We start from the raw sequence: 72,089 nt of genomic DNA, 5'->3' as shown, positions 1-72,089 counted from the left end.
CACTTCTTTGCCGTCAGCTGGCGGACGGCAAAGAGAAAGGTGGCCCCCACTAACGAGCCGTTTACGAAAAATACGCCCCCTCTTTGCCGTCTGCTAGCAGACGGCAAAGAGACAAAACGGCGGACGGCAAAGAACAGCCGTACTACCGCTTGCGGGTACAAAGAAAACGTTGCCCCCACCTCCTCTCTCTGTCTCCCCTCTCTCCGCCCGGCCCCACCTCCTCTCTCTCCCCCTCTCTCTCCCGCTCGTCTCTTCCTCTCCCTCGCGCGAGCACCTACGGCGGCCGATTTTGGCGAGCTCCGACGGGATTCGACGGCGCCCAGCACACCCACGTGACCCCCTCGCCCCGATCCTCCATCCCCTCTGACCAGATCTGACTCACGCGTCCTCCTGCGACCACGCGTGACCCTCCCCTGCGGCTAGGGTTTCGGTCACCACATCGCCGGCGTGGCTCCGGTGTTGCTCCGGTGACTCAGGTGAGTCTCTTCACTCCTCCTCGTCACATCCATCCCTCTCTTTCTCACCGCGTCACGTCGCGTCTCCTCTCCCTCACAGATCCATCACGCCGGGAAGCCATGGACGGGAAGGACGCCATGGACGGGAAGGACGCCGTGGAGGACGCAGCTCCACCACTGCCCCAACACCATCCAGGTCCGCCCCTTCTCCTCTCCCCCCTCTTGGATTTCTTCTTTTCCTGCCTTGCACCCGTCCACTCAAGATCTAAACCAAACAAAAATTTTTATCAATCTTGTTTTTGCTGCATATGCAATAATGGTTGAGGACGACTCAGTTGTTCACTTCTATAATTGTGCCATAAATCGGTTTACTCTGCTTGAGGGCTGCCGTGGTTAGCTCGATTTGATAGGGTCCTTACTACATATGCTGCAGGGATTTAACTTGACTTGTTAATAATGAGTGTCAATCAATCAAACACAAGGAAACTATAAATGCTTACTATTTCGTATAGTGATTGTTGTGTTGTGTATAGGTAAAACTTGTGCTGTCCTTGTCTACTTCGGAGGCATCATCATGTGTTGTCAATTTAGTTTCTGCCATGGTTTTGGTTTGGTCCTGCTTATGCCAAATCGATCATTCATTGCTTCTGAACATTCTACCTTTAATCTTTGCTTCTGTAAAACCGGCCTTTCTTCTATTGAATGGAGTGTTTGCTTGCTGTGCGGGAAAAGTAGCTCATTCATCGCTGATTTGGCATGTGCAACCAAAGTGGACGGACCACATTTAGGTCCGGTCGCCGTGAGGATCCTCCGGCGGTGCTGGATGTGCCGTGGCGCGGTGGTGCCCCTGGGTGGCGCCTCCGTGCTGCGGTGCCCCTGGTTGGCGCCTTCGTGCCCGTGCTCTCACTGGTGCCGCTGTTGTGGTGCTCTCTGGCAAGCTCCGGCTTGTTGTGGTGGTGTTGGTTGTGATGCTGGTCACACCATAGTGATGGGGTGGCTGCATCCTACTTCGGCTACAACTCCTTTTGGTGAGCTTCTCCTTGCTCCCCTCCTGATCTCTCTAATGCATAGCTCTAGCTCTTGATCTTGTTGGATGTGAGGCTCTATTAGCTGTGGTTAGCTGCTGAAGATGAGCATCAACTTGTATTGGAGCTCTCTGTGATGGATTCTTGCTGTGTCAGGGTTTTGGTCAGTGACCATCTATGTGTATTTGTGAAGTATATATACTCCTGTACTGCTCCTACAGCATTGCATTTCACCAAGTGAAATGCTACATTTCTACTCGTAACCCATTCTCTCTTTCTTAGTGTTTTTGTTATGCAGGTTGGAAGAAAAGAAGAAGATCCGGAGAAGATCTTAGTAATAAGATAGTTTTTTTAGGAAAATAGATATTTAGTTTTAGATCATTCCTTGTAATATTTGTTGGATGTGTTCATGGATATGTGTTGGATATATATGTGTTCATGAGTATTGGTAATGTGTTGGATATGCTATATTGGTCATATATATATCTGTGTTTGATTTTCTGTGAAAATGAATGGATATAAGAAGAAACAGAATTAATGCCTATTTGGCCAGCAGATGGCAAAGAGCCTGCAGTCTTTGTCGTCAGCGGCGGACGGCAAAGGCTGCCGTTAGACGCCTAACGGACTAACAGCGAATTTATTGCCGTCGGCTTTCTTTGCCGTCCGCCGCTGATGGCAAAGGCCCCTTTGCCGTCCGCTTCAGAAAGCAGACGGCAAAGAAGCTCTTTACCGTAGCCTACTTTGCCGGAGCCTTTTGCCGTCCGCGGCAGACGGCAAAGTAGCTGATTCCTGTAGTGTGCCTCTCGTGGAAGCAAAATCTTGCCTCTCACCGAGGCAAAAAAAACAACGTGTTTTTGCGCAATTTTTTTTGTAGAAAGTTAAGAAAGACCGTGGAAAACCGAAAAGTAAATAAACCAAAAAATATCAAAAAACCGAAAACGGTTGCAGAAAAATAAAAAAAAACCCGAAGGAAGCGCCCAGAGTGTGACACGTGGCGGCGGCTAAGAGCGCGCCAAGTGGCACATTCTGAGCCCGCCCCAAGTGATCGTTGGGAGGCTCCCAAAGGAGCGCTCGTCAACTGGTTGAGCCACCGTCAAATAGTCATGGCTTCGCTTAAGCGAGCCTCCAGTTGGGCCGGCCCACGTACGGATTCACGTGATGTTTTCGTTCGGTGTTGTTTTCTATGCCTTTTTTTGTTTTTCTTTGGGTTTTTTGCTTCTGGTTTTTTATTGTTTTTGTTCGGTTTTAAGTGGTTTTGTTCCTGTTTTTGTTACTTTCTTCCTTTCATTTTTATTTATTTTACGTTTCCTTTTTTCTGTTTAAGTTTTTTTTCTTTTTATTCTCTTTATATTAAGAAAATGTTGATAATATATTATGAAAAAGTTGACCATGCATTATAAAAATGTTCATCATGTATTAAAAAACGTTCATTGTGTATTTGAAAATTTGTTCAGCGTTATTTTACAAATATGTTCACTGTATTTTAAAATTGTTCAATGTGTATTCAAAAAACTTCAGCGTATATATTCGTCTTTTAATAAAGTCATTGGAAAAAGAGCGAAAAATAGGACGCTGCAGTGAACCGAATTGTATAGTATCGTTTTGCTACTGTACCGAAACGCTACAGTGTCTCTACATTAACTTTTTTTAGTTGAACTATAAATGGGCGGGCCCAGTTGGATCGTCCCTGTGCGAAGCCACAACAGGCGTCCTATAGGAACTCTCGTGGTGGTGAGATACAAAAATATCTCAGGGCTTGCAGGAGGAGATTTGTGACAAGTAGGGACAAGGCCAGTATATTGTTGATCGCTGATTCGTGCCAAGATTTAGAAACTTGTTATTTATTTCATGTATTTCCCGTCTATATCTCTCCATACATATATGTAATCGCATCGTAAATGGAAAGAAATATACCTGTTTCTGTGGGACCATTTTTGAAGGTATCAATATTTCAATAGACTGTCGGGGCAGCAGGTTTGTAGTAAATCGGTAGCGTTGTGGAAAAACCTTTCAATCTGTTCGTGTTGTCTGTTCTTGAAGTACTTTCTTCTTCTTTTGTTAGAACTTTTGTATTCTAGAGGCATTGGTGTAGAGGAAAACGGACCGAAGCGATTCTTTTCTGAGCGCCTCGAGACGTCAACAAATACTAACAACATCAGGAGAGGTATATCTAAACCTTTTCCGGTAAAGGTTAGATGTTATTGTATGTTTGATCTTCTTCGAAGATTCATGTTGGTACAACCGTTGCATATGCATGCTATGTGTTCAATATATGTTTGTTCTTTGTGACTCGACTAACTTGTCCTCTTCGAAGAACTCGTGTCTTTGGCTTATTGAATCTTTCTTGTAAGGAAATTTTGCTGCCGAATCTTAGAACACAAATAAGAATGGAAGTATTTAGTATGCAATTTTACAATGTTTGTAAGTATAGAAAAACAAACTCAGACAATTGGAATGACTTGTTAGTTATAGACAATTAAACTTAATATATATACGTGTGTTGATTTAAGTTATAGTGTGTCTACTCTCTTGTTCTCCTCCAAGAAATCACATTTTGGACTTACTGAATATTTGTACTACGAAAATTTTGGCTATCGATTGTTATAACAAAAAAATGGATGTAGTAAGTTTATGTATTTAAAACGTGTTCCAAATTTAGGGAATAGAAACTTAGTCAATTTTAATGAGCATGCTAGTTACAAACAACGAAACCTAACCTTATGTTATTATATTATTAACTTGACTTCGGTGACTTTCTTTTGTATATAGATATACTGTATAAGATTTCAGAGACCTTAATGACTAATAGTAGACTGCAAAATGAAATATATGGTCTAGTTATAATATTTATTCAGTTAATGAAAGGGCACGTCTCTCTCTAATTGGTTTGGTGTTGATGACAATGAGTTTTGCAGACTAACCTTGTGCATTGAGCATTTCAGATATTCATATCTATGGCACAAGACAATTTTATTCCCCTCGGTTAGGAAAAGAGCGAAGACGGGTTCTCCGACGTTTCTTTTCTTTTGATTCGAGTAGTAGGGAATCCGTACTATTAAGAGAAGGTCCGCATTGGAAGGTATGGCGGATTCAACACATACACAACCTATATGCACCCTCGGTACCTTCCCCAACTTTGGAGCATTCCTTCTGTTTTGTTCTGGCTTTACGGGTATCTACCAAGCGGTATAGTACCACTGGTACCTACGATAGTACGGCTTGTGTGATACTTCCGTAGTTGTACCGCGTCTACTAACATGAGGGTCTCCTACAGTAGTACTGCTTGGGCGATACTTCCGTGGTTGTACCGCATCTACTACCGTGAGGGTTTCTGTTACCCTCAGGTAATTCACGATAGTACTACTGGCTCCTACGGTAGTGCCGCTTGTGTGGTACTTCCGCTAGTGTGCCGCGCGTACTATCATGGGGGTTTCTATTACCCACATGTAATTAGTGGTAGTAACAATAGATTGAGTCGGTAGTACCGCTCCGGCAATACTACCATGCCAGGTCTGAGCTGGTTCTCGGTGTGCCTTTGTCAATCCCCTATATTTAGCGGCAGTACCACTTGAGCATTTCCAGAACATAACTATTGGATTCACCTACCCACTATATATAGTGACTCTTCTTCTCCATGAAGACACACTTCTACTCCTTTTGCTCCGTTGTTGCTCAAGCTCCAACTTGACCGATCTCCTTTCCTAGCCAACAAAGTTGTTGATTTTCTAGGGATTGACGGAGGAGACTGATACGTCACCAATGTATCTATAATTTTTGATTGTTCCATGCTGTTATATTATCATTCTTTGATGCTTTACAATCATTTTATAGCAATTTTATATTATTTTTTGGGACTAACCTATTGACATAGTGCCCAGTGCCAGTTGCTGTTTTTGCTTGTTTTTTACATCGCAGGAAATCAATACCAAACGGAGTCCAAATGCAGCGAAACTTTTTGTGGATTTTTTCTGGACCAGAAGACACCTGTTGGGCCAAGAAAGTACCTGAGGGGAGCTCCGAGGGGAGCACAACCCACCAGGGCGCGCCTGGGGGCCCAGGCGCACCCAGGTGGGTTGTGCCCACCTCGGTGGCCTCCCGCACCGCCTCTTTGCTCTATAAATACCCCAATATTCAGAAACCCTAGGGGAGTCGACGAAAATCAATTCCAACCCCCGCAAGTTCCAGAACCACCAGATCCAATGTAGACACCATCACGGAGGGGTTCATCATCCTCATTGGCGCCTCTCCGATGATGCGTGAGTAGTTCATTGTAGACCTACGGGTCCGTAGTTAGTAGATAGATGGCTTCCTCTCTCTCTTTTGATTCTCAATACAATGGTCTCTTGGAGATCTATTTGATGTAACTCTTTTTGCGGTGTGTTTGTTGGGATCCGATGAACTTTGAGTTTATGATCAGATCTATGTTTTTATCCATGCAAGTTATTTGAGTCTTTTGATCTCTTATATGCATGATTACTTATAGCCTTGTATTTCCTCTTCGAATCTTTGGTTTAGTTAGGCCAACTAGATCAGTTTTTCTTGCCATGGGAAGAGGTGCTTTGTGATGGGTTCGATCTTACGGTGCTTGATCCCAGTGACAGAAGGGGAACCGACACGTATGTATCGTTGCCATTAAGGATAACAAGATGGGGTCTATTTATACATAAATAGATCTTGTCTACATCATGTCATCGTTCTTATTGCATTACGCCGTTTCTCCATGAACTTAATACACTAGATGCATGCTGGATAGCGGTCGATGTGTGGAGTAATAGTAGTAGATGCAGGAAGGAGTCAGTCTACTAATCTTGGATGTGATGCCTATATAATGATCATTGCCCGGACATCGTCATGATTATTTGAAGTTCTATCAATTGCCCAACAGTAATTTGTTTACCCACCGTATGCTATTTTTCTCGAGAGAAGCCACTAGTGAAATCTACGGGCCCGGGGTCTCTTCTTTATTATATTTGCCTTCGAGATCTATTTTTATTCGGTTTTATTTTCAGATCTATTAATCCAAAAATACAAAAATACCTTGCTGCAATTATTATTTATTTATTTTATCTCGCGTTCCCGCGAGATCTATTTATCCAATCTACTACAATTTTGCCTATCTTTTTACCCGTGAGGGGTTGACAACCCCTCTCTTACATCGGGTTGCAAGTATTTGTTCTTTGTGTGCAGGAGCTGTTTACATGGTGTTGCGTGGTTCTCCTACTGGTTCGATAACCTTGGTCTCATCACAGAGGGAAATACCTACTGTTGCTGTGCTGCGTCATCACTTCCCTTTTGGGGAAATACCGACGTAGTTCCAGCAAACACCAAAAGGAATTTCTGGTGCCGTTGCCGGGGAGACATTATCAACATCTACCAGGTTCCTAATCACAAATCTCATCTCCTTGCAATTTACATTATTTTCCATTTGCCTATCGTTTCCTCTCCCCTACTTCACAAACTTTGCCGTTTTATTAGCCCTCTTTTTCGTTCGCCGTTTTCTCGTCAGATCTATTTTTGAGTGCAATCTTGTTGTGTAGTCACGATGACTCAAGAGAACACCAAGTTGTGTGATTTCTCCAATACCAACAACAATGATTTTATTAGCCCTCCGATTACTCCTCCCGCCACTAGTGTGGAGTCTTGTGATATTAATGTCGCTTTGCTGAATCTTGTTATGAAAGATCAATTTTCCGGTACTCCTAATGAGGATGCCGGGTCCCATCTTAACACATTCGTGGAATTATTTGATATGCAAAAGAAAAAAGGTGTGGACAATGATATTGTGAAGTTGCAATTATTTTCGTTTTCTTTGAGAGATCGTGCAAAAATTTGGTTTTCTTCTTTGCCTCGCAATAGTATCAATTCTTGGGATAAGTGCAAGGATGCTTTTATTACTAAGTATTTTCCGCCTGCGAAAATTATTTCCCTCAGAACCCAGATCATGAATTTCAAGCAACTTGAACATGAGCATGTTGCACAATCTTGGGAAAGGATGAAATTACTGCTAAGGAATTGCCCAACTCATGGGTTAAATCTTTGGATGATCATACAATTTTTTTATGCAGGGTTGAATTTTGTTTCTAGAAATCTTTTAGATTCCGCCGCGGGAGGTACTTTTATGGAAATTACTTTGGGTGAAGCTACTAAATTGCTTGATAATATTATGGCAAATTACTCACAATGGCATACCGAAAGAGCTCCTACTAGTAAAATTTTTAATTCGGTTGAAGAAATTTCTTCTTTGAGTGAAAAAGTTGATGCTCTTATGAATTTGGTTGCTAATAAAAGTGCTCCTATTGATTTTGATGATGTGCCTTTGTCTACCTTGATTGAGCAAAATAGTGATGCCGTAGATGTGAATTTTATCTCTCGAAACAATTTCAATAACAATGCTTATAGAGGTAATTTTAATCCTAGGCCTTTTCCTAGTAATTCCTCTAATAATTATGGTAATTCATATGGCAATCCTTCTTATAATAATAATAGGAACACCTTTGATCTTGAGAATAATATTAAAGAATTTATCAATACTCAAAAAGTTTTCAGTACTACAATAGAAGAAAACCTGAATAAGATTGATGATATGTCTAGAAGTATTGATAGAATTTCTCATGATGTAGAAAATCTCAAATTGAATTTTTTGTGCCTAAGGTTGAGGAATCAATTAAGGCTCTTTATGTTTCTATGGATGAAAGTAAGAAAAGAACCGCTATGCTTAGAGCTAGAAGTGAATTTTTAGAAAAAGCGTTTTCTAGTGATTGCTTTCATAAAAGTGATGAAGGTCTTAAAATGATTGGTGTTTCTTCCATTGATTGTTTGTTTAGTAAAATTAAGATTGATGAAAAAGGGACTGAACAAGAGTCAAATTTAGCTAGAAGGCATCCCGATAATTCGAAGGGTGAAAATCGTGTTTAGAAAAGTGATAAAAGTGGGTTTGAAGAGGTCAAAACTTTAACTAGTGATGTGCCCACTCTTTCGGATTACAAAGACTTTAATTATGATAGTTGCTCTTTGATTGATTGTATTTCTTTGTTGCAATCCATGGTAAATTCACCCCATGCTTATGAAGAAAATAAAGCTTTTACTAAACATATCGTTGATGCTATGATGAAAGCTTTAGAAGAAAAGTTGGAATTATAGGTTTCAATTCCTAGAAAATTACATGATGAATGGGAACCTACTATCAAAGTCAAGATTAAAAATTATGAGTGTTTTTCTTTATGTGACTTGGGTGCTAGTGTTTCTACAATTCTAAAATCTTTATGTGATGTGCTTGGTCTTACCGATATTGAAGAATGTTCTTTAAATTTGCACTTGGCGGATTCCACTATTAAAAAGCCTATGGGAAGAATTAATGATGTTCTTATTCTTGCAAATAGGAATAATGCGCCCATAGATTTTATTGTTCTTGATGTTGATTGCAATCCGTCTTGTCCAATTATTCTTGGTAGACCGTTTTTACGCACTATTGGTGCCATGATTGATATGAAAGAAGGCAATATTAAATTTCAATTTCCACTAAGGAAGGGTATGGAACACTTCCCTAGAACTAGAATTTAAGCCACCATATGAATCAATCATGAGGGCATCGTATGGATCTAGAAACAAAGATGACAATACTTGAATCTTTGCATTATGCCTAGCTAGGCATAACGCAAAGGATCTACGTCGGGTTGCAAGTATTTGTTCTTTGTGTGCAGGTACCGTTTACGTAGTGTTGCTTGGTTCTCCTACTGGTTCGATAACCTTGTTCTCATCACTGAGGGAAATACCTACCGTTGCTGTGCTGCATCATCCCTTCCTCTTTGGGGAAATACCGACGTAGTTCAAGCAAACATCAGAGACCTAGATCTACACTTCCACTAAAGGAGAATTGAATCCCCCATATATTTCTTGTGGATCTTGTTACTCTTGGATGTTTTGGCATCCTAGATGAAACAGTTTATCTCGGAGCCACATTTCATTGTGGTGAAGCTTCGTGGTGGTGCTGGGAGCCTCCAATTAAGTTGTGGAGAGAGCCCCAACCTTGTTAATTTGTAAAGGTTCAGTCGCCGCCTTCAAGGGTACCGCTAGTGTAATCACGGCATCTTACATCGTGCGGGGGCGTGAGTAGAATAAGGTGGTCCTAGTGACATCTTGGGGAGCATTGTGCCTCCACACCTCTCCAACGGAGACATACCTCCTCCAAAAGAGAGAACTTCGGCAACACATCCTCGTCTCCATTGACTCCACTTGCGGTTACTTTGTGCAATCTTTCATTGTGTGTTTATCTTGTGCTTGGATTTGTTGTTGTTGTTGTTGTGCTTGTCATATAGGTTGTCTACCTAGTTGCATATCTAGACAACCTATTTTATTGCTGAGCCATAATTTTGTTAAAAGGAGTTAAAAATTGTTAGTCACCTATTCACCCCACTCTAGTCGACCATACCGATCCTTTTAATTGGCATCAGATCCTTGTCGCTTTATTAAGGGATTTACTGCCTAAAGAGTATGGTTGATGACTGGGAAAGGGACGAGCATGTTCTCACGGTCGTGGATCAAACCGTGATCACCCGTGGTCATTTAAATGAGGCAATGTCCTCCCTTAAATTCTCAACGGTGGAAACAGTTCAAGAAATTCTAGGCAAATTTCTTGAGGGCATGAAACCTCCTACCGCTCCCAAGGAAGTAGTTGATCCTACTTCCTTGGAAATGGATGCCGACTCCATCAAGGAGGCGGATAATAGCTTGAAGCACAACTTGTCTCAAGGAAAGAATGGGCAAAGTATCCATGCCGCGGTTGCGCCTCCGGCGTCCTATTGTGGACCGGTCCCCTCGCCTCATATAAACAATCATGGCCCTCCTCGTAAGCTTGACTTGATTAACTTTGCTAATTGGGTTTTTTGTAGCAAGTCTAATCTGAATTACAGTTCAACACAACTTTGGAGTATCATTGAACAAGGCTACTATCCTCATGATCCTAGCAACTTGTCCCCAAGAGAAGAAGTTGACAACCAACTCAATGCATCCGCCTTGTTCATTCTTCAAGCTACCATGCCTCCTGAAGAGCTTCCTCATTTGTGCCCATTCACTCTTGCCAACGATGCATCGTAGCATATCAAATCTTTGTACAAGGGAAGCTCAAGCATTCAAAGCTCCAACTTTGAGGTCATTCTTGATGACGCCGATGAGTTTGTCATGAATGAACATGAAGATCCTCGTGAGCTTTACCGGAGATTGACTACTCTTGCGGTCTCACTACAAGATCACTAGAGCTAGGACACGAATGAAAATTGGATCAGGCGCAAATTCCTCAAGGCTATCATGCCTTTCAACAAGAGTATGTCATCCGTGATCCATCAGAGACCAGACTTCCATATCCTGTCATCTAGTGATGTGTTGGATGAGTTTATTGCTATGAACATTTTGAACAAGACCGCTGACAACGCACTTGCTCGAGTTCAACGCTCAAAGAAGCCCAACCTTGCTTTGAAGGACAATGTATTCTAAGAAGAGGAAGAAGAAGAGTATTGCCCCGAAGACACCAAATATGCTTACCACGAGCACGTGGCTCTTGCGTCAAGGCAATTTTGGGGCAACAAGAGAAACTCTAAGCTCTACTATTCCAAGAACAAATCAAGTGGCTCTAAATCCAAAGGCCAATGTGTGAGGATTTGCTAAAATTTTGGGAATGTGAGTCACTTCGTCATGGATTTGGTGGTGCATGAAGAAGGTACTTCAAAAGGGTTTGGTGGTGCATGAAGAGTACGACTCTGATGAAAATGAAGATGCTAGTGGTGAAGGGGTTGCAACGGCCTCCGTCGCCGTTGCCACCTCTCCATCACCAAAGATGTCCCTCTTCGACACCCCCAATGAGAACTCCATCACCACCCACAAGTGATGATGTCATGGATTAGGGGGTGCTCACCATGTCGAACTACCATTCATGAGCTGGGCCAAGGATCACCGACAACCGTAAAAGGGGCCACACAAGTTGTGGCCCTCGGCGTACTCCAGATGGAATCCTCCGAAGACATGGCGTATACTTCAAGGCATATTTAAATGACTAGCATGCTTATCCCTAGTTGTAGTCAACATACTTGTAAACCCTAGATACCCCTGGTGCCTATATTAGCTGAGGGGTTTAGTTTGTAGAGACAAGTTAGACACAATCATACGATCTAGAGGTAGATCATCCTGTACTTTGTACTCCATACACAAAATATAAACATGAGCGGGAGTAGGGCATTAACTCTTTGAGAGGGCCCGAACCTTGGTAAACACTGTATGCTTTTCTCTCCTATTACCATCTAGCCAAGATCACCAGCTCGGGACCCCCTACCCGAGATCTGCCGGTTTTAGCACCGAAATTGGTGGCCCATGCAGGTCCCATTGTGTGGTCACGAAGGCCTGAAGGCTCATCTTAGGATCAACGACGACATCGGCCGTCGGAAGACCTTTCTCCCCGGACAGCTTGTTGCCTTCGGCAACATTGTGCTGCATATAGATTCGACTTGCCACCTCGGCCAAGTCGAGAACCTCGCTCCAGGCCAGACCATCAGGTTTGGCAATCTGGAATACACCACGGATTCCCATGATGAACTTGTATTTTTGGGCAGGGTCAGACCTGTCCGAAGATCCTACCAACACCACCGCCTTAGCACCAGAATCAATCTTGGAGCAAGGCCTCGGAGACATCCATACCTCAGCTCCCACTTTGAGCTTGGAATCGAGCATTACCCCGTTAGGTCAGAACTCAGATCCGACCACCGAAAGCCCCAAGGACACGTCAGGTGGAACCTCGGGCAAACTTCAATTGTACACCACCCGCAGTCAAGATATGGGTGAGGCTAATATCACGCTTCCGAATGAGATGTTAGATCCGATTCAGAATCTTTCAATCTCAGATGGTTAGACCTCAATCTACGATCAGATTTGGGAGAAGCCTAGAGTGGACGAATTTTTTAACCAACCCTCCACCCACCTAGTCGCTACCGTCGAGGACTTAACTGAGGTGCTAGGATACACCTCCGAGGAAGAAGCCGACATGGATGAAGATGCTGGCTATATGTCAGACTCAACTTCACCACCTACCGCTACTAAAACCGGCACGTGGACCGCTACCTCCACCTATGACGTCTATATGGTGGACACCCCAAAGACGGTGAAGGAAGAGGGAAACCTCCCAAAAGCCGATGTAAGGGTCGTCATAAAAGTGGCGCCGTCAACGACATGACAAGCAATGGCCGGACCGTAAACAGCGACACTGAACTACCAAAAAATACTTTTGTGATAATACATGGTTGTCACACTAGGTCCCTTTTTCTGTCATGCATGTACATCTGTAACGATTTGATGACAGAATCAAGATAGTCATATATGTGCTGTCATAGAAGTGTTCCATGACAATACTCAATTTATTGTCACGGAAGTGTTCACTTCCGTGATGATAAATGCCACGTCATGGAAGTGTTTTCGTGAAGGGTAACCGACACGTGGCATCCACCATAACGGGTCGCCGTTAAGCTATTGGGTGCCGATTTTGGATCCGATACCAGTTAACAAGGCTGACCAATGGCGATTTTGCATGTGTCAAATTCTCATGCGCCAACGGAACCACGTGTCGGCTCGTAGTTGTGACAGATGTCATCTGTCCACTGGACAGGACACGCCAATGAAACGTCGACACGTAGAACGGCCCAACAGTGGCCCATTTAGGTTAAATGGGCCAGCCTAGCCAAAGGCCCACAAGATTTGGTTAGATATTAGTGGGTCGGCTCGTCCAAATTATGGCCCATATGCAGATCAGACACGTTAACAGTCCACTATATTTTTGGGCCCAATGAAGGCCTGGTTTATATTTCAACCTATTAAATCCCATTGAACAGTTTGACCTAGTTCGGCCTGTTAGTGGCCCTTGGCGCAATTGGGTCGTTTTCGGCCTTGTTTCACTTTTGGCCGTTTGACGGCCCACACTGCATTTGGGCCCATTTCTGGTCCGAAGTGACTTTTGGCCTCTTAATGGCTCATGGTCTTCGTGGATAAATTTCATCCCAACCTGACTATTGGCCTGTTAAGGGACCATCATAAAATTGGGCCCAATTATGGCCCGACTTTGCATCCAGCCTGCTTACAGCCCATAATGCACTACAAGGAAACACTTCCGTGATGATACATGTTTGTCACAGTAGGTCACATTTTCTGTCATGCATGTACATCCATGATGATTTTATGACAGAATTAGATAGTCATAAATGTGCTGTCGTCGAAGTGTTCCATGACAATACCCAAATTATCATCACCGAATTGTCCACTTCCATGATGATAAATGGTGCGTCATGGAAGTCTTTTCGTCAAGGGTAACCAACATGTGGCATACACCGTAATGGGTCACCATTAAGCTATCAGGTGCGGGTTTGGATCCGGTAACCCGTTAACAACATTTTCCACGTGTAAAATTCTCATTGGCCAAAGGAACCACGTGTCAGCTCAGCGTTGAGACAGATGTCATCCATTCAACGGCCAAGAGGCGCCTATGATACGTCGACATGTGGCACAGCCCAATAGTGGCCCATTTAGATTAAATGGGACGACCCAACCAAAGGCCCACAGGATTTTGTCAAACACTAGTGGGTCGGCCCGTTAACAGCATGCCCTATTTTGGTCTAAATTACAGCCCATGTCACATTCGGCCCGTTAACAGCCAGCCATGTTTTGGTCCGAATTACATCCCATGTGAGATCTAGCCCGTCAACAGTCCATTGTGTTTTTGGGCCCATTGAAGCCCGCTTTGTATTTTGGCCTCTTAACGGGGCATTGAACAGTTTGGCCCAGTTCAGCCCGATGTTTGTTTTGTCCTGTTAACGGCCCTTGGTGCAATTGGGCCGCTTTTGGCCCGGTTTACCTTTCAGCCATTTAACTGCCCGTGCTGTATGTGGGCCCATTTCTGGTCCGAAGTGACTTTTGGCCTCTTAATGGCCCATAGACTTCGTGGATAAATTTCAGCCCAACCTGACTATCGACCTGTTAAAGGCCCGTGATACAGGTGGGCCTAATTATAGCCCTCTTTGCATCCGGCCTGCTTACAACCCATAATGTGATTAGGCCAACCAAGGCCCGAGATAAATTTTAGCCTATTAACGGCTCGTAGCTAATTGGGATAATCATGGGCCTACATATATTTTGGCCTGCTATCGGCCCGTGAAATGTTCAGCACAATTCAGGCCCAATCTACTTTTTAGCCTGTTAAAAGCCCATGGTATTTTCTGGCCCAACTAAGGACCGTGTTTTACTCGGCATGTTAAAGGCCCAAAACTACTTTACATTTATGCCCGCTAATGGCCCTAGATGATTATAGGCCCATGTTTCGGCCCATATATAGGGAATTACAAGTGGGCCCATTTGTGTAGCGTACTTTCTTTTTATATACCGCCAACAGACCGGTAATGTATTGGGTTGTTGAGCTCCGTTGATGCTTTCAGCCTAAATTACATCATCCTGAATAAGCCTAGACTATACAATAAAGAAATTATGACATATTACATCCGCTAGGCATCAAAGTTCGCCACCAGTGATAATAAAGTGCAACCAGACCGCAGATTACATACACTGGGCATCAAAAGGTCGCCACCGATGCAAATAAACGTGCTGACAAAATAATATACAAAACCGACACCACTACAACACAGTTCACGAAATGTTAGCCCTTCCCCAGTGGTGCACCGCAAGCAGCTGAACAAGCTAATGAGACCTCATTTGTCTGAACCATATATTCTCCAGCTCTAGCCGCGTAGCAATAAAGCATGCACGGGTGTCCTCTTTGATCTTCGTTAGAGAATGGACATCAAGTCGGACCTGACCTGAACCAAGTCTTTACGCTTGAAGTTGAGACTGAAGAAGTTGAACTAATTCAGGTAGCAACTTTACCAAGGTTGTGTCACAGCTGCTGGTGAGTAGCTTGAACTCACTGTCTTCATCAAGACATGACCTTGGGGTCATCTCGCTCTCTTCTAGATGGTTTGCCTTCTTTGTTGCAATATACACTACCAGGGAAAACCTTATACACAGAAACTTACTAGTAGCGCGGGACAAAAACAAGCGCTACTACAATTTACCACTAGCGCATGTTATCCAAACGCGCTGCAGCTAAGATCATAGCAGTAGCGCGTCTAACTGTAGAGGCGCTACTACTACAATTCTCCTTACTATTCTCGCCAGGGTACCTATAGTAGTAGCGTGCCTATGGAAAATGCGCTACTGCTAAGATTGTTGTAGCAGCGTGTTTCGCGCAGGAAGCGCTACTGCTAAGGAAAGGAAAATAAAATAAAAAACATATAGAAAAGTAAATGAAAATGAAAGAAATAGAAAAAGGGGAAGGAAAAAACAAAATGTGAATGAAAATAAATGAAAAATAAAAATAAAGGAGAAATGCGTAGCAGCAGCGGGCTTTATGGACAGGCGCTATAGCTAATGTAGCAGTAGCGCTTTCCGTGGAATGCGCTGCTGCTACTTTCCACTTAACCAACCGTTTTCTTCTTCCCCAACGCCCACTTCCCCCAATTCCAACACGCGTGTGTCTGTTGTCGCTGCCGTCATCGCCCGGCCGCCGCGCGCTCTCCCGTCGCCCTCCACACGCCGTCGACGCCGCCCCCGACCCCGACCTCGACGCCCCCTACATCGCTGCCCTCCGCCGTGCGCCCGCCGCCCCGACCCCGTCCCCGACCTCAACGCCGCGTGCCCCTCTCCCTAACTCCGCCGGCGCCCGAGGTGAGCACGCCCTCCTCCTCCTCCTCCTCTACCTCTGCCTAGCTAGGGTTCTTAGGGTTAAATTTCAGAGTTCATCTAATTAGTTAGGGTTCATCAAATTGGATGCTAATTATGGCAGTAGTTGTTAAATAGAATTAGTTTTAGAGTTCATCAAATTAGTTAGGGTTAAATTTTAGAGTTCATCAAATTAGTTAGGGTTAAATTTTAGAGTTCATCAAATTAGTTAGGGTTCATTAAATTTTAGAGTTCATCAAATTAGTTAGGGTTAAATTTTAGACTTCATCTAACTAGTTTTTTTTACTGTTTTTTAGTAAGTGTTTAATAGAATTAGTAAGAAAATTAATATAACTAGTTGAACTAGTTTATTTTTAGTAAAAACTAGTTTATTTTTATTTATAGTAAGTGCTTAATTGAACTAGTTGAGTTAATACAACTATTTTATTTTTAGTATGAAAATTAATAGAACTAGTTTACTTTTTTAGTTAAAGCAATTATTCCCGCATCGGCATCGACGATGCCTATCCCGCATCCTCGTCGTCGAGTCAGCGGAGGACCCCTGGGTCACCAGATGGGCCATGTCCGGGACTGGGCTTCGCCGGGGTGGTACTGGGAGGTGCTACCTACCGGGAGGCGCATGTTGGTGAGGAGTCAGCCCGGCGTTGACCCGAACCTTCTTTGGTGGCGGTCGCGTGGGCCAGTGACAGTCCAGAGGCTCGAGGACCCCGCGGAGGTGGTGCGTCACCGTGTCAGTGAGGAGGACGCGCACGTCCATCGCTACTTGTTTGCGTTGGAGCACAGGTTCTCCAATACCTGGTAGGCTCTCCAGGGATCTCACTGGAGCTATGATCCTGTGATGGTTCCTTCTCTGTGGGTGTCCACCACCCGCGCCGATACCCGTCGTGCGCTAGGGTTTTAGTTGTATTAGTGATGTTATATGTATGATACTATTCCGGATGTATTAGTGATAATATTCGACGATGTATGGACGCATGAGATGATTTACTTTTGCTTATTGAATGCATGCTAATTTGAATACTTATTTATTTTATGATTTGTTTTTGCTTATGGAATGCTCATGTCAATATGAGTCCTATAAGATATTTTGAAATGCATATCTTGTGTTGCTCAAATAGGATATGTGCTTACCCAAGTGGCCGGTCATGTTTGCAGGTTACACCTTCGAGTGGCCTATGTTTTGCCGGAGTGTTGATTCATTTCCATTCCGGTAAATTTCAGGCGCTCGATATGTCCTATTTTAGCAAAGGTCATGCCAGATTTTTCCGTGAATTTTGGCATGACTTGTGCCAGAATATGTAGGAAATATCGAGTGCCCCAGATTTGTGTGTTGAGTATCCTGGTAGTTGCCTTCGATCGATTTTCAATTAATGTTTCAACCATGAACATAGGAAATGTCTGACGACGAAAAGGATTTCGGTATTTGCGAATACTACAAAGACGAGTGCGGCCTGTGCGACAGAATCTTCATAGATGATGATAGGTGCTTCAGCATCAAGCTGGACGAGAACTTCGAAGTGGATACAGTAAGTCACAACGACAAGTCTTTTTTCGTAATTAAGCATGACATCTGCTTCATTTGCTTCAACTATAATTTAATTTTTTTACTATTCTACTAGCGTATCCCCTTCCATGCAAGAGTTTTTGTCTTGGATAAGATAGGTTTCAGTCCTATGAAAACTACTATGGAGGTAAAGAGAGTTAACTTGAAGACCGAGCATGGTTATACTTTCCACGCAAAATTATACAACGCAGACACCTACACGTATTTTGAATGCAAAACTTGGCAAGCACTATGCAAGGCTTATGCATTTGAGCCTAATATGGTTATCACCTTTGATATTCGTCCCGAAGATGATATTGAAGGTAATATAGACATCTGGGTCGATGTGCAGACGCCTCCAGTTATACCATTATGTGAGTTTCTCAACCATATTTATGTCTTCGATATTGTTTATTCAAAAATAGTTGACAACTAATTTCTATTGACAGCTTATTTCCATTCAAGCAAACATGTCCGGCGCTTGGTAGACATGACCGTCCACTGTCCCGGATCTGAACTAAACTGCGAGGAGATAGGTCATTATGTTTCATGGCTTGAGGATCTTCATACTGTCAAGAAAAATTATTTTCCTGGTCTTAAAAATCTTAGTACTCAACACATGCGACCAATAGTGTTCATACTGAACTACGCTAACATCTATTTAGGAAAGATGGTAAGATTTTTACTATTTGTCCTCAGTGCATCTTTTGCATACATTATTTTTAAGCTAAACTTCATTGCTAAGTATGTTACTATACGATGTTCTTCAACAGGGACTCCCGATGAATGTTGTGCCTCATTGGATCGAGACTAAAGGTCGCATGAGAATTGTTAGCTTACGACCAAGATTTCCTACAATGCACTTTAGTGCATTCAGGATTTCTAATAGCGAGGAATGCTTAATAGTGAAAGACTGGAGCAAAATTGTGAATGATCGCAGAGAAGTACTAGGGAGTAGCAATCAGAAGCGCAGCTCACGATTAGGAGACAGGTTCATCTGCATGCTCCAACTTGATGAAGCAGGAGTGCTACACATGTTTTATGTTATTTTAGCTGAGAGAGAGAGCAGCAGGAGTGATTAGCTAGCTAGAAATGAGTTATGATGATTAAATATCTAGTGTTGGTGGTAATGACTATGATGATTATTATTATTAGCTAGTGTTGGTGGTGATTATCTAGCTACCGCAGCTAGTGTTGGTGGTGATTAGCTAGCTAGAATGAGTTTGAAGATGATGATGTGTGCTACACTATGACTATGATGATTAAATAGCTACTGTTGGTGGTAATGACTATGATGATGATTAAATAGCTTGTGTTGGCGGATTAGATTCAAGTGGAGGCAACATGTGGTTCACATCGAAAGTACTACTAGTCCAAACTAGATCAAGTTTGGATTAGTAGTATACTTTTGACATGCACCACATGTTCCCTCCACTTAAACCTAATCCACCTTCATTTGACACGCTGTTATGGACATATTGATATAACAACCTCATAATTGGTATTGTACCAGAATTTGTATAACGGCGTATAAATACACTAAAAATTAAAAAAATGAGAAAAATAATACTAGTAGCGATGGAGAGTAAACACGCTGCAACTAGCTATATTAGCAGTAGCGCTGGAGTGAACCAACACTGCTGCTATATGTCTTAGCAGCAACGCGCGTAGCACACGCTACTGCTAAGGAATAGCTGTAGCGCCTTACCAGTAGTGCGTCCTCCCACGCTACTGATAGGCAAAATACCCGCGCTACTGCTAGGGTTTTCCCTAGTAGTGATAATTGATAGGTACCAGCCATGGGTTTGTCTCACTATCTTCCCTAAAGTTCTGCCTGGCATAAGAGATATTACTCTGAAAGAGAAACAAGAAGACAGATAACATGTTTCACAAATATATAAGCAATGATGGTCAGTGTGCTGACAATTCCATCCCAAGTTATATTGGCAAATTCAGAGATACAATTTAAAATAGCATTTTTTATATCTTTATATTAAATGAGATTATTGGCCATCTTGGTTTGTTGGAAATTCCTTTAAAAGCGAGGAGATTTACATGGTCTAACATGCAAGACTATCCACTATTCGAATAGTTGGGCTGGGTTTTTACTTATGCCAGCAGGTGGCACTAGGGGCTAAGATAGCTTCTGATCATGTTCCCTGCTTGATTTCAATCAGTACTTCTATCCCCAAAGAAAATATTTTTTGTTTTGAAAATTATTGGGTGGAACAGCCTAGTTTTATGGACTGCGTGCAATCTGCTTGGTCTCAACCTTCAAATAAAGGGCATATTCCTACCATTATTGTAGATAAGCTAAAAACTTTGAGATTTGCTGTAAAGAAATGGTAGAAGGGGCTTTCTCGCATAAAAAAGTTGATTGAGAAGTGTAACACGGTGATTCTGTGGTTGGACAACCTTGAAGATATTAGACCTCTCTCAAGACCTGAATTTAATTTCAGAAAGGTGGTTAAATTGCATCATGAGCATCTACTGCATCTGCAGTATCTTTATTGAAGAAGACGTGTACCATTAGGTACATCAAAATGGGAGAGGAAAATTCCAAAAAAAAATTCAAGCTATGGCAATTGAGAGGCACGGAAGAATTCAATTGGCAGTTTGGTCCTGCCAGATGGTTCCTCCACTTCTGATCATGAGATCATGGCTGGGGAATTCCTCAATGCTTTTAAGAGCAAGATGGGTAAGGTTAAAGAAATATCTTTTGATATGGACCTACATAATCTGTTGCCATAGGTTGACTGATTAGATGTGCTCACTGGGCCTTTCGAGATCAAGGAGATTGAAGCAGTGATCAAGGAGATGCCCATTGATAAAGCTCCTAGCCCTGATGGTTTTAATGGGCTATTTCTGAAGAAGTGCTGGCCTATGATTTCCAAGGATTTTTTTTACATTGGTGCAATAATTCCATTCTGAAACACATAGACTAGAAAATCTGAATGATGCTTACATCACTTTATTCCCAAGGAAACACTTACCTGAGTCGGTGGGGGATTATAGGCCTATCTCTCCAACCAGTGTGGGACTTAAATTTCTAACCAAAATGGTTGCAAACAGATTCCAGGATGAGATATTAAAATGTATTCATAAGAATCATTATGGTTTTATAAAATCTAGAACCATACAGGATTGTTTGGCTTAGACTTTTGAATACATTCATCAATGCAATCAATCAAAAAGGCCAATACTGCTGCTTAAAAAGGATTTTGATTCATCAATGGAATAATGGAGGCCAAAGGTTTTAGTACAAGATGGATTTGTTGGGTGAAGGAGTTACTCTCTTCTAGAACTTCCTCCATATTACTGAATGGGGTACCAGGATAGCATTTCAAGAGTAAGAGTGGAGTGAAACAGGGTGATCCATTAACACCATTGCTCTTTGTTCTGGTTGCAGATTTGTTGTGATCAATGATAAACAACATGCTTCACCAGTACACCTAGTCTGCCAATTCCTAGCCATGATCCACGCTTCCTAATCATACAATATGCATATGACACACTGTTTTCTTGCCTGCTGACAGATCCCAGTTATTTGCTCTAAAGAAAACTTTGTGTTCTTTTTTCAAAGCAACTGGTTTGGAAATTAACTTCCACAAATCCTCAATGATCACAATAAATTTGAATGAGGTGTCTCGTGGGTTTGTCACGACAGATGTCCGAGTGTGAGGACTTATTCGTGGAGCCATCGCAACGAGGTTAACTTAAAGGGGTTAATCGGGTCAAAGGACACAGGGAATTATAATGGTTCGGCCCCTTGCGGTGAAGGTAAAGGCCTAATCCAGTTTGAGGTGGTATTGCTAGGGTTTCGATGACCAGGGAGCGAATATGCTTAGCCTGGCTCTCGATCTGTTATTTGTTGTCCCTAAACCGCCGCCGGGTCGTCCCTTTATATACTCAGGTTGACGCCCGGCGGTTCACAGAATCCCGGCCGGCTCATAATCATGTCCGGCTCGGTATCCACTCTTTCCTATCTTACAATACAAGTCATACACCTATGGCGGTTTACATCTATGGGCCCTAACCCGCCTTTGGGCTTTGGGCCTTCTTATTAAGTCTCCTTCGTAAGTCGCCATCTTCTATGTCTTCATGGGCTTCAATACTGGTAAATCATCATGAGCATAACCTGGCCCCTCCTGGGTGGTTTACACTCAATATTTATATCCCCAGCATTAGGCCCCAGGTTGATTTGAACTTGTTCATGTCAATCTTCAACACTTAGAAAAATTCCTTCTTCATTACCTTTGCGAAGACTTGTAACTCGCCGTGACGTCATCTTCTAAGATCATGATAACTCGCCATGACGTCACCTGTCATTAATTTTATACAAATCCAAAATCATATATGTATCTTCATTTTTAATGAACCTCCGAAAATCGAGGCATCGACCCTGTTACATATCCAATTTGGAGCTCCTCGATTCCCGCGCATGCCACTTATCCATTCGCCTTATAAATAGGGCCAGGGGTCATTTTCACTTTCCCCCCTCAGCCTCTTTGTCTTCATCGTCTTCCTCGCGACGTGTTGCTCTCGAGCCCAGCCGCCACCATCGATCCTCTCCTCTGCATCACCATTGGCCGCTGCATCAACCTGATTAGTCCAGATCTTGCTCGCTCGCCTCTGCCGCTCCAGCAGCCTCGGTAAGTTCTTCCTCCTTCCCCCTCTGTAGATCTCATTAGGGTTCGTACGAGCTCATGGAGGTTCAGCACTGTTCTTCACTTGTTCTTCGCTGTAGCATGAATTTTTGATTCAAACTTGATATTTTCCTGTGCGACAATAGCCATAGTCCTTCTTTCCTCATCAGAGCATCTCTTTTTAGGTAGAAAATCCAATCTGGACCTTTATAAACTGTTCTAGTACCAATATTTAGGTCTGAATATATTTTCATTTTCTGACACACGGTAGATCCAAAATTGTGATATCAGTCTGTGAAAACTGTTTTTCATCACTTAGTCATTTTCCAACTTCAGATCTATACTTTCAATATCTGTGTAGGCGGTTTAACTCAGAAAATAATAATCCGCCAGGTACCATTAGTCCCCTCTTAAACCGCCAATTGCTCATCTCTGCAACTTGATAACGTCAATCTCCGGTTTAACACTTTTGCATGCTTCAACACTTTATGCCTTTTAACCTTTAGCGGATTAACCATGAATCTTAAACCGGCACAAACCTTCTTCCAGGTTATCGAATAAATGGCCAAGTCCTTTTATTTCTGCAACTGGGTTCAATCCCGGGTTATAGAAGAAGAGCTGAACGGGTGTGTTGCTACTGGCGCTTTAGCCAAAAAGGAAGACATCCACTGGAGAACCCCTGGTCCTGAAAATCCTCCTGAACCCAAGGAAGGGGAAGTGATCATTTTTGTTGACCATCTGAGTTGAGGATTCAGCCCTCCCGGATCAAAATTTTTCTGTGATGTGCTTCATTTCCTCCAACTTCACCCTCAAGATATTGGACCTAACTCCGTATCCAATATTTGCAATTTTCAAGTGTTGTGTGAAGCTTACCTGCAAGAGGAGCCCACGATTGAACTCTTCAGAGATTTCTACTATTTAAACCGTCGTACAGAATTTGTGGACGGGCCCAATACTGAACTTGGCGGGGTTTCAATCCAAAAGAGAAAAGATGTCAGCTTCCCTCACGCTAACCATCATAGCCACCCCAAAGATTGGAAGCAAACTTGGTACTACTGCCAAGATACATCTCCAGCCGGCGAGAATCCTCTGCCGGGTTACCGTGCTCACCGGCTTACCAGTACACATCCACTCCCCCAAAGACCCAGTGCCAAGGAATGGGCCAAGTATGCACCACAGCTTTCAAGGCTCAGAGCCTTTGTGGCAAACGGTTTAACAAGCATTGATTTTGTCCGTTGCTGGGTGTCTTGGAGTATTTTGCCTTTAAGCCATCGCCCCGGTTTAATGTGTGAATACACAGGGGATGTGAAAGACCCTCAACGCCACACTGATATTCAGCTGACTGATGCTGAAATTACTGAATCCGTCAAGAAAATGTTGAATGAACCGGTGGCCGACTGTAGCAAAACAGGGCTTAGTCCTTTCTGCGCTTCAAATAAACTGCCAGCTGTAAGAATTGCCCAACTCCTGCTTTAATCCATATTCTTAATACTCCCTTATGATCTTTTCAATCTTTAACAGGGTGATGATCCATTCTGGAAGAGGAAACCACGGGATAAACCGGCCAAAACAACTCGTCCCAAGACCAAGGCCAACAAGAAGCCCGCCAAGAGGAAAACCGTCGAGTCTGCCGAGCTAAAGATTGATGATGACAATGATAACCCGGAGTCAGAGGTAGAACTTGATTCACTTGGCTCCTTTTTCATACACCTCATTGACAATAATTGTTATCAGGACGATGCAGAAGCTAGCCGTGCAAGTGACGCAGAGGTAATTATTCTCTCATCCGGCTCAGAACCTCTGCCCACACAGAAAACCCTACAAGCAAACATGAAAGTAAGATTTTCTCACCCTCTAGCTCACTTGGATCCAAACTTTCTTTTGAAGAAACAGCAACACGAAGCTCGCCGCACAACCCGGCATAGCGGCCATGTGGTAACTTCTTCCGGTTTACCAAACATGCCGGTTCGTAAACGCCGCCCAAAGGTCTCTTGTACTTCTGACACATATTATCCCAAGGCGGGTTATTTCCGACAACCTCTTAATCCATCTGATTCAAATTATCAGGGAACTTCCCATTCTTCCTCTGGCGAGTCAACAGGAATGCAAATTCCAACCCTCAAAACGGCTCCTAGGTGAGCATATTTAACTGACCCTTCATATCTTATACTACATCTTTATACTGACCTGATATATACTTATTATTTTCAGGGCCCAAGCCAGAGCCAGAAAAAGGGCCAAACTAAATAAGCCGGCTGATGATAGCATTCCAACTGATCCGGAAAAGACCCCGGAACAGTCTAATCCAAATACCGAAGCTATTCTTGATGATCCGCCACCGCAAGATCATGAAATCTTAGTTGAACATATGGAAGTTGATCTGATGATTCATGCTGATAAACCGCCCAGCCCAATTAAAGCTGCTGATGACAAAATTGACAACGTTGTGGTTACTGGCATTGGTTACACAACCCCAGGCAACCCCACTGCTCTGTCAAAACACAGTGCCAAAGAAGAAATCTCTGTTGTTGATAAAGGCAAGTGGAAGGTAGACTTGGAAAGCTACGCGCAAGATATTCATTCTGGGTTTTTAAACCGTTTGTACACAAGCCGTGACTATGAAGCCGGTTTACTGAATATGATGAAGGAGCGATATGAGGTAAATGCTGTTAACTCTGCATAAATATTCTTCCCTTAGCCGCCAAGTTTATGGGACATAAAAGAATAGAATATTCTGTAAACTTCCAAGAACCATATAGATCAACTCCAGTAGCCCCCAAGGGCCGGTTTATACTGTCAATATGAACCGGGACTTGTAGAATAACAACTCTTCACTTTTGCCTATGCAGCCCCAAGGGCCGGTTTATACTTTCAAGATGAACCGGGACTTTAGAATAACAACTCTTCAAATTTTCCTATGTAGCCCCTAAGGGCCGACTTAACAAATATGTTAAGTTGGGACTAATTATGCTGTAAGGCTCAAAATTCTTGTTTAGGACCTTTGTAAACCGGTTGACCACCGAGCTGATAGTGGAAGAAAAATCATAGTTTTGACTGGAGCAAATATGCATTAGCCCCCAAGTGCCAAGAATAATACTTGTATTGAGCTTGGGACTTGTAATTTTTTTGATAAGAAGCAATAGACATTAGCCCCCAAGTGCCAAGTATATTACTTATTATGTGCTTGGGACTTTGAATATGCACTGTCATCTCATAAATTGCTTGTCTCTTGCAGGCTGAGCTTATCAAGAAGGAATCCCAAATCGCCGACCCTCAAGAAAATATCAAATCACAACAAGCAGGGACTTCCAAGGCCAAGGATGAACTGACCAGTGCCTTAGCAGCAATGGAAAAACTGAAGGAAAGCTTCAAAAAGGAGCAAGCAGGTTGGGATATAGAAAAGTCAACTCTGCTGAAAAGGGCTGAGGATGCTGAAGCGGCCCTTAATCCGATAGCGGAGGAGCTGACTGGCTTGAAACAACAAATAAATGCCATGACCACTGCCTTTTTGGTAAATAGCTTTTTCATAAGCTTTAAACATGTATTATCTAATAAACTGTCGGTTTACAGACGTTTTTGATGATGCAGGAACCCGCGTTGCTCATCTTGGCTCAGATATGCGGCAAAAACTGAAAGCCGCCTATACACTTATAGAGTAGTTATATACCGGCGTACAACGGGTTATCTGCACAGCTTCCCATAACAAACCGCCCCCAACCTTGATCAAGGAGACGTTGGAAAGGTTGGCGATGATGCCTGCCGGGTTTGAAGAACTAAAGGAATCAGCTGCCAGGGCGGGTGCTCTTACTACACTAACTCGGGCCAAAGCATGGATATCTGATCTTGATCCGGCCGATTTGGGAAACGGCTACCCGAGCATAAAGGAGGACGGGTCAGACTTTAATACTGATGACCTCGGAGCCCTGACAAGGGAAATGCGCCCATTGGCTAGCAAATTGGCAGAAGAGACCGTTCTTTCACATTATCAGTCGATTTATGATGCCAACAACAAGAGAGTTAAAGCGCCAACTTATGATGCTCCAAATCTTATTCTTCCAATCCATAAGCATACATATGCCCCTGATGTCGATCCCGCCACACTTATAAGTGATGAAGCTGTATTCAAAGCCTTAACTAGGATCGATTGGACAACCATTAACTTCCAGCCACTGGGTAGAGAAGAGGAAGATGAACCGGCGCTGGATGATCCGCGACCTTCAAGTCAGCCAAGCCAAGATTCATAAACCGGGGCCGGTTTAGCATCTGCTTTCTACAAGACTTGTTAAAAACAATTATTCTTTTGGGCACCAAATGCCTTGTAATAGGTTAGCTTAAAATCTTAATCTGCTATGCTATCGTGCATATTTACTTTGCATGACACTGCTAATCCACCATGTTAAGATATGCCATGTATGCTTATGATACTAGCAATTTTGAATCTATTCCTGCATACAATAGATTAAAAGTGTTCTGGCGGTTTACCGCAAGACGGGTTATAATGCCCAATATAAAGCCATGGGAAACTAACATAGTTTATAACCAAGGCTGGACTTAAGGATAACCATATATAATTGAAAATATATCATACCTGTGATATTTGATCACACTGTTGGTTTACCAAGCCAGTGTGATAAGGGTGATAACCCAAAATTTGAGCACTGGTAATTATCATATATTGCCGTCTTATGAACAAAGCCAGGCCGGGTTAATAAACACCGAATATTATCTTATCTCATACTGGCGACTTATAGTTGAAAGCCAGGCCGGGTTAATAAACACCGGGTAGTTTCATGTATAAACCATAAGGCATCACAGCCCTCATCGGCTTTTTAACCATGTATTACTGTGTCACATGAGAAAAAACCTCAAAAAATGTTCAAATCAAACAATAACAAAAAATCAAGGCTTTCATAGGCGGCCAGGCCTAAAATTCAAGTGCTTTCACGGGCCGCACAGCCACTGAGTTAAACCTTTATACAAACCTTATAAGCCGGACCTCACGCAATCAATCGTCGTTTTAACATTGACAAGTTCAGGGTCTGTATAAGATTGACTTGTCAAAAGTACGGCGGGTCGTTCCAGGATTACCTGGGTGGAGTGGCAGACTTAAAAAGGTAGGATAACCCAGGGTTTTAGGTGAATACACTTGGCTTCCAAGCCTGGCTTTTAAGCCTATTACAAGGGTCATAAAAACTCTTGTCCTTTAGAACAAAGAGCCCCCAAGCAATATTTTTGAGCTCTGCTCAGTGGGCACCTATGTTTGAGTTGCGCATTGCAACAGACTCTCTTTGGTCCCTTTAACCTGGGTAGCAAGTCCCCAAGTCAATTTTTTTAATGGCCTATAAGCCGGATCAAAGGGTAATCATAACTTCTCTCTATAAGTCGGAAGGCCCCAAGTGACCAAAAACTCATCATGTGAAAAGAAAATGGCAGAGGCCCGACTTTAGCAGGGATGCCGGCTTTATTATATTAATCATAATATATACATTGTCAAAATATGTACATCAGAAGAGCCAGTGGCTCAAGTATAGTAGGGCCGAAGATGAGCCATACTCCACGGCCGGTGCGTCTCCTCCTCCGACTTACATGATTCCTTGTGCTCTCGAACGTTGATAAGATAGTATGACCCATTGTTCAGATTCTTGATGACCACAAAGGTTCCTTCCCAAGGTGGGGATAACTTGTGCATATCAGTCTGATCCTGGATGAGTCGGAGCACCAAATCACCTTCTTGAAAAGTTCTGGTTTTAATCCTGCGGCTGCGATAACGACACAGATCTTGCTGGTAAATCGCTGAACGAGCCACTGCGATGTCACACTCCTCATCTAACAGGTCAAGTGCGTCCTGACCTGCTTTTTCATTGTCAGCTTCAACATAAGCCGCCACGCGAGGTGAGTCATGACAGATGTCACTAGGGAGAACTGCCTCTGCTCCGTAAACCATGAAGAAAGGCGTGTAACCTGTAGACCTGTTGGGGTGGTGTTAATGCTCCATAACACATAAGGTAACTCCTCCACCCAACAACCCAGTGTCCTCTGTAGGGGAACCATAAGCCGGGGCTTGATGCCTCTCAAGATCTCTTGATTGGCTCTCTCGGCTTGACCATTAGGTTGGGGGTGAGCCACTGATGACACGTCAAGCCGGATGTGCTCGCGTTGACAAAATTCTTTCATAGCACCCTTGGATAGGTTAGTGCCATTATCAGTTATGATACTGTGGGGAAAACCAAAATGGAAAATCACCTTTTTAATGAACTGAACCGCCGTTGCCGCGTCACATTTACTGACTGGCTCTGCCTCGACCCACTTTGTAAATTTGTCAACCGCCACCAGGAGATGTGTCTTTTTGTCTCTGGACCTTTTGAAAGGTCCAACCATATCAAGCCCCCAGACTGCAAATGGCCAAGTAATTGGAATCATCCTCAAATCTTGAGCCGGCACATGGGCTCGTCGTGAAAATTTCTGACATCCATCACACTTACTGACCAGGTCTTCAGCATCAGCATGAGCTGTCAGCCAGTAAAATCCATGACGAAAGGCTTTAGCCACAAGAGACTTAGAGCCGGCATGATGACCACAATCTCCTTCATGAATCTCACACAGAATCTCATGGCCTTCTTCTAGAGAAACACAATGTTGAAAGGCCCCTGTAACACTGCAGTGATGCAGCTCTCCATTGACAATTGTCATTGACTTAGACCGCCGGGTTATTTGCCTGCCTAAAGTTTCATCCTCAAGTAACTCGCTCCGGGTCATATAAGCCAAATATGGAACTGTCCAATCAGGAATTACATGAAGAGCCGCCACCAATTGTGCTTCTGGGTCAGGAATAGCCAAATCCTCCTCTGTAGGTAATTTGACCGACGGGTTATGCAAGACGTCAAGAAAGACATTAGGCGACACCGGTTTACGTTGAGAACCCAACTGGCTTAAGGCATCAGCCGCTTTATTTTTTCTCCGATCAATGTGCTCAACTTGATAACCCTTGAAGTGACCAGCAATAATGTCCACCTCTCGTCGATAAGCCGCCATGAGTGGATCCTTAGAATCCCAAGTACCAGAGACTTGTTGAGCCACCAAATCTGAGTCACCAAAGCACCTTACCCAGCTTAAGTTCATCTCCTTAGCCATCCGAAGACCGTGGAGCAGGGCCTCATATTCAGCTGCATTGTTAGTGCGAGGGAACACCAAATGGAGAACATAACAAAATTTATCACCTCGAGGGGAAGCTAGCACAACTCCAGCCCCCGAGCCATCCAATTGCCTGGGCCCATCAAAGTGAATAGTCCAATATGTGTTATCTGGCTTTTCCTCAGGCATCTACAACTCTTTCCAGTCATTGATGAAATCCACCAGTGCCTGAGACTTGATGGCCGTGCGAGGCATATATTTCAAACCATGAGGACCAAGCTCAAGGGTCCACTTGGCTATCCGACCTGTGGCTTCTCTGTTCTGAATAATATCCCCTAAAGGAGCAGAACTAACCACAGTGATGGGATGACCCAAAAAAATATTGCTTAAGCTTCCGACTAGCCATGAACACCCCATATACAAGTTTCTGCCAGTGTGGATATCTCTGTTTGGACTCAATAAGCACCTCGCTGATGTAGTAAACCGGCCTTTGAACCGAATATCCCTTGCCTGCCTCCTTCCGTTCCACCACAATAGCCACGCCGACAGCCCGGGCATTGGCAGCCACGTACAACAACAATGGCTCTTTATCAACAGGAGCGGCCAGAACAGGTGGCTCAGCCAGCTGCTTCTTGAAGTCCTCAAATGCTGCATTAGCGGCATCACTCCAAACAAAATTATTTGTCTTTTTCATCATCTGATACAGAGGGATAGCCTTCTCTCCCAACCGGCTTATGAACCGGCTTAGCGCCGCAATACGACCCGCCAGTCGTTGAATATCGTTGACACACGCCGGTTTAGCCAGAGAAGTAATGGCTTTGATGTTCTCCGGATTAGCTTCGATGCCTCTGTTAGACACCAGAAAGGCCAAGAGCTTGCCTGCCGGCACACCAAAAACACACATGGCCAGGTTAAGCATCATCTTATAAACCCGGAGATTATCAAAGGTTTCCTTCAAATTGTCTATCAACGTCTCCTTCTTTCTGGATTTCACCACAACATCATCCACATAAGCATGAACATTGCGCCCAATCTGATTATGAAGACAATTCTGCACACATCGCTGGTAAGTCGCTTGGGCACTCTTGAGTCCAAAGGGCATAGACACATAGCAGAAGGCTCCAAAGGGAGTTATGAAAGCTATCTTCTCCTGGTCCTTAACTGCCATCTTGATATGATGATAACCACAATAAGCATCCAAAAAACTCAAACGCTCACAACCAGCTGTAGCATCAATAATCTGATCAATATGAGGGAGAGCAAAAGGATCAGCCGGACAAGCCTTGTTTAAATCTGTGTAGTCCACACACATATGCCAAGTGCCGTTCTTCTTAAGTACCAGCACCGGGTTAGCTAACCACTCAGGATGAAAAACCTCAAAAATAAACCCAGCCGCCAAGAGCTGGGCTACCTCCTCACCAATGGCCTTACGCCTTTCTTCATTGAAACGACGAAGAAACTGCTTGACCGGTTTAAACTTGGGATCAATATTGAGAGTGTGCTCAGCGAGTTCCCTCGGTACACCTGGCATGTCAGAAGGTTTCCATGAAAAGATGTCCCGGTTCTCACGGATGAACTCGATGATCGCGCTTTCCTATTTCGGATCCAGATTAGCACTGATACTTAACTGCTTGGATGAATCGCCAGGAACAAAATCAACCAGCTTGGTATCATCTGCCAATTTAAACTTCAAGACCAGATCATGCTCTGTAGTTGGCTTTTCCAAAGATGTCATATCCACCGGATCAACATTGTCCTTATAAAATTTTAACTCCTCCGTTGCACAAACCGACTTAGCATAAGCTGCATCACCTTCTTCGCATTCCAAAGCTATCTTTCGGCTCCCATGCACTGTGATGGTCCCCTTGTAACCCGGCATCTTGAGCTGCTGATAAACATAACAAGGCCTTGCCATGAACTTACCATAAGCCGGCTGCCCAAACAGAGCATGATAAGGGCTCTTGATTTTTACCACTTCAAAGGTCAATGTCTCTGACCTAGAGTCATGATCATCTCCAAAAGCAACTTCCAAAGCTATCTTACCAACCGGGTACGCCGATTTACCAGGCACCACGCCATGGAAAATAGTGTTTGACGGTTTAAGATTTTCATCTGTCAACCCCATGCGACGGAAAGTTTCATAATAAATGATATTGATGCTGCTCCCTCCATCCATGAGTACTTTGGTGAACTTATACCCTCCGACCTGAGGTGCGACCACCAACGCCAGGTGACCCGGATTATCAACCCGGGGCGGGTGATCTTCCCGACTCCACATAATGGGCTGCTCAGACCAGCGCAAGTAACGGGGAATTGCCGGTTCAACGGCGTTCACCGCCCTTTTATGAAGCTTCTGATCCCGTTTGCACAAACTTGTGGTGAAGACGTGGTACTGCCCACTATTCAACTGCTTTGGGTTACTCTGATACCCAGATTGCTGCTGTTGATTCCCCTGACCTGATTGTTGATGGTAGCCACCCTAATTGCCTTGATTGCCTTGGAATCCAGAGCTAGAACCGCCACCGCCATAACCCGGTCCATGAGAGCTGGATCCTGAACCACCACCCGGCCCATGATCGTCTTGGAAAAGATTGGAATTTTTGTACTTCTTCATAATGAAGCAATCCTTGCAGAGGTGGCCAGACGGTCTTTCCTGTATCCCATGTCTTGGGCAGGGCTGATTTAGCAGCTGCTCAAGATTGAAGCCTGACCCTCCAGTCCGTGGGGGCGGTTTACCCTTACGACGCTGACCATTATTCTGCATATTGGTGTTAGCCACAAAGTCCAAACTATTATCAGCTTTGTGCTTACCGTTGTTTCCATGGCTCGCCGGGTTATGCTGCTGCCCCCTGGTGATGCTGCTCTTCTTTCCCTTTCCCGACTTTTCATCATCAGACTCGGGGTCCTTGGTACCATCAGAGTCAGCATACTTAACCAGAGCCGCCATGAGTGTCCCCATGTCATTGCAGTGACGTTTGAGCCGCCCTAATTTCTGCTTCAGGGGCGTGAAACGACAATTGTTCTCCAACATTAAGACTGCTGAATCGGCATTGATGCGATCCGATGAGTGCAGGATTGTGACTCACCTTCTTCTTGGACACAGGAGGCCAAATCCACGATTGACATGGGCTGCTTGCACATATCTTTAAAGTTTTAGATAAACCGGGCTTTTAACTCGGCCCATGACCCAATGGAGTTGGCTGGAAACCCCTTCAACCAAGTACGAGCTGTCCCTTCCAACATCATGGTGAAGTACTTAGCGCATGCAGCATTGTCAACATCCAATAGTTCCATCGCCATCTCATAACTCTCAACCCATGTTTCAGGAGGTAAATTGGCAGTGTATTTGGGCACCTTACGGGGACCCTTGAAATCCTTGGGCAAACGTACATTACGCAAAGCCGGCACCAAACATGGCACACCCAGAGTCCTGAAGGTCACACCTGTCTCCACCGAAGTTGTCGGACAAACCGGGGAATGCTGACGAGCCGTATACTGAGACGCCAACTAAGCCTCTCGACGCGCTCTTCCTTGATCCACGACGTTCTGGGCATTAATCCCACCACCTGCCGGGTTATGTCCACGGGGCGGGTTATGGTTCCGTCCACTGCTTGACACGGTCGGTTCCTCAATATGCCTGCTATAACTCCGTCTTGGGCGAGGGGCTGAATGAATCCTCTCACGACTGTAAGAATAAGCCTGCTGCTGAACCAATGCCGTCTGAAGAAGCTCTCTAGCCCATCGCATCTCAACTGCTGTTGGAGACTCGCCTTCAATTGGAAGAGCCGCAAATCGTGATGCGGCAGCGATCATGTTGTCCAAGGGGTTAGAATAATGACCCGGTGGCGTCGGCATGTGCTGCGGTGGGATATTGTCTTGACGAGGCGGGTCCGTCATGTGCGACTGAACCGGCGCTCCCGTTCCAGGCGTTTCAACCCGGTTTACCACTGGCTGGTTACTGGTCCCTGCTCCGGGCGTGTTTAAGAGATTTATCGCCTTGTAAACCGGAGGCAGGCGAGTCTGATGCCTTCTCCTCATGACGTCATTTGAAGCGTTCTGACCTAGCATGAGCCGGAAAGACTCTGATTGAATCCGCTGCGCCTGAACATCCAAAGCGGCCTGCTCCGCGGCCATCCTAGTGTTTTCTGCGTTCAGCTCTTCCTTGGCCTGTGCTATCTCATCCCGCAACTTTGCAACCGCCGCGTTATGCTGATCCTGATCTGCCGGATTAACCACCGTTGTTAACAACGCTGTCAGCTTATCCAACAAGTTGGTTAAGACCTGAGCCGGCGGGCGCACAGGGCCTCCTGCCCCGACAGCCGTTGCCGCTGCTGATCCGGAAATCATCTCTATGGCAGTTGATGAGTGCTGCACTGGCTGTGTTCCGGCCATGAAGATCGCGATCATGGTCGGCGGCTTATAGGGGTCCGGAATACTGTCGCCATCGGAACAACCCCCAAGCCGGCCGTCTTGCAGTTGATACAATGACTCGGTCTCACCGTTGGATGACTCGCCATCCGAGTAGACAACTGTCTCACCGTCAGATACCGATCTATCCTCAGGTTCCGCACCATGGATGAATCCCACGAAGGCATGAGTCATGGCGGGCTGAACTCGGGCGGGTCTTCCACGCTGAGCCGTCTCGATGATGTCGGTGTAGATGTCCGGCTCAGGGCCCGGTTCGCCGATCTTGCCAATGAAGACATGAATTCCACCAAAGGGGACCCGATACCCGTAGTCAATTGAGCCGGCCTCGGGGCCCCAGCCTGCATCGTCGATGTAGAGCTTGCCGCGATGACTCTTGGTCATCCGGCCCACAGCGTATCCCTTGATCCCTTCGAAGTTGCCCTTTAAGAACTCGAAACCACCGTGCGCTGGCCCCATGGTGGGCGCCAACTATCGTGGGTTTGTCACGGTAGATGTCCTAGTGTGAGGACTTAGTCGTGGAGCCATCGCAACGTGGTTAACTTAAAGGGGTTAATCGGGTCAAAGGACACAGGGAATTATACTGGTTCGGCCCCTTGCGGTGAAGGTAAAGGCCTAATCCAGTTTGAGGTGGTATTGCTAGGGTTTTGATGACCAGGGAGCGAATACGCTTAGCCTGGCTCTCGATCTGTTATTTGTTGTCCCTAAACCGCCGCCGGGTCGTCCCTTTATATACTCAGGTTGACGCCCGGCGGTTCACAGAATCCCGGCCGGCTCATAATCATGTCCAGCTCGGTATCCACTCTTTCCTATCTTACAATACAAGTCATACACCTATGGCATTTCACATCTATGGGCTCTAACCCGCCTTTGGGCTTCGGGCCTTCTTATTAAGTCTCCTTCATAAGTCGCCATCTTCTGTGTCTTCATGGGCTTCAATACCGGTAAATCATCATGAGCATAACCCGGCCCCTCCTGGGCGGTTTACACTCAATAGTTATATCCCCAACAAGGTGGAAGCTTCTGCACTAGCTGTAGAGTTTGGTTGTCAGACTGGTGTGATGCCCTTCATATATTTGGGACTGCCTGTGGGAACTACAAGACCTAAAATTTTAGATATGATGCCTCTTATGGATTGCATGGAGACACTACAAGAAATATGTCAACTAGTGACCTTATGTCAGTGACCCTGGAAGAATTGGTCATAGATCTATGACCATTTCAGACCAATTGGTCAAAAGCTGTTCGGGGGGCTCCAAACCCTAAACTATAACGACCATTTTGGTCAGAAAGGTCGTAATTTCCTTACACGAAATGGTCATAAAGCAGATAGTACAGGTCCGCTGCCTTATTTCTAGCTGATCATGACCAATATAGATGGTCATAACCTTGTAAATTGTGGTGGGTTGCCATGACTAGGCGCCACCTCATCAGTTTTGCCTATGTGTCATGTCCATGTGGCAGTTTTTGCCATAGGTTGTGAAGCAACCTATATTTCTGTCATTCCCAAAATTCCCAAAAAAATCTCATAAATTCTTTGGGTCATATCTTCGTCAAATATGTAAAAAACCTTAATTGCCTAGTTCAAAAATAATTCAAAAATATCCATTTCCCTATTCTGTTCAAAAAACACTTTGTGAAGGAAGTACCACTTTGGCATGTCCAAATCGTATCCATTTTCTACAGTGCTTTCCAATGCCCAAATAACCATCCTCCACCAAATGCCAGCTCAATCCCTTCATTATTTTGAGCCCAGCTTCAACATTTGTATTTATGTCCAGTGTGGTACTTTGCAAAGCAAGTACCACCTAGGCTCCTCCTTTTGAGCTGAAAATTTGTGAAGACGGGCTTCTTAGTAACTGATCATCCTCAGACAAAACTCACGCCCATTAACCATGTGCATTTCCCGTACCGCTAATCAAACACTTGGCTGCTTATTCATGTTTGAGCATCGATCGGTCTCCTCGTTAGAATCTTATGTTGTGATTTTCTTCCTAGCACCTACCTGGGGAGTGCCCAACCCACTAGACATGCCTAGGCCACCCAGAACACATGGCAATGCCACGGTCACGCGGTGACCATGCGGCGGGCATGCGAGTTTACGCGCTCTAGAGTTGGGGCCCTCGGCCACCGTCCAAACCTCGACGTATCGCCACCAAACCATGTATTTATGATTAAATTGGTACTTATGTAACTAGAAACAATTTTTGGAAAAAATAAATAGCAAACTATGAGGCAGATGCAGTTCAAATTTGACCCGCTTCCTACTGAATCGGCGGGAATTTGTCTTTTTCACCAGAGGTGGATCAAAACTTTTGACACCCAACCATTTTGTCAATTGTGCATTAAATATGGCCTAGTACTTTAGAAAATTGATTTGGTCCAATTTTGCAACAAATATATGGTAGGTCCTTCACAAAAAAAACTCATTTCAGGCACTCAGAAAATGGAAAATGAATTTTTCATGCAAAGAAAATGAAAACTCCCTTAGGAAACATTGTTTGGAATTCCAAGATGCACCCTTGTGCACAATATGAGATCATTTGAACAAACTATGCCATGAATGTGGCCATAAGATTGATCATTTGGCTTGAAAGCCATGAATCTTCACGCATGATAGCTCATTTTTGAGAACACTTTTTAAAAATAATTTCCGTATTACAAGTTTATTATTTTTCCTAGAAACTTTGGCACATATGATGACACAATCCGAAGGTTTTCCAATTTTTTGATTTTTTTGAATTTTTAAAGCCCGTTTCAAAATGTGGTCAAAACGGCGGGAATGACCGTTCCTAGCTAGTGGTTGAATCTTGGAGTTTTGCTGGTGTTTCTCTGATTAAATAGATACTTATGTACCTAGAAATCATTTAAAAAATAATGAGCAAACTACGAGGCAACTGCAGTTGAAATTTTACCCGCTTCCTGCTGAATCGGCGGAAATTTGTCTTTTTCACGAGAGGTGGATCAAAACTTTTGACACCCAACCACTTGGTCAATTGTGCAGTAAATATGTCCTAGTATTTTATAAAATTGATTAGGTCCAATTTTGCAACAACTATATGGTAGGTCCTTCACAAAAAAACCTCTTTTCGGGCACTCGGAAAATGGAAAATGAATTTTCCGTGCAAAGAAAATGAAAACTCCCTTATGAAACATTGTTTGGAATTCCAAGATGCACCATTGTGCACAATATGAGGTCATTCGAATAAACTATGCCATGAATGTGGCCATAAGATTGATCATTTGGCTTGAAAGCCATGAATCTTCACGCATGATAGCTCGTTTCTGAGAACACTTTTTTAAAATAATTGCCGTATTACAAGTTTGTTATTTTTATGGGAACTTGGCCACATATAATGAAACAATGCGAAGGTTTTCCAATTTTTTGATTTTTTTGAATTTTTTATGCCCGTTTCAAAATGCGGTGAAAACGGCGGGAATGACCGTTCCTAGCTAGTGGTTGAATCTTGGAATTTTTTTGGTGTTTCTCTGATTAAATAGATACTTATGTACCTATAAATGATTTTTGGAAAAAATAAAGAGCAAACTACAAGGCAGCTACAGTTCAAATTTGACCCGCTTCCTACTGAATCGGCGGAAATTTATCTTTTTCACGAGAGGTGGATCAAAACTTTTTACACCCAACCAGTTGGTCAATTGTGCATTAAATATGTCCTAGTATTTTAGAAAATTGATTTGGTACAGTTTTGCAACAAATATATGGTAGGTCCTTCACAAAAAAACCTCTTTTCGGGCACTCAAAAATGGAAAATGAATTTTCCGTGCAAAGAAAATGAAAACTCCCTTAGGAAACATTGTTTGGAATTCCAAGATGCACCATTGTGCACAATATGAGATCATTTGAATAAACTATGCCATGAATGTGGCCATAAGATTGATCATTTGGCTTGAAAGCAATGAATCTTCACGCATGATAGCTCGTTTCTGAGAACACTTTTTAAAAATAATTGCCGCATTACAAGTTTATTATTTTTTCTGGCAACTTTGTCACATATAATGACACAATGCGAAGGTTTTCCAATTTTTTGATTTTTTTTGAATTTTTTATGCCCATTTCAAAATGGGGTTAAAACGGCGGGCTTGACTGTTCCAAGCTAGTGGTTGAAACTTGGAAAACTTTTGATGTTTCTCTTATTAAATAGATACTTATTTACCTCTAAATTATTTTTGTAAAAAATAAAGAGCAAACTATGAGGCAACTGCAGTTGAAATTTGACCCGCTTCCTACTGAATCGGCAGAAATTGTTCTTTTTCACCAGAGGTGGATCAAGGCTTTTGACACCCAACCATTTGGTCAATTGTGCATTAAATATGGCCTAGTATTTTACAAAATTGATGTGGTCCAATTTTGCAACAAATATATGGTAGGTCCTTCACAAAAAAACTCATTTCGGGCACTCAGAAAATGGAAAATGAAATTTCCGTGCAAAGAAAATGAAAACTCCCTTAGGCAACATTGTTTGGAATTCCAAGATGCACCCTTGTGCACAATATATGATCATTTGAACAAACTATGAGGTAATTTTTGCTCAAATTTGCCCCGCTTCCTACTCAATGGGTGAACTTTGTTTTTTTCATAAGAGGTGGATCAAAAACTTTTGACATGTAACTATTTGGTCAATTTTACATAAAATATGGTCTAATATTTTGGAAAAATGGAGTTGTGCTTTTAGAACAAATATTTGGTAGCTTCTTCACAAAAAACCTTTTTATGCACTCGGAAAAATGAAAATAATTTTTTTGTGCAAAGAAAATGAAAGCTGTCGAACTATGACGTTGTTTGCCATTCCAAGATGCACACTTATGCAAAAAACGAGATCATTTTGACAAACTATGCCATTATTATGTTTAACAAAATCAGAGTTTTGGGTCTAAAATTTTGAGATTCAAGTGCGAGACAACCGGCCAATAAGACGGGAGGAACCGCCTTCACGCGGATCACCAAATTGGACGCAATCTGAGCCATCCATCATGCACCTATCCAACGGTGGAGCTTCTCCTGAGATCAAAAACCCTAACCCACCCACCCACCCTCCCCTCGATTCCCCAGATCCCCACCTGCCGCCACCCCAACTCACCCACCCACCGCTCACCCACCCTCTCTCCTCGACTCCCCAGATCCATCCTCGCGCTTGGTCGCGCCGCCCTCCTCCTCTCCGCGCTCCATGGCCAGCACCGCAGCCTCGTCTCCACGGCCGGCACCGTACCCTCTATGCTGGCTCCGCAACCCCTCCTACGACCGCGCCCGGAGCACGACGATGCCGCTGTTGCGCGCACTAATTCCCTCACCCTCCGCCGTCGTTGCCCTCTCGCCCTCCACCGCCGTCCTCTCCAATTCCCTCACCCTCCGCCGGTGACATCCACCCTCCCCCTCGCCTTCTTTCCCTACATAGGCCCAAGATGGAGCCGGTCAGACGACTCTCCGAGATCCGCGACGGCCACAGCGCATACGCGCCCCCTCCACCTCATCGTCACGGGATTCGAGCTTGGCCGCGACGGAGATGCTGGAGGTTTTCTCCTTCCCCACAATCGTGCGCCGCGGGAGGTGCCCACGTGCGTTTCTTCTCGGGCGACGACACAGCCGTGCGGTGGGTGGGATTTGACGCCGCTCTTCCGCTCCGCGCGAGGAGGGAGCCGGCGGCGGCTCGGCTGCTCCGACTCCATGGAGCCCTTCCAGGTCCCCTTCCCCTCTCGCTTCCCTTTTCATCTGTGCCACCGCCCATCTTCTGACCCAACACTTCGGATCCGATCTGGTTCGCTCCGGAGGCGCTGGGTTTGGGGATTTCCCTTCTCTGAAACACGTATGGTCGCTGATGCTTGATGTGCTACCGTTCTTGTAGTTGCTAGCAGAAGCAGAGCAGCCCACTGGTCATGGTGGTGCTATTCTTGTAGTCATAGTTTCACTTGTACTAAGGCCAAGTTTAGTCAATGCCAGTTAATCTTTGTCATGATGATTAGTTGATGAACCACCCAGGATTTTATCATACCTGAACTCAGCTCATTTCAGATCTGTGCTGGTTGTAGTATGGAACCTGCTTATAGATATGAGTTGCATCCCAGCCATTTTAACTATGATTGGTAGTATTACTTTAGATTTGATGGTGAAATAATTAAATTGATGATGTGCTTTTTGTTAACTATATTCTAATGCATGCATACATGAGGAATGCACGGGTTAACTCATCCTTATTGATTGACCCTCTCTATTAATTGATAATGTATGCTTTCCTTGTATTTAGTAATTTATATGGTTCTGGCCTCTTACAATTAAACATTATATCTGTTTTAATTGTAATACTGCATTATGGAACTGTTAAAAATTGATATTCTGGAATTATGCATCTTAATGGAATTTCTATGTGTTCTCGTAGTTTATTTTTGATATAGTATTGTTGTATGTTTGCCTGTTCTTCAAATCTTTTTTCTTTACAGTATTGGTTTGCACATTCTTTCTGCTCATTGTCTGATTTGATACAATTTGCTTTCAGATGGAATACCTTGAGGAGCGCCCCATCTCCCTGTGGACTGAGAAGACCACCGAGAAGGAGCAGTTCGGTGTTGGCTTCTACCCCATCTCGCTTGCCGAGAGGGTCGTCATCAGCATGAAACACAACAATGACGAGCAGTACGTGTGGGAGTCCCAGGCTGGTCGTTCTTTCACCGTCACTTGTGATACGTCTGGGGAGCAGCTCGGCAGGGGTACCAAGATGGTCCTCTACCTCAAGGACGACCATGTATGCAGTCCAAGCCTCCTATACAGTGATTGGTTTACTCTTCATGTTGTGGTTCTGTGCTTAGTTTAGCTGTATTGGATGTTTGCTTGTTTGGTTTATTCCTGATCTGAACTGTATGATTTTTGTGTCAGTTATGTCTGCCCTGCATAAGCTAAACTCTGTTAGATTCCATGATCAACTACTGCTGTTGTTGTATGGCAAACACCAAAGGCAAATCATATTTGTGATGCAGTTTCTGTAACTTGTCATTTCTAGATGGCTTGTTTATATTGGCAATTACACACCGATGATGATGTTTACTTGCACTGCTTAATTCTGTGACACTATCAAACTTATGTGAATATACTATGCTTGCTGTTGATCATTTGGTGCACTAGTATGCAGTTCTCGTTGTCAGTTCTTGTTTTCTTGATTCATTTATACTATATGATTCAGGTCTTATAGTTTGCTAGTAGGTAGCAAACTGTTGTTCTTTATGGGTGTACCATGCTATTGAAATTAAAATATGAACACAGATGGATGAGTTATTTATGCATATCACTTTCTTCTTTGTCATTCACTTGCAGTGCCTACTGTACTGATATGAAAGGTCAAGCATGGAGGTTTCAAGAGCATCCTTTCGTCCTGGTAATGTTTTTTGTTCCTTCTTAGTCTGCTGTAGTGGATCCTCTGAATCAAATCACGTTTCCTTTGTTCATCTTAATTAGAACATTTGGCCATTTGCGAATTATGGTTTGTTAATTGTAGATTATCTTTCTGGTGTGCCCGACAGAACTCTGCAGTTTGCTTGCTTTAGGACAACACAAGGTATGTTCTGTTTCCTCTCTTCTTATTTAGCTCTTCAGATTTAGCACCCACCATTAGTTTGCAGTACAGTCTCTATCAATCAAACTAATTGATTCACGCAAACATCCAGTAAATGGCTAAACTGCAGCTCTCAATGATTACTCTCCACTCTGAAATGCAGATCTGATTTCTCTCAATGTTCAGCGCCAAGGATCTCAATGTGGGGTGTGCTACTGCTATGGTGCCCACATTTGCTTCCATTTCTGCTCACAAGCATATGCACCTGCACGTCTAGTCTGTGGTAATTTGTTTTAGTCCGTGGTGGATCTCTCCATCTCTTGCATGCTCTGGTTGATCTTGGTTGGAACATTTGGCCATTTGCTATTATAGTTTGTAACTTGTAAATTATCTTCTTGTTCGCACTAGTCTAATTGCCCTATGTATTACACAACTTAATCGTCAACATGAATTGTTTGTGGAAATGCTTGTGTCATTGTCCAATTGTCTTATAAGTGTATGGATGTGGATGAGGTGTGTTGTATGTTATCAATTGGCATCTAAATTAGTTCATCTTCCCACTTCCCTACCTGCTATTATGTGCTTGCAAGCTCAAATTTTGTGCTTCTATTACTACCTGCTATAATGTGCTTGCGTGCTTAAATTTTGTGCTTCTATTGCTATGGGCCGATCTTTTGCGGTAAAATAATGATGTTAGATGTCTGTTGGTTGCTGTATATGGGGAAGACGAATTGAATCCTGCAGTGTACTTGTCAATTCTAGCTTACATTGGTGTTTTTGATCCTGTTCTAATTAATGTGTATAGTTCAAGCCCTTCTTTCTATCTAAATGTGTGCACTGAAGTTCAGTTGCCTTCTGAAAAATTATTGGTGCATTTTTTGTTTCTCACATACAAAATAGCTTGCTCATTTCAACTATGGCATCCCTACTGTTAACTTTCATATTGTGTCGCTGTTTTCTTGTAGGAGAGTATCTCATTTTAACTAGCTGGAGAACAAAAAGCATGGTACTAGCCCAATTTGTGTGTTGTCATTCTAAATAGCTATCCTTTTCTTGAATGGTCTGTTGGTAATATATTTGCCCCAGTTTTTTGATTCTTCTCTACTGATTCATGTAACAGGGCGACCGAGGAAGGCATGTTGTCTATTTTCTTGAAGGCCGTTTTGTTTGTTCCCAGCCCTAACTATGGTTGTCCAGCTAGTTCGGCATGTTGTTCATATCACTATGGTAGTCCAACGAGTTTGGCATGTTGTGAGTTTGGCATATTCATGACGGGAGCAGGTGCCAGTTTGTGATTGCTTGTAAAGCTTGTAAAGTACTGTATTACACTTGTAGTCATTACTGTGATTGCCACTGTATTACAGTTGTAAGGATCTGGTTGAAGTATTATGTGTGCTTTTTGTCTGTCCATTTAAATACTGATTCAAATATGAAGAATATGAGCCTGATAGATGGGACCCACTTACCAGAACATGACAAATGGGACCCAGTTACCGGAACCTAACAACTGGGACCCATCTGAGTAGTGGACCCTTCTTTTGGAAAAGAAAAGAAAAACTAAATTCGTTTAGACAAAAAGGCCACAACCCAACAATAAAAAAGGTTGCAATGTTGGGCTTGGCCCATGAAGCCGATCAAAAATTGATAGAAAAAATATATAAAAAGGCCGAATTGTTGGGCTAGGCCCATGTAGAAAATCGAATTGGACCGGGCTGATTCTTGTGCCACATCAGATTGCCACGTCGGATGCCTACGTGGCCTGGGGAGGCTGCTAGTGACCAAAACAAAACAGTAGGCATATTTTGGTCCTAAACGTCTACGACCTTCTCACAGAGTAGGTCGTTAATTTCAGTTTACGACCGCCAGCTTTTGACCTTCTGTTTTTGGTCACAAAAAGGTCGCAAATGAAAAACAATGACCTTTCAGTGACCAATAGTCAAGGTCACAAGTTGACATATTTCTTGTAGTGAGAGGAGAACCACTTCTAGCTCTTGGTTTTTGCCTCAAGGAAGCAAACTTTAATCGGTCAATTCTGTAATCTCCTCCTTGCCAATTCATTTTCTCTGCAGTTTATCCATTCCCCCTGGTATTATCAAGCAAGTGGAAAGAATCTAAAGATAGTGTCTTTGGAAAAAATATGGCCAGGAAAAGGGTCACTCTTTGGCAGGTTGGCCCTTGGTTTGTAGGCCCAAGAATAGGGGATGTCTGGGAATTTTAAACTTGGGTCTGCAGAAAAAGCTCTTCTCATGAAGCATCTCAACAAGTTCTACAACAAGGCTGATGTTCCCTGAGTTCATTTAATATGGAATTCTTACTACTTTGGTAGAATTCCACACGACACCACTTTATGTGGTTCTTTCTGGTGGAGAGTTGTCTCAAAGCTCATGGATAAATTTAGGTCAGTCACCAAGGTTAAGGTGAATTCTGGGGATACTGTCCTATTCTGGTCTGACCATTGGGAGATTGATAATGACTTCACCCCTCTACAGGCAAGATTTCCAAGGTTACACTCTTTCTGTTCAGATAAAGCCATTTCTGTTAAGGACTTTATGGATTGTGACAATATTTATGAATTTTCACTCTTCCTCTATAGGAGATGGCCTTTCTAGAGCTTAACCACCTATCTGATATGATGGTAACGTTGTGATGTCTACTACGCAACTTTATTCTTGTAGACTCGTGTTGGGCCTCCAAGCGCAGAGTTTTGTAGGACAGTAGCAATTTTTCCTCAAGTGGATGACCTAAGGTTTATCAATCCGTGGGAGGTGTAGGATGAAGATGGTCTCTCTCGAACAACCCTGCAACCAAATACAAGAAATATCTTGTGTCCCCAACACACCCAATACAATGGCAAATTGTATAGGTGCACTAGTTCGACGAAGAGATGGTGATAAAAGTGTAATATTGATGGTAGAAATATATATTTTATAATCTGAATAAATAAAAATAGCAAGGTAGCAAATAGTAAACGGGCACAGAAACGGTATTGCAATGCTTAGAAAGAAGGCCTAGGGTCCATACTTTCGGTAGTGCAATCTCTCAACAATGCTAATATAATTGGATCACATAACCATCCCTCAACGTGCAACGAAGAATCACTCCAAAGTTCTTATCTAGCGGAGAACATAAGATGAAATTGTTTGTAGGGTACAAAACCACCTCAAAGCTATTCTTTCCGTTCGATCTATTCAAGAGTTCGTACTAAAATAACAGAAAGCTATTCTTTCTGTTTGATCTATCCTAGAGTTCGTACTAAAATAACACCAAAGCAAATTCAGATTCATAATACTCAATCCAACACAAAGAACTTCAAAGAGTGCCCCAAGATTTCTACCAGAGAAACTAAAGACGAGAACGTGCATCAACCCCTATGCATAGATTACCCCAATGTCATCGCGGGAATCTGCGAGTTGAATGCCAAAACACATACCAAGTGAATCAATATGATACCCCATTGTCACCACGAGTACTCATATGCAAGACATATATCAAGTGCTCTCAAATCCACAAAAGTATTCAATCCGATAACAACAAATTCTCAAAGGGAAAAACTCAATTCATCACAACAAGATAGAGAGGGGAAAACGCCATTTGATCCGACTACATTAACAAAGCCCGCGATACATCACGATCGTGCCATCTCAATAACACGAGAGAGAGAGAGAGATTAAACACATAGCTACTGGTACAAACCCTCAGCCCCAAGGGTTGACTACTCCCTCCTCATCGTGGTGGCCGCCGGGATGATGAAGATGGCCACCTGTGATGATCCCCCCTTCGACAGGGTGCCAGAACAGGGTCTAGATTGGATCTCGTGGATGCAAAGGCCTTGCAGCGGCGGAACTTATGATCTAGGGCTACCCTAGGGTTTTTGGAATATTTGGGAATTTATAGGGCGAATAAGGGGTGCGAGAGGCCACCGAGGTGGCCACAACCCACCTAGGCGCGCCTGGGCCCCCAGGCGTGCCTTGGTGGGTTGTGCCCCCTCGGGGCACCCCCCAGGTGCTGCTCTGGCCCATCGGTGGTCTTCTGGTCCATAAAAAATCCACAAATAGTTTCGCGGTGTCTGGACTCTGTTTGATATTGATTTCCTGTGATGTAAAAAACAAGCAAAAGACAACAACTGGCACTGGGCACTGGGTCAATAGGTTAGTCCCAAAAAATGATATAAAGTTGCTATAAAATGATTGTAAAACATCCAAGAATGATAATATAACAGCATGAATACTTCATAAATTTTAGATACACTGGAGAGGTATCACGTTGCAGTATGATCATTTGTCTAATGATGAATGGCTTTGGAGATATGGCAAGGTATCTGACTACACAGCGAAGAAGTTTTACACTTTCATACACCTGCCAATTGTTGTAAACCCAGTTTTAATTTGGGTCTGGAAGAGAAGTTGTACCATGTCAATCAAGATGTTTGCATGCTTGTTCATTATGGATAGAGTAAACAACAAAGACATGATCCAGCGCAGACATTGGAGAATTGATGATGGCCCATAGTGTGCCTTGGAACACAAAAATCATCTTTTTTCAGTGCAATTTCAGTGTCAGAATATGGAACTATCTGCAGATTGTTTGGCCAAGCAGTAATGAGATGGTGGCAATTGCTTTCGGGGCCAGAAATGACTTTAACAAACCCTTTTATGATGAGCTAGTCTTTTTGGCATGGTGGAATATTTGGAAGGTCAGAAATGACAAAGCCTTCAGACACATAAGGCAATCTTTTAGACAGTGGAGAAGTGGGCTTATCCATGACATCACCCTTCTCACTCATAGAATAAAAGGTAGATACAAGGATACTCTCCTCAGATGGATTGATTTTTTGACACCATAGGTTGTAGAGGTAGTTTTTTCTTCCCGTTCTTTTACTTTTTTTAGTTCCCTCCTCTGTAGGAACTTGTACATATGCTCCTTATAATTTTTATTCTTATTAATAAAATGTTATGGGGTGTAAGCCCTGCAATCTTCATGGTAAAAAAATATGGCATTGTCCGTATCATCGGCAAAATTAGTTAAGACAAAGGAGGAAATGAGATGATGTAGGCATGGGCAGCTTCACCACACCACCGGGTTAGATATCTAGGCATACATGTAGATCTAAAGAAAATCATTAGATCTGTTCTGATTAATGTGGATGGTATGAATAAGGAACATGTTTTTACAACTACAATTTCAAACTGACAATTGTTGCAAACATGCAATCTGATGCAAACACCGAAGTAAACAGAAGTGGAGGAAATGATGCATATCCAAATCAATACCAGAACAAAGTTTTAAGGCTTGAGAAGGACGGAGTTACATTACATGTTAACACGGGCTCTACAAATCCCTTCTCCATGTCGATGGAAGGATAATTCAAGAAATTCCTCAAAGAAACTTCTTCATAAGCGTTGCCTTTATTCTACATTCTGTAAAGAGTAAATATAGATCTAACAATATTGGAAAAATAGAGGATAATGAAGCTCAGATGCAGAGTGATGATACGTGATCAAATAGCTATCAATTAAGTACATCATTACAAGGCAAAAGGTACTGGCAAGAGGAATGCATACCTCAACTTGTGAAGTGGCATTTGCTTTATTCAACATTTTGGTAAGAGTAAATGTAGATATGATAATTTGAAGAAAATGGAGGGTAGGTTAGATAAGATGTATAGTAATGCTAGATAATCAACTATCTCTCAATGTAAGTACATTAATACTACCTCCCTTCGGAATTACTTGTCGCTGAAATGGATGTATCTAGCACTATTTTAGTTCTGAATACATCCAATTGAGCAACAAGTAATTCGATACGAAGGGAGTACATGACAACATGTACTTACAAGAGCAATCCAGAACTTCATAACCATTTGGTTTATTCTAATTTATGTAAGAGTAAATATAGATATCATGATTTCAAGAAAAAGGTGGATAAGGAAGCTAACATGCATACTGATGCTACATAATCAAACAAGAATGAGTGTAAGTATGGTGATAAAGGGCAAGAGTTACTCACCAGAGCAATGCAGTGCATAGTATTGTTGTGAGATCCTATGATCACTTGTGAATGGATATTCATCTGCAAGTAGTATTCATAGAAGAGAGATGGTAAGGCACATGCAGAAATGTAGGAGTTCAAATTTTTATTTGATATCGTAGACAGTACCTGACGCTGGGCAAGAAACCAGTGCATAAAAAGCTTATTCCAGTCAACATCTTGTAAATGTATTTCAAGAGACTTTACAGAAATTCCATTTCGAGGCTTTCAATCAAAGTGTGTTACCCTCAGGTAGTGATGATACTGCCACAACACACGCTTGAAAAGCATAATCGGGCTTTTCTCGTCGTGACTATTCAGATCGGTTGTCACCTAATTAAAAGAAATGGAATGATTGTTGTTATATTCAGCACATAGCTAGGCAGTAATTAGCATGAATAACATTACTTGCACGTAAGTTGCGGAGGAAGATCTGAAATTGGTGTGTGTCTTGACAATAATCTTCCCATGATGGGAAGATACGCACAAAGTTCCTAACAAGAATAAATGCATTGTAATCTAAAGTGGGAATAGATGGAATGAGGTTCTTGTATGCATGAATTTGGGCTCTTTGCAGTTCTCATAGGGCTTTGGCCAGTGGAGTAGGTACACTTTTTTGAGTGGAGGTTGTCTGTGGTACAGCTGGTGCTATGACAATTAGAATTCGCATACCTTTTTCAACAATGCGGGTCCTGTGTGGTGAAGCTAGTGCTGTGTCCAGTGGAGTAGGGCTAAAGTGTGCTGCAGTTGGGGTTGTGTTTTCTGAGGCAGGTGATATCACTACTAGGAAAAAGGCTACTAGTAGCGTGGGTAAATTGGCTACTAGTAGTGCGGGTACCCTCACTACTAGTATCGCGCTATAGCTAAGTGGTTAGTAGTAGCGTGGGTGCACCCACGCTACTACTAAATGATTAGTAGTAGCGCAGGTGCACCCGCACTACTACTAACCTAACACCCACGCTACTACTAACCTAACTACTAGTGGCGCTCAACTTTACGCCAAGCTACTACTAACAATTTAGGAATTAAAAAAATAAAAGTTAGATGTAGTATTCATGAATGGTAATACGTCCACTACAAACCAAACCAACGTCACACAACCATCTCAAGATTCCATTTAACATCAGACACACAACCATCATCAAAATGAAAGTGCGTTAAGTCGACTAGAGGGGGGTGAATAGGTGATTTTTATGAATTCTTCACTAAGGAATTTCAGGGTGAGGAAATTCCTAAGCAAAGAACTACTAGCAGCGGAATAAGTACTCAGAGGTATACATAAGAGAACAGACACATATACATCATGATGAAATGAAAGCTAATACACAGAACAGAAACCATAACATAGAATAAGCAGGCTGAAGACAAACTGACTGAAGAAATTGAACTGAGGAAATTGAGAAAGTCTTCAGTCAAAGTCTGCAAACAGAGATGATCAGGTACACAACAAAGTAATGAGGAAATGGAAGAGTTGAGTAAATAGAACTAGTAGGCTTGGTGAAGACAGTGATTTGGTAGACCAGTTCCAATTGCTGTGACAGTTGTACGTCTGGTTGGAGCGGCTAGGTATTTAAACCTGAGGAGACACAGTCCTCACCGTACTCTCCTTGAGCTAAGATCACACAGACCTCGCCCAATCACTCGTGGTAAGTCTTCATGTGACCTCCAAACCTTCACAAACTCGGTCACTCAGCAATCCACAATTTCCTCTTGGATGCTCTAGACCATGACGCCTAACCGTCTGGAAGATGCACAGTCTTCAAAGGTAACAAGCGTCGGATCCACACAGGAACAATCTCTTCAGTGATGCTCAATCACTTTGGGTTTGTAGGTGTTTCGGTTTGGGTTTTTCCTCACTTGATTATTTTTCGCTCAAAGTCCTCGGAGGATGGGATGCTCTTAATGACAAGTGTCAGTTTCTTTTGGAGCAGCCAACCAGCTAGTGGTTGTAAGGGGCGGCTATTTATAGCCTAGGGAGCAGCCCGACATGATAAGACATAAATGCCCTTCAATGATATGGCCGTTAGGTGGATAAGATATTTTGGGACAGCTGGCACATAGCACAACAACGGTCAGAAATTTGAGCTCTCATATTCCTCAGGGCTATCATGTTCCTCACTTGTAGGCAATCCGCACTAGCGAATTCCTAACTCCTCAGTCAGAACAAATTCCTCAGAGACTAGAAGAACTTCATCTCTGTCACTGAAGAAATTGACTGAGCTGTATGAGATTTCCAATGGCTTCACTCGAAGGGATTGGTAGGTGTAGGATTCTGAGTTGAGCATCACTTGGAAACTTTTCCTTAGTTTTTCCTCGACCCCCCACTATAAGAAATATGTCAACTTGTGACCCTCACTATTGGCCGCTGAAAGGTCATAGTTTTTCATTTGCGACCTTTTTGTGACCAAAAACAGAAGGTCAAAAGCTGGCGGTCGTAAACTGAAATTAACGACCTTCTCTCAGAAGGTCGTTGAACCCATGACCTTTTGTTTTGGTCACTCGCTGTCTGCCCAGGCCACGTCGGATTCGACGTGGCAATCTGACGTGGCAAAATTGTGACCAATTAAAAAGGTCAAAAATTAGAATCGACCCGGTCCAATTGGGTGTTTATATGGGCCGAGCCCATTAATTCAGCCCATTTGTTGTTTTTTTCTTTCAATTTGGGTAAGCTACACGAGCCAGGCCCTATAATTCAGCCTTTTTATTTTTGGGTTGTGGCCCTTCTTTTTCCTTTTTCAAATGGGTCCCAATTGTCAGATTCTGATAAGCGGGTCCCAAATGTCCGTTTTTGGTTTGTGGGTCCTTGTTGTCATGGTCATGTTCCTCAGATTTCAATATGCCAATAATTAAACGACCAATATTTAAATCAAAATAGACAGAAAACAGGTGTAATACTTCAAATAACAAGAAGCAACAATCTGTAACATCAACACATACAAATGCGATCACAGTATAACAAGCTCTACAGGTGTACAATATGTCACATGAGCCGATGAGCATCAAGCTCTACAGTATAACAAGCTCTATATGTCACAGTTCATGCTTCAATTTGTTCCAATATGGATCAGCATCAAGGGCTTCATTACTCCTTGAACTAGCTCCGATGAGCTTGAACTATGCTTCTTCCGACTTCTTCGTCTTGATGCTCGCGACGAAACATGAAACGCCAGCATCTGCACGTTATAGAACAAAATGGTTAGGTACAAAATGAAAGCAAATCTAACAGCATATATCTAACAGTAGATACAAAATAATGAAGGCCAATCCGTGTGCATATATACTAGCGTGCATATATACCAGCAGAACACATAAACCCATCCATCAAAAATCTTGTTTCTGAACATTGGCATCAAATCAACACAAACGCTGAATTAACATGCACAAAAGGAAAGAGCTAATACAGGGCAGGTATATGGGTATCAAAACAAACAAGAAAGAAACTACAATCTATTTTAAGTAAACTCTTACAAGAAAGATGCCCCAGTAAGTAAGCTGAATGGGTGACAAACTGAATAGTGAAACAAGTTGATAGTTGTACACTATAGTGTTTACGCACAGTTGAACTGAATGAATTTCATATTATGTTGCATGCAAGAAGAGGAACAGCAGTGCACTCTAGCTAGTGTCCTTGTCAGCTTGTGCAAAACAAGCAGCATTCATCAGGATTAATTCATGGAGTAAGAAGAAATACAGAGACAACATCATCATCTGATGATGCGCTAACCAATCAACGACTTCATTTGTCCAGATCACAGGCAGTGTGACAGAAGAGAAGACTACCTGGACATCCTCGACGGCGGCACGGAGGTCGGGCGAGTCCTTGACGGCTTTGATGTGGTCAACGACGTTCAGCCTGTCGACGATGCGCTTGAGCAGGTGGACCAAGCTTTCCCACGCAGGCTCCATGCTCTTCTCAAGCTCCTCCAGGTCGCCCTCCTGCATACAGAGAAACTTCAGATGAGCTAGACTGAAACTCTTGTCAGTTGCCACCTACATAAAATAGTCAAGACTAGAGTCTAACTCAAATCAGGTATGCATTCTTCGGACATTAAATGGAAGCTTTATATATATATGACTATAAGGTATGATGCAAACCAACCAAAGTTTTCATCTCCATTCTGAACAAATTAGACTGCAATGGAGTTGCTTAGTACTTATAGCATGATTGGTTTTCCGTTATGAAACTGTAGACATGCTGTGCTTGGCTCATGCTTTAGATATGATTGGTCTACAGAGATTCAGATTGCGCCACAAAGGCGCAGTAACAGCTGATGGATATACAAGTAATAAGACAATACTCCCTCAGTGTCAAAGAAACCCGTCCTAGAAATTGCATCAAACAATTCGTAAGAGAACAAGAACGTGAGCAGCATTGCATTTCACAAGGCAACGGTTATTTGAAGATAAGAAATCATCGGACTTTAAACTACGAATCACAAGAGTGTAACTCCTGTCATATTGTTGCAGTTTCTCATCATCACTTGAACCACAAATGAAATCAAGCAACACTTTAGATTGGAACTACAAATGGTAAATATCTTTGTTGTGGAGATAGTTCAATTTATAAACTCATTCAAGCAAAATTATATTTGTTGTGAAGATAGCAGGACTTCCTTCAGTATGTGGATAGCATAGAAAGCCACAAACATATCAGGGTGTTGAGGTACCATCAGAGACTTAAATACTAAGAATTAGAGGAGAAGAGCTCCATCATATTATGGTTTATTCCTCATTACTTGACCCTCAAACATATAAGCATGCATCGACATCAAGAAAAAAGGCTATAACAATTTATAGTTTGGCAGCTATCAGTATGAAATGCAAACATTATTGCTTAGAATATGAAATATCTTCTCATCAATGACAAATGGCATCTCTGAAGTCTGACATACGTCGTAGATTTCATGATTCATCACAGCATTTTGCAAACCGCGGAAAGGATCTCGGGACCACAGACATCACCATTCACTAATAATTAACAGTGTAAACATGTATCAGTAGAGTTGGATGAGCAGTACAAGTATATTAGTATAGGAACTAGAAGTGCTGTGCTATGCTACAAGACCACTAGCAACAGCAGCATGAGCAGTACAAGTATATTAGTATAGGAACTAGATGCCTAGGAATTGGGAGAAAATCCCAAACTAGGGAATAGCACACAAAAAAATAGCACACAAAAAAGGCAGGCATTGCAAGCCTACTCTTCACTCGAAGCTCCAGGAAATAGCACAAAAAAATGAGTTGCCTAATAGAGCAACCAATTTCATGTTTGTTCTAATAAAAAATAGCAACCTCCTACTATAATAATAGCAAAAGAAACACATAAGAAGTCATGCTGATTGCGCCTACTATAATAATAGAAAAAGTCATCGAATGGTGAGCAAACAAGACTAGAATTAACACTTGAGCGACAGAGTATCAGAAACCAATTCACATTATAATCCAATCCTCAAAGTTGTCGCACAGAAACTCATTGTTTCTTTGTTCCACCGTCCAAGTTGGACCAGCACCACGACCAAGGAGATATCTCGTGATAGCAGGCATCCCATAAGCCGCAGAAATGGCCAGAGCAGTGTCACCTGCAATAAGTAAAACAAAAGAACCAAATTAATCTAGGATTACTGGGATGTGCGGAAGAATTGATGCGAAGAGATCAAAAGGGAACCGGATTAATTATCCTGTGAGAGTTCACGGGTTGACGAGGCACCTACACATGTCCAGCCGCCTTTCCATGACCGCCGGGGTTCACCGCCCTCCTCGACATCCTCGGCTCCTTGGTCGCCACCCTGACCGATCGGACCGGTCCACTCGCCCAGGCCTCTCCCCTCTCCTCGATCACCCTGCGTCGACGAGATGCGTCAGATCGAATAGCCCACACTCCAAAAAATTGTAGAGAAACAAACCACACTCTGATTTGAAAACAAGTGCAAGAATGGCTGCAGCACATACAACTAGCATGTTACGGTTGGTGGGTGATGGGGAAAATGCATGTGAAGTGCATAAATCACAGAGGGGTATGTAAAATACACACCATCTCGTCGGAAGCTAGTTTATACCTCCATCAACACCTCCCCCTCCTAGCATTCGTTCATTAGCAGCACTGACCTGCCAAAATAAATCTCAGTTATATAATTCACTGTTGAATACACAGAAAGATAATTGCTTCTATGCAAAATGTTACACATCAGTTTATCATAAAACACAAATGGAGGTAACAGAAGGATTTAGTAAAATGCTCACATAATAGATCATATCATCCAAGCTTGCAAAGGCTTAAGATCTAACTGGCCAAATGGATTTGTAATAAGATATTGGATTTATAAAGTTGTTGCAGAAGGGACTGCAACTTTCCTGATAATTTGAGGCTCAGAACTCAAATTCCACTCCATGGAAAATAAGCTGACAGTCATTGGGGAACTTGATTCAGACTTCTTAGTGATGCACTTAATGGCAGGGGGAACTGATACAGACATTAAAACAGAAAATAAGCATAGCTAAGAAGACCATGTTCACCAACCCAGACCTAGGCAAAGGCATGTTCCATCTGAGAAGCCAGCCTAACTACAACGCCATGTGATGGTTCAGTTCCGATCCCATGCTCAGATCCCACTATGCGCCGGTAGCTGCTACTCCATATTTGGTAAAATATAACTCGACCAATCTCACCTATCCAAGCATATCTACATACGCAACCACATGGCCTATTGTTGTACTTGCGCGCGGAAGCAGCAGGAGAGTAGTACCTTGGCGGCGATCGCGCGGAGGTACTTGGCCCGGACAGCGCCGGGCACGCGGGACCAGTCGCGGCCGCGGTTCCTCTTGAGGGCCGCCCGCGCGGCAGCCACCGCCGCGTCCACGTCCTCCGAGGTGCCCGCCGGGATCTCGCCTGCGCAAACCCACCGATGAGCACCCAACGGCACGGGCGAACGGAAACCAGAGAGAAAGCAGGATGGATGGATCTGGTATGGACCGATGGAGGCCTCGGTGGTGGGGTTGATGACGGGGAGGTGGCGGCCGAGCGCGGGCGCGCGCCAGTCGTCGTCGATGAAGAGCGGCCGCTGCGGGATCTTCGTCGTGGCGACCATCGCGGGAGGCGGGGAGTGACTGGAGTTGCGTCGGCCGGGGTTGGTTGGTAGTACGACTGCGAGGCGCGAGGTGGAGAAGAGGTGGGGAGCACGCACGCTTCGGGCGCCGTAATGCCGGAGGGGAGGGAGGGGAGGAGCGATCTAGATCGAGGAGAGCGAGGGGAGGGCGGGTGGCGGCGAGGGCGGATCTGGAAGGGGAGAGGAGGAGAAGAGAGCGAGGGAAAGAAAGGAGGCGGGGGGTGGATGTAAAATTACCACAGGGCAGAGCTAGGGTTTCGGGGATGGTGTGGAAGGGCTGATGACTGCCGTTGGATCCACGATCATCCGACGGTGTTCGATGCATGATCCGCGTGATGCGTCCACGGACCAATCAGAATACAGTACGACGTTATGACCATCTAAATTGGTCAAAAAAATCATTTTCTATTTTTCGAGTGCCTAAATTGAGTTTTTTTGTAAATGACCTACCATATATTTGTTGCAAAATGGGACCAGATCATTTTATAATATATTAGGCCATATTTAATGTTCAATTTGCAAAATGGTTGATTGTCAAAAAAATTTATACACTTCTGGTGAAAAAGACAAAATTCCGCCATTTCAGCAGGAAGCGGGTCAAATTTAAACCACAGCTGCCTCATAGTTTTCTCTTAATTTTTTCCAAAAATCATTTCTAGGTACATAAGTATCTATTTAATCAGCGAAACACCAAAAAAAAATCCAAGATTCAACCACTAGCTAGGAACGGTCAATCCCGTCGTTTTGACAGCATTTTGAAACGGGCATAAAAAATTCAAAAAATTGGAAAACCTTCGCATTGTGTCATTATATGTAACCAAGTTTCCAGGAAAAATAATAAACTTGTAATACAGCAATTATTTCAAAAAAGTATTCTCAGAAATGAGCTATCATGCGTGAAGATTCATGGCATTCAAGCCAAATGATCAACCTTATGGCCACATTCATGACATAGTTTGTTCAAATGATCTCATATTGTGCACAAGGATGCATATTGGAATGGCAAACAATGTTTCCTAAGGAAGTTTTCATTTTCTTCGGACGAAAAATCAATTTTCCATTTTTAGAGTGCCCAAAATAAGTTTTTTGTGTGAAGGACCTATAATATATTTGTTGCAAAATTGTACCAAATAAATTTTCTAAAATACTAGGACATATTTAATGCACAATTGACCAAATGGTTGGGTGTAAAAAGTTTTGATCCACCTCTGGTGAAAAAATACAAATTTCCGCCGATTCAGTTGGAAACGGGTCAAATTTGAACTGCAGCTGCCTTATAGTTTTCTCTTTATTTTTTCCAAAAATCATTTCTAGGTACATAAGTACCTATTTAATCAGAGAAACACCAAAAAAATTCCAAGATTCAACCACTAGCTAGGAACGGTCATTCCCGCTGTTTTGACCGCATTTTGAAACGAACATAAAAAATTCAAAAAAAATCAAAAAATTGGGAAACCTTCGCATTGTGTCATTATATGTGGCCAAGTTCCCAGGAAAAATAACAAACTTGTAATACGTCAATTATTTTAAAAAAGTGTTCTCAGAAACGAGCTATCACCTGTGGAGATCAATGGCTTTCAAGCCAAATGATCAATCTTATGGCCACATTCATGGCATAGTTTGGTCAAATGATCTCATATTGTGCACAATGGTGCATATTGGAATGGCAAACAATGTTGCCTAAGGAAGTTTTCATTTTCTTTGGACGAAAAAACCATTTTCCATTTTTCGAGTGCCCAAAAGGAGGTTTTTTTGTGAAGGACCTCCCAAATAATTGTTGCAAAATTGGAACAAATCAATTTTCTAAAATACTAGGACATATTTAATGCACAATTGACAAAATGGTTGGGTGTAAAAAGTTTTGATCCACCTCTCGTGAAAAAGACAAATTTCCGCCGATTCAGTTGGAAGCGGGTCAAATTTGAACTGCAGCTGCCTCATAGTTTTCTATTTATTTTTTCCAAAAATCATTTCTAGTTACATAAGTACCTATTTAATCAGAGAAACACCAAAAAAATTCCAAGATTCAACCACTAGCTAGGAACGGTCATTCCCGCCGTTTTGACCGCATTTTGAAACGGGCATAAAAAAATCAAAAAAAAATCAAAAAATTGGGAAACCTTCGCATTGTGTCATTATATGTGGCCAAGTTCCCAGGAAAAATAACAAACTTGTAATATGGCAATTATTTTTAAAAAAAAGTGTTCTCAGAAACGAGCTATCACGTGTGGAGATCAATGGCTTTCAAGCCAAATGATCAATCTTATGGCCACATTCATGGCATAGTTTGTTCAAATGATCTCATATTGTGCACAAGGGTGCATATTGGAATGGCAAACAATGTTGCCTAAGGAAGTTTTCATTTTCTTTGGACGAAAAAAACCATTTTCCATTTTTCGAGTGCCCAAAAGGAGGTTTTTTTGTGAAGGACCTCCCAAATAATTGTTGCAAAATTGGACCAAATCAATTTTCTAAAATACTAGGACATATTTAATGCACAATTGACAAAATGGTTGGGTGTAAAAAGTTTTGATCCACCTCTTGTGAAAAAGAAAAATTTCCGCCGATTCACTTGGAAGCGGGTCAAATTTGAACTGCAGCTGCCTCATAGTTTGCTATTTATTTTTTCCAAAAATCATTTCTAGTTACATAAGTACCTATTTAATAATAAATACATGGTTTCGTGGCGACACGTCGAGGTTTGGGCGGTGGCCGAGGGCCCCAACTCTTGAGCGCGTAAAGTCACATGCCCGCCGCATGGTCACCGCGTGACCGTGGCGTTGCCATGTGTTCTGGGCGGCCTAGGAATGTCTAGTGGGTTGGGCACTCCCCAGGTAGGTACTAGGAAGAAAATTACAACATAAGATTCTCACGAGGAGACCAATCCATGCTCAAACATGAATTAGCAGCCAAGTGTTTGATTAGCGGTACGGGAAATGTACATGGCTAATGGGCGTGAGTTTTGGCTGAGGATGATCAGTTACTAAGAAGACCGTCTTGACAAATTTTCAGCTCAAAAGGAGGAGCCTAGGGGGTACTTGCTTTGCAAAGTACCACACTGGACATAAATACGAATGTTGAAGCTGGGCTCAAAATAATGAATGGATTGAGCTGGCATTTGGTGGAGGATGGTTATTTGAGCATAGGAAAGCACTGTAGAAAATGGATACTATTTGGACATGCCAAAGTGGTACTTCCTTCACAAAGTGTTGCTCTAAACAAAATAGGAAAATGAATATTGTTAAATTAGTTTTGAACTAGGCAAGGAAGGTTTTTGAAATATTTGATGAAGATATGAGCCAAACAATTTATGAGAATTTTTTAGGAATTTTTGGAATAACAGAAATATAGGTTGCTTCACAACCTAGGGCAAAAATTGACACATGGACATGACACATAGGCAAAACTGATGAGATGGCGCCTAGTCATCGCAACCCACCACAATTTACAAGGCTATGACCATCTATATTGGTCGTTAACAACTAGAAATAAGGCAACGGACTAGCGCTATTTGCTTTATGACCATTTCGTGTAAGGAAATTACGACCTTTCTGACCAAAATGGTCGCAATGGTTTAGGTTTTGGAGCCCCCCGAACAGCTTTTGACCAATTGGTCTCAAATGGTCATAGATCTATGACCAATTCTTCCAGGGTCACTGCCAGAAAGTCACTAGTTGACATATTTCTTGTAGTGCCCTTTAATAGTACGGTGTTTCCTATGACTCAAGAAAGAGAAAATGAAACTACAAAAACAAAAGTCTTCACGCTTCATGTTCCTCGCATGAATATCAAGTCTTCGCGGTCACACCAATTTCTTCACTTTCAAAGTCTTCAGAAAGCCAAAGTCTTCAGTTGAAGACATTCATTTTTAGGGGTCGACTTTCTCTGTAAATATCAAACTGCTCATAGACTTATAAACCTGTGTAAACTCACAAACACATTAGTATCTTAACCTATAAGTCTTCAATACACCAAAATCACTAAGGGCCACTAGATGCACTTAGATTCTCCCCCTTTTTGGTGATTGATAACAATATAGGTTAAGTTTTCAACGGGGATAAACATATGAAGTGTAAATACTGATATTGTGGAATTTGATTGCAAGATATATAGAAGAACTCCCCCTGAAGATGTGCATAGTGAGGAATTTGCTTTTGAGAAGCAATGCACATCAAAGAGTAGAATCATGGAGATCTCCCCCGATATCTTTTAATTCATACATGCATTTAACATATGATATGAAGAATTTGAAATGCATGATGAAATATGGTGACTGATGTAATTCAGAATGCATGCATTAACATATATGAGGAAATAGCATGCAGAAAAACATAGCAAAAGTATCAGACCACCATCGGAGTTAAGATTACAACTCGATCCAACAAAGTCTTCAAAAGAACAAAAGTTGTAACTTAGCAAAAAACACCCATATAGATAGACCCGCTTGAAGACTAACTCAAATTTCTCCCCCTTTGTCATTGAATGACCAAAAGGGATGGAAAAAAGAGGACTAACGCCCCTGAAGAATATCATGAAGTAGATGGAGGAGCGCCAATGTTGTTGGAGTCGGTTGTTGAAGTAGGGCCTGCCGCAGTGTCGTCCAATTCTTCATTTTCATCAGTCTCGCGCGATGAAGAATAGGAGCTGGCCACCAAGTGAGGAACTTTAACCTTCTTGAATTTCTTCGAAGGTGGCTGAGACCAGTCAAAGTCCTGCTTGAAGCCCATCTGCTTAAGATCTTTTTCACCGTAGAGATGAGATAGAACAGCCCAGGTGCGATCGAATACTTCATGGAGGTAGTAATGGTTCTTCTTCACTGAATTCTGAGTGATGGTCATGTTCTGAAGAATTGAACCAAACTGACACTTGACCCATTTGTGGTTGCGATCGACCTTCTGGTGAAGACTGAGGAGAAGCTCACGATCAGTCATCACCCTTGGAGCTGTGCCTTGAGGATTTTGCTTTGAAGCCTTGGTGGCAGAGTCATCATTGGTGAAGTAGGATGCAGCTTTGCGGAACTGTCCATCCAATGGACGAATGCCTTCATCAATAATCACAGTCGCCTTGCCCTTCTCATCAGCTGAGGAAAATGTCCACTTGAGGACTTCAATAGGGGGCAAGAAGCTGCCATGGTTGAGTGTGTCAGCCTTGTAATTGATTGAAGACCTTGATATGAGGAATCTCATAATCCAGGGAGCATAAGGCTTCAACTCAAAAGGTGACAATGCAACATTGGCCAGAGTCCTCATGAAGAAATCATGGTAGTTGACAGGAACTCCATGGATGATATTGAAAAGCAGATTCTTCATGATGCCAACGATCTCTTCTTCATTAGAGTCGTGGACTTTGATTGGACTTAGTGTCTTGGTCAAAATGCGATAGATAGTCCATGGCACATACATCAATTCCTTCACGAGGAATTTGGTCCTTGGGGCTTGACCAGGCTTCAAAGGCTTCATCAAAACTTGCATGTAGTGATCAGAGAGCTCAGGTTCATGATAGATGAGATGCACACCTTCAAGGGCAGTACTGACAGGCAGGGCATGAAGCAATTCAGAGGCCGGTGCTTTGAAGTGTGTATTTTCTGTCATCCAGTCCAATGCCCAAGAATTTACATCTTCAGCATTGCCGGTGATGTGCAACGTCGCGTAGAACTGAAGAATTAGCTCTTCATTCCAATCACATATGTCAGTGCAGAAGTTGAGCAGCCCAGCGTCATGAAGAACACTAAGGACTGGGGTGAAGCAAGGCAGCGATTCCATGTCCACATGAGGAATATGCTCATGGTCAAAGATCTTGTCCTTATCAAAAAGCAGTGAAGAGTAGAAGTTTGCTTGGCTAGCTGTCCAGAAACGCTTCCTTCAAAGACGAGTAGAGTCATACGGGTTGTAGTCAGTGAAGAACACATGCTCATGAAAGAAGTCATCATCCTTGAATTTTTGCTTCTTGGGGAGGGGATTCTTCGGCTTGGGCCGAGGAGTATCAGTCAATGTCTTCACAGCCTCAGGAATCACAATCTCAGGAACCACTAGCTGAGGAATTTCAGTTTCTGCTTCAGTAGCAGCTTGAGTCTTCATCTCTTCAGCAACATTAACATCAGCACTAGTGGCTGGGATTTCTTCAGGAATGGAAAGAGGTGTGGCTTGAGGTTCGTTAGAGCCCATTTGAACTTCTTCAGTCTAAACTGGGGACTGAGGAATCTGTTGCAGTGGCGTGAACATGTGAGAGTTGGGGTGATGACTTTCCCAATAGTCATCATTCAGCGCTGGAGTGGTGCTCCCAATGTCCACATCTTCCTCTTCTTTATCCAATTCTTCAACGCTTGCCTCTTCAGCTGTGAACTAAGGCATGGGTGATGAGAGCACTGGGGTTGAAGCGATATCATCCACTTCAATTTCTTCGTCCAACTGCTCTAAAGAAGCAGCAGAAGGAACATCTTCATCAGATCCGCTTGGGATATCATAATCTTCACCAAAAGGAACGATTTCCTTTGATGGCATACTTGAAACTGGAACAACATCAATTGGATTCTCAAAAGAGCTTGTCAAAGTCTTCATTTTCTTCGGTGCTGAAGACTCTGAGAAAGCAGATGCTTTCCTTTTCTTTACAGCTGCTCGCTCTGCAGCTTTGGTTTTCTTCGCTTTTGATGCAGAAGGAAGAACTGGGCATGGTGTTGGTGCAGGAGGAGCAGAGGAAATTGGTTCATTTTCTTTAGGCACAACGGCAGATGCTTCAGCTGGCCTGGCTTGTTCTTCAGGCGCAACACTAGTGGTTGACCTGGCAATGTCATCAGCAGCTGGAATAGCTCCATCAGCCCTGGTACTTTCAGTCTCCTCAGTAGCCTGATTTTCATCAGCGGTGCTGGCATGTTCTTCAGTTGGTTGAGTAGATGCTTTAGCCTGAGTAGATTCGTGTTTCTATGGGGCTGCAACATTGGAGGTGAATCTTTCAGCCAACTTGACAAATCTGACCTTGACTCTAAGCCAATCTGCACGGTAGGCTTGGAATTTATCATTGACTCCTTTGATCTCAGCTTGTGCAGCTACAAGTTCATCAGTTGTCATTGTGATAACATTCTTCTTCAGATAATGCTCCTTCTTGTACTGAGCTTTCTTCAGCTGCCTGGCCTTTTGAAATTTCCAATTTTCTTCGCCTATGAAGGCGGTCAGCATGTGACTTTGGCCAGGTGTGAGCTTGAAATCAGGCATAGGAGTACTAGGATCCTTGTGCCAGAGATCTATGAAGTCAAGGATCAGCTTGGGATCCAACAGTAGAGGAACATTCGTTCCTTTGGCTCTAGCGGCCCGTTGTTGCCTATCTCTGATGATTTCAGCAAGTTCTTCATCATCAGCTTCGTCTTCACTGGATGGTACATGAAAGGCAACCTGCTTCTTGTGAGGACTTGGTCTTGAGCCTCATCCAGCAGTAGCCTTAGTCTTCAGGAGAGTGGGGCCAGTTGAGGATTGTGGAGGAGCTGAGGAATTTGCAGATGCTCCCGAAGCAATAGAGATACCAGTTGTCCTTTGGCAAGAGGAAAGATGCGCAGGTGCCGAGGACTTTGTCGGAGGAGCTGAGGTCTTTGGAGGAGCTGGAGCAGCTTGAGGAATTGGCCGTGAGGGCATTGCTGAAGAACTGGGCTTGTGAGCAGGCTTCTTTTGCATAGACTTCCTGAGCTTGCTAGCAGAAGCCTCAATAGTAGCAGCAGCAGTGTCTTCATTGAATTTCCTCACTGCCTCTTTTGCCACTTTGGCCAGTTTAGCTCGACGCTTGGCCCATTCAGCGGGAAATTCCCCACCTCTTATGATGCTTGAGGGATCAGCCACTTGGCCTGGTGCCAATGGAGGTCTTGGGCATGGAGGGTGTATAGCGAATTTCTTCATGTACTTGGGAGTGACATAGCGAGATTCCCTCCATTCTCTGGCCCATCTCCTCTCAATCTTTTGAATGCGCACTTTGCGCTCATTCTTTGTCTCCTGAGGAGGTGTGCAATACCTTGCATAAATGTCTTCAGGTATTTCAAAAGCAGTGTTGAGTTCCAATTTCTTCCCTCCCTTCTGAGGTTTCTTGCCGTCAGCCATTTTCTTCAGCTGAGGATTTTGAACAATTGAGTTCTCTGAAGAGGTATGCAACTTTTCTTCTAGGAACGCTGCAAATGAGTTAAGTTGATGAGAACCTAGTGATTCAGCAGCGGACATGTGTACCTGTGAACAGAGTATAGGTGCGAAGAATTTGGAGAGGTCATATGCGTTCTCAGAAGTTTTTGCAAAAAGAACAAGTTTGTTGAATTTGACCAGAGGTGTCTTGAGGAATTTCACTAAGCGTTATTTGACTTAGATTCCAGAGTTGTATAGATTGAAAATCCGCACAATTGAGGAATCTTGAAGAAAAATGTTGCTTAGAGAAACAGATCAAGATCAGATGTTTGTGTGAGGTGTTTAGAGTGTGGGAATTGAAAAATAAACACCTTTCGAAGATTTTGTAGAAATCATTAGAATCAACAAGGGCAGTAAAAGTAACTTTTAATTACCCTTGAAGAAGAACACGACAAACTGAGAATACTAGATTGGAAGCTCGTCAGTCCAGATCTTCCACGCCCTAACTTGGCCGAGGAAGACAGCTACGGCGGCGGCAGAGAGAAGAAATCCGCGGCCGGCGCGAGTACGACGGCGACGAGGTCGAGGCAGTGAAGCTCTTCCACACCGGCGACGATGAAGGTAGTGGTGGCGCTAGGTCTTGAGAGCTCGAGCGAGGGAGTGAGGTCGAGCGGGGTAAATGAAGTCTGAGGAGGGTGAGGGGGTATACATAGCCGAGGTGAAAAACCGCTCGCCCGAGGAAAATGGACGAACATGCCCCTGACCCTTCTCATCCTAGCGACATGTGTCACCCACGTACAGAGAGGCGGAGATCGCGTGAGATTTGTGGGTGAATAGGATAATCATGTCTTGGAATGTGGAACGGTTTGAGCGGCAAAAGCCAAAAATTCAGATAAGAAAATTTTAATGTTTCGTTCGCAAATTCTTCAGCTGACAAGGACACAGTGAAGATTTTGAACGGGTTTCAAATAGAACGCACATGAAGAATTTGTGAACAGATTGGGTTGAGTTTAGCATAGAGGGGGAAGGGTCCGATCACATTCACTTAGCAGAAAAGGCAACTTGAAGATTTCGCAATAAGTGAATGTTGTAGAGGACTAAAACTCAAATATATATATTCAATGAAGAACAACGACGGAAACAGTGAAGATAATGCAAAGTTGAAGTAATTGAACAACCGAGGAAATTCAAAATGAAGAAAAACTCAAATTGAGATTTTCAACTATTGTTGGTGGCGTGACCCATCGTATAAGAATGATGATTTCAGACGCCGCGTACAATTGTCGTAGGGCTCTGAGAATCAAATTCTTCGTTAATTTCTTCACACTTAGAGGGTTAGTCTTCATTGATTGAAGAATAATATTACTTGTGTGTTGCACATCTATGTCATCAATTTTGCATATGTGTTAGGATGTGTGTCCTTTTCAAAGGAAATTCGAAGATTCTAAGATATTTAGCTCACACCGCAACTTGCTAAATCTCTTCTCATCCAAGGGCTTTGTGAAGATATCGGCTAGCTGTTTTTCAGTCTTCACATGCTCGATAGAGATGTCGCCCTTCAACACATGATCACAAAGAAAATGATGACGAATCTGAATGTGCTTTGTCTTTGAGTGCCGAACTGGGTTATGAGCAATCTTGATGGCACTCTCATTGTCACAGTAGAGAGGCACATTCTTCACGTTGATTACGTAGTCCTTGAGGTTTTCTTCATCCATAGCAATTGAGCACAGCACGAACCAGCAGCAATGTACTCAGCTTCAGTAGTAGAGAGTGATACGCAGTTCTGTTTCTTCGAGGACCAACATACCAAGGATCGTCCGAGGAAATGGCATGTGCCCGATGTTGACTTGCAGTCCACACGGTCACCAGCATAGTCAGAGTCTGAATATCCAATGATATCAAAAACCGAGTCCTTGAATATCCAATGATATCAAAAACCGAGTCCTTGGGATACCGTAATCCAAGTGTTGGAGAGTGAGCTAGATACCGAAGAATATGCTTCACAGCCTTATGGTGTGATTCCTTCGATGCAGCTTTAAAGCGGGCACACATGCAAACACTAAGCATAATATCTAGCCTAGATGCACATAAATACAATAAAGAGCCAATCATGGAGCGGTATACCTTTTGATCGAAGTCAATACCATTTTCATCAGTGCATAGATGGCCATTTGTGGGCATATGGATTTTGACGCCTTTGCAATCTTGCATGCCGAATTTCCTCAAAACATCCTTGAGGTATTTCTCCTAAGATATGAAGATGCCATTGCGCTGTTGACGAATTTGAAGACCTAAGAAGAATTTCAATTCTCCCATCATAGACATTTCATATTCCTCTCTCATCATATAACCAAATTCGTCAGTGCAACATTGGTCAGTACAGCCAAAGATAATATCATCAACATATATTTGGCACATGAATAATTCACCATCATAGGTTTTGGTGAAAAGAGTTGGGTCAAGTGAACCGGGTTTGAAGCCTTTCTTGATGAGGAATTCATTCAAAGTATCATACAATGCCCGAGGGGCCTGCTTGAGGCCATAGAGGGCCTTATTGAGTCTGAAGACTTTGTTAGGATGCTTTGGATCTTCGAAACCTGGGGGTTGAGCAACATATACTTCTTCCTCAAGCTTACCATTGAGGAATGCACTTTTCACATCCATTTGATATAAGATGATGTCATGATGGTTAGCATAAGCAAGTAATATGCGAAAAGCCTCGAGTCTAGCAACAGGTGCAAAAGTTTCATGGAAATCAATTCCTTCAACCTGTGTGTAGCCTTGAGCTACAAGCCGTGCCTTATTCCTCACCACAAGGCCATTTTCATCTTGCTTGTTGCTGTAGATCCATTTTGTGCCGATGATATTGTGCTTGCGAGGGTCTGGTCGCTTGACAAGTTCCCAGACATTGTTGAGCTCGAACTGATGTAATTCCTCTTGCATAGCTTGAATCCACTCAGGCTCCAGAAATGCTTCATCTACCTTAGTGGGCTCTGTGATAGAGACAAACGCAAAGTGCCCACAAAACTTAGATAAATGTGAAGCTTTTGAGCGTGTGAGAGGACCTGGTGCGTTGATGTCGCTGATGATTTTCTCAATTTGCACTTCATTTGCGACGCGAGGATAAGCGGGTTGACGACGAGGAATTGGATCAGCATTTTCTTCAGAACAATTTTCCTCAGGTGCACCAGCATGATGTTCTTCATGGTATGGAATGACTTCCTCAGCTAATTCCTCGGTAGGAATGACATCCTCAGTAGCCTTGAACTTGATGGTTTCCTCAGGTGACTGTTCATCTAGCACAGGAGGTAGGTGCTCTCTTTGCGAGCCATTAGTTTCATCGAACCGCACATCTACAGTTTCAACAACCTTGTGATGTAAGTTGTTGAAGACTCTGTAGGTGTGCGAGTCCTTTCCATAACCAAGCATAAAACCTTCATGTGCTTTCGGTGCAAATTTAGAATTGTGATGAGGATCTCTAATCCAACATTTAGCACCGAAGACTTTGAAATAACTCACATTGGGTTTCTTGTCAGTGAGGAGTTCATATGCGGTCTTTTTGAAGAATTTGTGAAGATACACCCTGTTGATGATGTGGCACGCAGTATCAATTGCCTCAATCCAGAAATGACGAGCCGTCTTGTATTCGTCAAGCATAGTGCGAGCCATCTCAACAAGAGTCCTGTTCTTGCGCTCCACGACGCCATTCTGCTGAGGAGTATAAGGAGCAGATAACTCATGAGTAATATCAAGTTCATCAAGATAGTCATCAAGACCAGTATTCTTGAAATCAGTTCCATTGTCACTTCTGATGTGCTTGATCTTCACACCAAAGTTGGTTGAAGCCCTCGAAGAAAATTGTTTCAATACTTCCTGCACTTCAAGTTTGTAAGCGATGATATGCACCCATGTGTATGGAGAGTAATCATTAACAATAACAAATCCATATAGAGATGCTTCATTAGTGAATGCAGAATAGTGATTATGACCAAAGAGATCCATGTGAAGCAATTCAAATGGACGAGTGGTAGTCACGATAGTCTTCGCGGGATGCTTGGCCTTGGTCATCTTTCCAGCTTCACAGGCTCCACACAGGTGATTCTTGAGGAATTTGACATCCTCGATACCAATGACATGATTTTTCTTCACGAGAGTGTGCAAGTTCCTCATGCCAGCACGACCGAGTCAACGATGCCATAGCCAGCCTTCTGAAGCTTTTGCAAGTAGACATGTGGCAGGTTGTGGTCCTGTAGAGAAATCAACAATATACAGATCTCCTCTCCTAAAGCCTTCGAAGACTTTGGAATGGTCAGCTTCCATGATCACAACACAACGATACTTGCCAAAGATAACAACCATATCAAGATCACAAAGCATTGAGACTGACATGAGGTTGAATCCTAAGGACTCGACAAGCATGACTTTGTCCATGTGTCGATCCTTCGAGATCGCAACCTTACCTAGACCCAATACCTTGCTTTTTCCTTTGTCAGCGTAGGTGATATGCTTCAAATGCGATGGAGATAAGGGAGCGTCCATCAATAAGTTCTTGTCACCAGTCATGTGATTTGTACATCCACTATCAAGGACCCACTCAGTGGCTTTGGGTTGATCATCCTGCAGATGAATTAGTGCACCTTACGAACTCATATACTTCATCAGTGAAGAATATGGCATCAAATTCATCAGATCAATTTCATCAAGCAATAGAACAGGTAAAGCAGCACGAGGACGTGAGAAATGAAAATTCATTTCTTCATGATTAGCTTGCGTCCTTTCAAGCATATTCAGGTCTCCAGCAAATTCTTCAGACGTTTAAGTTCGTCTGGAGACCTGACCCTGCACAAGAGATTACTTCTTTTTCTTCACCACCCACACCTGAAGGGGTGGCAAAGAGTTCATCATTCTATGAGCTCTATAAGAGAAAGGTGGCATAGATGCCAAACCACTCCGTTTCACATAAGAGGAGTTAGGGTAAGCATATGAATAAGCAGAGAAATTCTTCGAGGACTTATGAACATAATGATTTGAAGAATAATGCACATATTCATAACCCTTAGTCTTTCCCTGCGAGACAGAAGTGTTAGCACGATGATGTTCATATGAGGACTTTGTTCCACGTGAGGAATTTTGTCCATATGAGGACTTGGATCCATATGAAGACTTTGGTCCATATGAACAAGTTGATCTAGGGTTCCTATTCTCCACAGGTGGTGTCATGATGAAATTCACCTGAAGACTTTCAAGGCACCTTTTGGGAACCCAAATTTTCTTCATAGGGGGACCATTCCTGCAGTTAGTGCCAACATATCTAGCAAATACTTCACCATTATGATTTTTGAACAGTTTATAGTTGGAGTCAAATGACTCTTCAGAAGAATATGAAGATTCACATGTAAAGCTAGATAAATTGGATGGATCTACTGGAGGTCCCTTTGCAGCAACCCATGAGGTTTTGGGGTACTGCTCAGGCTTCCAGTATGTTCCATCAACATTTAGTTTCCTCTCAAAGGCAATACCCTCTTTCCTAGGGTTCCTGTTAAGGGTCTGCTTTTTAAGCACATCACAAAGAACCTAATGCCCTTTGAGGCTTTTGTACATGCCTGTCATATACAATTCCTTCAGCCCTCCATTGTCAGTGATACTAGCAATATCCTCGGATGAGGGATTAGTGATAGCAGAGATAGGTGAAGAATTTGCAGCAATAGAAGCATTTGAACTTTCAGGTGAAGAATTAGCAGATTCACATTCAATGCACTTCAAACATGGAGGAATGAATTCTTCCTGAGCAGTGTTGATTTGTTGAGCAAGTAATGAATCACGCTTCTTCTGAAGATCTTCATAACTCACCCTTAGCTTCTCAAGATCTTGCTTTCTTTGAAGAAATTCATAAGAAAGCTTCTCATGATCAGATAAGAGAGTGTTATGATGACTCTAAAGATTGTCAAACTTGGACTGAAGTCTCTGAAGATTTTCAGTCAAAGTTTTGGTGCGATCCATTTCTTCACCCAACATATCATCGCTCTCATCAAGCATATTTTGAACTTTTTCCAAAGCTCTTTGTTGTTTAGTGGCAAGGGAAGCATGTTTGCTATAGCTGGGTCCAAATTCATCACCAGATTCATCATCACTAGACTCAGACATGTAGCATTCAGTTACATTGGCACCTTTTGCCATAAGGCATGGTGCAGAGGATGATGATTCCGAATCGAAAGTCATAGCCTTGCGCAATTCCATGAAATCCTCAAACCAGGGATCATGATGAGTTCGATGACCTTCATAGACCTCAGAGAGTCGGTCCCAGATAAGCTTCGCATGGCTGAGATGCATAATGTTCCTGAACTGATTTTGAGATAGACAGGAGCAGATGATGTCCTTTGCCGTGAGGTTGAGAAGAGTGTACTTGCGAATGTCATCAGCCTTCGCCATCTGGCACAGATCGGTAAGACCAATCTCAGTGATGGTCCACAGCTCGCTGTTCATTGCCATGAGGTGCTTCTTCATCATGGCCTTCCACTTGGGATAATCATGACCGTCAAAGATGGGGCATGACACAGTCTTCATTCCTGCGGTCGACATAACTAAAACTCCAGGCGGTTAAACCAAAAACACAGAAAACAAGGGGGTGCATTGCTCTGATACCAATTGAAAGTGCATTAAGTCGACTAGAGGGGGGTGAATAGGCGATTTTTATGAATTTTTTGCTGAGGAATTTCAGGGTGATGAAATTCCTAAGAAAAGAACTACTAGCAGTGGAACAAGTACTCAGAGGCATACATAACAGAACAGACGCATAGACATCATGATGAAATGAAAGCTAATACAGAGTACATAAAGCGTAACACAAGATAAGCATGCTGAAGACAAACTGACTGAAGAAATTGAACTGAGGAAATTGAGAAAGTCTCCAGTCAAAGTCTTCAAACAGAGACGATCAGGTACACAACACAGTAATGAGGAAATGGAAGAGTTGAGTAAATAGAACCAGTAGGCTTGGTGAAGACAGTGATTTGGTCCAACAGTTGCGACAGTTGTACGTCTGGTTGGAGCGGCTAGGTATTTAAACCTGAGGACACACAGTCTCGGACACACAGTCCTCACCGTATTCTCCTTGAGCTAAGATCACACAGACCTCGCCCAATCACTCGCGGTAAGTCTTCAGGTGACTTCCAAACCTTCACAAACTCGGTCACTCGGCGATCCACAATTTCCTCTTGGATGCTCTAGATCATGACGCCTAACCGTCTGGAAGATGCACAGTCTTCAAAGGTAACAAGCATTGGATCCACACAGGAACAATCTCTTTAGTGATGCTCAATCACTTTGGGTTTGTTGGTGTTTGAGTTCGGGTTTTTCCTCACTTGATGACTTTCACTCAAAGACCTCGGAGGATGGGATGCTCTCAATGACAAGTGTCGGTTTCTTTCGGATCAGCCAGCCAGCTAGTGGTTATAGGGGCGGCTATTTATATCCTAGGGAGCAACCCGACATGATAAGTCATAAATGCCCTCCAATGATATGACCGTTAGGTGGATAAGATATTTTGGGACAGCTGGCACATAACGCAGCAACGGTCGGAAATTTGAGCTCTCAAATTCCTCAGGGCTATCATGTTCCTCACTTGTAGGCAATCCCCACTGGCGAATTCCTAACTGCTCAGTCAGAACAAATTCCTCAGAGACCAGAAGAACTTTGTCTCTGTCACTGAAGAAATTGACTAAACTGTATGAGATTTCCTGTCGGGGTAAACAACCACGGGTAGCCTAACCGACTACCCCTGGTTCTTCAGAAAATTTATCACGCCTTTGGGCCTTCAAGCACTCCAGGCGTTTGGGCCGCCTTCCCCGGCCGGCTAGCACTAAAGTCGACTCCCGGAAGGCGACCCAGCCTTACCAACTCCAAGAAGCCGGCCAAGAAGGATGCCGACTCCTAGAAGCCGGCCAAGATCACAACCACTCCTACATAACAACGACTTGACGGGGCATGGCCACAGTGCGGCCCACGACCCCCTAAGCCCGAGGCGGACATGGCTACAGGAGGCCGTACGGGGGGGATGTCCCCCGTGCGGCCGGGCACTGTAGCCACGCCAGCTACGACGTCATCCACGACCCACTCCTGTACGGCCCAAGGACTGCGGGCCCCTTCAGTCAGAGAGAGGCGTGAAGGCGGCCCGGCTCTTCCTAGTCGGCCAAGAGTATAGCCGGCCTCCAGAAGCCGGCCACTCCCATCCTCGAAGCAGGAGCCCCATTAAGGAGACAAGATGGGGTGAGGCTACAGTGATAGCCCCCGAGGCGGCCCACTGTAGCCATGCTCACCCCGACAAAGCCCTCATCATCAGAGGCACGGCTACAGTAAGCAGCCGCCAACAAAACCCTAGGCGGTGGGGCCGGCCTGTCGACCAGGTAGCCGGCAGCCAGCGGGACCCACCAGCCAGCGGGACCCAGCAGCCGACGGAGAAGCCGGCGAGCGTAGACACTGATGGCTGGGACCAGATCCCAGTCGGATTACTATTGTACCCCCGGGGGGTAGGCCTATATAAACCCCCCGGAGCACCCATGCAAAGGGTTCGCACCTCTGCATGTTTGGCTTCCAAGCATAGCACACGCACACACACCATAGATAGAGGCAAGAGCTAGCCTTGTTCTTCTTCTCCCTTGATCCCAACAGCTCTAGGAGCGATTGTAGCTACTCTTTATCGATCTAGTGATCATGCGGAGACCCCGCAGAGCAGGACTAGGGGTGTTATCTCCTCGGAGAGCCCCGAACCTGGGTAAGATTCGCCGGCGTGCATGTCTTCGCCTCATCCCGTTTCCAGGCACCGGCGACGTTTTATTGGCTCCCACTATGATAAGCCACCCCTTGGCATATGTCGCACCAACCACCCGACATTTGGTGCCCACCATGGGGCCAGGTGCACCATCGTCCGGAGACATGTTCTGGACGGGAACCCTCTTCTTTCCCCGCAAGCGCAGCCAGCCTGCTGCGCCCGATGGCGTTTGCCCCGACGCGCTGCAAGGCGTCGACGACGTCTGCACAGAGCCGCCTCGCCGATCTGCTCGGCGAGACTCGCATCTCCGACGAGCCTGCGTCCGACGCAGGCACCGACTACCCCGAGAGCCGTCTCGTCAGCCTCCTCGACCAACTTCACGTCTCCAGCGAGCCTGCTGCGGACATGGAGTCGGTCGGCTCCACCGACCCGATGCTCATCGACTCCGACACCGCGTCGCTCGACGCCTACCCCTCCGACGTGGTGGTCTTTGACGACCCCCTCCCTCGAGCCGACAGCGGCAGCAGCTCTATCACCGAAGTGCTGGTCATC

The 72,089-nt window shown here is 43.5% G+C and overlaps 1 protein-coding gene, 2 non-coding genes and 1 pseudogene across 5 annotated transcripts; 1 reads left to right on the top strand and 3 right to left on the bottom strand.

Annotated features, from left to right (window-relative positions):
* Positions 1-39,074: 39,074 nt before the first annotated feature.
* On the top strand, positions 39,075-42,994 carry LOC109751801 (uncharacterized). 3 transcript variants are annotated; one of them, XR_012185061.1, is made up of 7 exons: positions 39,075-39,683; positions 40,495-40,740; positions 41,307-41,367; positions 41,488-41,547; positions 41,708-41,827; positions 42,510-42,550; positions 42,665-42,994. XR_012185061.1 is itself a non-coding variant. In XM_020310693.2 (5 exons), exons 2-5 carry the CDS (start codon positions 40,622-40,624, stop codon positions 41,711-41,713), a joined length of 246 nt encoding a protein of 81 aa, XP_020166282.1. In that variant the 5' UTR covers positions 39,075-39,683; positions 40,495-40,621; the 3' UTR covers positions 41,714-42,008. The 3 variants fall into 3 exon arrangements, 1 of the variants encoding a protein (XP_020166282.1); XR_012185062.1 differs by lacking the exon at positions 42,510-42,550; XM_020310693.2 differs by lacking the exons at positions 42,510-42,550; positions 42,665-42,994 and having other exon boundaries at positions 41,708-42,008.
* Positions 42,995-51,980: 8,986 nt separating this feature from the next.
* Positions 51,981-52,059, bottom strand: LOC120965656 (small nucleolar RNA Z199; annotated as a pseudogene).
* A 174-nt stretch (positions 52,060-52,233) lies between these two features.
* LOC120965658 (small nucleolar RNA Z199) lies at positions 52,234-52,314 on the bottom strand. Its single transcript, XR_005758695.1, has one exon. It is a non-coding gene; the product is annotated as a small nucleolar RNA Z199 (small nucleolar RNA).
* An 84-nt stretch (positions 52,315-52,398) lies between these two features.
* On the bottom strand, positions 52,399-52,495 carry LOC120965677 (small nucleolar RNA R64/Z200 family). The gene has a single exon (XR_005758705.1). It is a non-coding gene; the product is annotated as a small nucleolar RNA R64/Z200 family (small nucleolar RNA).
* Positions 52,496-72,089: the final 19,594 nt, after the last annotated feature.

This window comes from Aegilops tauschii, chromosome 5 (assembly GCF_002575655.3).
Source record: "Aegilops tauschii subsp. strangulata cultivar AL8/78 chromosome 5, Aet v6.0, whole genome shotgun sequence".
Taxonomy (NCBI): Eukaryota; Viridiplantae; Streptophyta; class Magnoliopsida; order Poales; family Poaceae; genus Aegilops; species Aegilops tauschii.
This window is presented reverse-complemented; position numbering and strand designations above follow the sequence as displayed.

Excerpts from the sequence above, each read along its gene's own strand:
- LOC109751801 (XM_020310693.2), top strand. The coding sequence starts at position 40,622 with ATGACGAGCAGTACGTGTGGGAGTCCCAGGCTGGTCGTTCTTTCACCG. Across the intron at positions 40,741-41,306 it reads TCTACCTCAAGGACGACCAT|TGCCTACTGTACTGATATGA; the intron begins GTATGCAGTCCA and ends ATTCACTTGCAG. Across the intron at positions 41,368-41,487 it reads AAGAGCATCCTTTCGTCCTG|ATTATCTTTCTGGTGTGCCC; the intron begins GTAATGTTTTTT and ends TGTTAATTGTAG.